At 43.5% G+C, this 72,089-nt stretch overlaps 1 protein-coding gene across 1 annotated transcript; it reads right to left on the bottom strand.

Moving 5' to 3' along the window:
- Window positions 1-38,401: 38,401 nt before the first annotated feature.
- On the bottom strand, window positions 38,402-45,782 carry LOC114204140 (cryptic protein-like). Its single transcript, XM_088020825.1, has 6 exons — window positions 45,760-45,782; window positions 45,394-45,446; window positions 45,133-45,306; window positions 44,271-44,385; window positions 43,929-44,038; window positions 38,402-38,523 (listed from the first exon to the last, which is right to left on the bottom strand). Exons 1-6 carry the CDS (start codon window positions 45,780-45,782, stop codon window positions 38,402-38,404), a joined length of 597 nt encoding a protein of 198 aa, XP_087876951.1.
- Window positions 45,783-72,089: the final 26,307 nt, after the last annotated feature.

Raw genomic sequence — 72,089 nt, 5'->3', positions numbered from 1 at the left:
CTCACATGTAGGTCTTTCATCCATTTTGAGACTATTTTTGTGTGTGGTGTAAGGAAATGGTCCAGTTTCTTTCTTTTGCATGTGGCTGTCCAATTTTCCCAACACCATTTGTTGAAGAGACTGTCTTTTTTCCATTGGATATTCTTTCCTTCTTTGTCAAATATTAGTTGACCATAGAATTTAGAGTCCATTTCTGGGTTTTCTATTCTGTTCCATTGGTCAATGTGTTTTTTTTTTTTTTTGCCAGTACCATACTGCCTTGATGATTACAGCTTTGTAATAGAGCTTGAAGTCTGGAATTGTGATGCTACCAGTTTTGGTTTTCTTTTTCAACATTCCTTTGGCTATTCGGGGTCTTTTCTGGTTCCTTACAAATCTTAGGATTATTTGTTCCAGCTCTGAAAAAAGCTGATGGTGTTTTGATACAGGTTGCATTGAATGTGTAGATTGCTCCAGGTAGCATAGACTTTTTCACAGTATTTGTTCTTTCAATCCATAAACATGGGATGTTTTTCCATTTCTTTGTGTCTTCCTCCATTTCTTTCATAGGTGTTCTATAGTTTTCTGAGTACACATCCTTTGTCTCTGTGGTTAAGCTTATTCTTGGTATCTTATGGTTTTGGGTGCAATTGTAAATGGGACTGACTGTCTTTTTTCTGTCGCATTGTTAGTGTATAGGAATGCAACTGATTTCTGTACATTGATTTTATATCCTGCCACTTTGCTGAATTCCTGGTGAGTTCTAGAATTTTGGGGTGGAGACTTTCAGGTTTTCTACATAGGTATCATGTCACCTGCAAAGAGTGAGAGTTTGCTTCTTCTTTGCTGATTCAGGTGTCTTTTATTTCTTTTTGGTGTCTGATTGCTAAGGCTAGGACTTCTAGCACTATGTTGAACAACAGTGGTGATAGTGGACATCCCTGCTGTGTTCCTGACCTTAGTGGAAAAGCTCTCAGTTTTTCCCCAATGAGAATGATATTTGCTGTGGGTTTCATAGATGGCTTTTATGATATTGAGGTATGTTCCCTCTAGCCTTACACTGAGAAGAGTTTTAATCAAGAATGAATGCTGTACTTTGTCAAATGTTTTTTATGCATTTATTGAGAGGATTTTATGGTTCTTGTCTTGTCTTTTATTTATGTAATGTATCACATTGATTGATCTTTGGATGTTAAACCACCCTTGAAGCCCAGGAATAAATCCCATTTGGTCGTGGTGAATAATCCATTTAATGTAGTGTTGGATCTTATTGGCTAGTATTTTGGTGAGAATTTTTGCGTCCATGTTAATCAGGCATATTGATCTGTAATTTTCCTTTTAGGTAGGGTCTTTGTCTGGTTTTGGGATCAAGGTAATGCTGGACACAGAGGCGCCTGGGTGGCTCTGTCAGTTAAGCGTCTGCCCTCAGCTCAGGTCATGATCCTGGAGTTCCCAGGATTGAGTCCTGCATCAGGTTCCCTGCTCAGCACAGAGTCTTCTCCCTCTGACCCTTCCCCTCTCGTGCTTTCTCTCTCCCTCTCTCTAGAATAAATAAAATCTTTTTTTTTAATAAATAAAATCTTTAAAAAAAAAAGTAATGCAGGCCATATGGGAAGAGTTTGGAAGTTTTCCTTCCATTTCTATTTTTTACAACAGTTTCAGAAGAATATGTATTATTTCTTCTTTAAATATTTGGTAGAATTCCCCTGGGAAGCCATCTGGCCCTGGGCTCTTTTCTGTTGGGAGAGTTTTGATTACTGCTTCAATTTCCTTGCTGGTTATGGTCTGTTCAGGTTTTCTATTTCATCCTGTTTCAGTTTTGGTAGCTCATGCATCTCTGGGAATGCATCCATTTATTCCAGATGGCCTAATTTGTGGGCATATAGTTGCTCATAATATATTCTTATAATTGTATTTCTTCAGTGTTGGTCATGACCTCTACTTTTTCATTCTTAATTTTATTTATTTAAGTGCTTTCTCCTCTCTTTTTGATAAATCTGGCCAGGGGTTTATCTGTCTTATTCATTCTTTCAGAATGAGCTCCTAGTTTCGTTGATCTGTTCTACTGTTCTTTTGCTCTCTATTTCATTGATTTCTGCTCTAATCTTTATTATTTCTCTACTCCTCCTGGGTGTAGGCTTTATTTGCTGTTCTTTCTCCAGCTCCTTTAGGTATAGGGTTAGGTTGTGTATTTGAGGCCTTTCTTGTTTCTTGAGAAAGTCTTGTATTGCTATATACTTCCCCCTTTGCTGCGTCCCAAAGATTTTGAACACTTGTGTTTCCATTTTCATTTGTTCTCATGAATGTTAAAAATTCTTCTTTAATTTTGTGGTTGACCCATTCATTCATTAGTAGGATGCTATTTAGCCTCCATGTATTTGTGTTTTTTCAAAATTCCTTCTTGTTTTTTTTTTTAATTTTATTATGTTATGTTAGTCACCATACAATACATCATTAGTTTTTGATGTGGTGATACATGATCCATTGTTTTCGTATAACACCCAGTGCTCCATGCAGTACGTGCCCTTCTTAATACCCATCACAGGGCTAACCAATCCCCCCTCCCCACTCCCCTCTGAAACCCTGTTTGTCTCTCAGAGTCCATAGTCTCTCATGGTCCATCTCTCCCTCCAATTACCGCCCCCCTCATTTTTCCCTTCTTTCTCCTAATGTCCTCCACGCTATTCCTTATGTTCCATAAATAAGTGAAACCAAATGATAATTGACTTTCTCAGCTTGCTTATTTCACTTAGCATAATTTCCTCCAGTCCCATCCATGTTGATGCAAAAGTTGGGTATTCATCCTTTCTGATGACTGAGTAATATTCCATTGTATATATGGACCACCTCTTCTTTATCCATTCATCTGTTGAAGGGCATCTCGGCTCTTGCCCCAGTTCGGCTATTGCGGATATTGCAGCTATGAACATTGGGATGCATATGGTCCTTCTTTTCACTACATCTGTGTCTTTGGGGTAAATACCCAGGAGTGCAATTGCTGGGTCATAGGGTAGCTCTATTTTTAAATTTTTGAGGAACCTCCACACTGTTTTCCAAAGTGGCTGTACCAACTTACATTCCCACCAACAGTGTTAGAGGGTATCCCTTTCTCCACAACCTCTCCAATCTTTGTTGTTTCTTTCCCTGTCCATTTTTGCCATTCTATCTGGTGTAAGGTAGTATCTCAATGTGGTTTTGATTTGAATTTCCCTGATGGCTAATGACGATGAACATTTTTTCACATGTCTGTTAACCATTTGTATGACTTCTTCAGAGAAGTGTCTTTTCATATCTTCTGCCCACTTTTGGACTTGATTATTTGTTTTGGGGGTGTTGAGTGTGAGAAGTTCTTTATAGATCTTGGATACCAGCCCTTTATCTGTAGTGTCATTTGCAAATATCTTCTCCCATTCTGTGGGTTGCCTCTTTGTTTTGTTGACTGTTTCCTTTGCTGTGCAGAAGCTTTTTATCTTGATGAACTCCCAAAAGTTCATTTTTGCTTTTGTTTTACTAGCTTTTGGAGATGTGTCTTGAAAGAAGTTGCTGTGGGTGATGTCAGAGTTTACTGCCTAAGTTCTCCTCTAGGATTTTAATGGATTCCTGTCTCACATTGAGGTCTTTCATCCACTTTGAGTTTATCTTTGTGAATGGTGTTAGACAATGGTCAAGTTTCATTCTTCTGCATGTGGCTGTCCAATTTTCCCAGCACCATTTATTGAAGAGACTGTCTTTTGTCCATTGCATGTTTTTTCCTGCTTTGTCAAAGATTATTTGACCATAGAGTTGAGGGTCCATATATGGGTTCTCTATTCTGTTCCATTGGTCTATATGTCTGTTTTTGTGCCAGTACCATGCTGTCTACATGATCACAGCTTTGTAATATAGCTAGAAATCGGGCAACATGATGCCCCCAGCTTTGTTTTTCTTTTTCAACATTTCCTTGGTGATTCGGGGTCTTTTCTGATTCCATACAAATTTTAGGATTGTTTGTTCCAGCACTTTGAAAAATGTCATTGGAATTTTGATTGGGATGACATTGAAGGTATAGATTGCTCTGGATAGCATAGACATTTTAACAATGTTTATTCTTCCGATCCATGAGCATGGAATATTTTTCCATCTTTTTGTGTCCTCTTCAATTACTTTCATGAGTGTTCTGTAGTTCCTAGAGTAGAGATCCTTTACCTCTTTGGTTAGGTTTATTCCGAGGTATCTTATGGTTTTTGGTGCTATTGTAAATGGAATCGTTTCCCTAATTTCTCTTTCTACAGTTGCGTTGTTAGTGTATAAGAAAGCAACTGATTTCTGTGCATTGATTTTGTATCCTGCCACATTACTGAATTGCTGTATGAGTTCTAGTAATTTGGGGGTGGAGTCTTTTGGGTTTTCCACATAAAGTATCATGTCGTCTGCGAATAGAGTTTGACTTCTTTGCCAATTTGAATAACTTTTATTTTTTGTTGTCTGATTGCTGTTGCTAGGACTTCTAGTACTATATTGAACAATAGTGGCAAGAATGGACATCCTTGACGTGTTCCTGATCTTAAGGGAAAGGCTTTCAGCTTTTCCCCATTGAGAATGATATTCGCTGTGGGTTTTTCATAGACGGATTTTTTTTATTTTTATAATTTTTATTGTTATGTTAATCACCATACATTACATCATTAGTTTCTGATGTAGTGTTCCATGATTCATTGTTTGTGCATAACACCGAGTGCTCCACGCAGAATGTGCCCTCTTTAATACCCGTCACCAGGCTAGCCCATCCCCCCACCCCCTCTCCTCTAGAACCCTCAGTTTGTTATTCACAGTCCATCGTCTCTCATGCTGCGTCTCCCCCTCCGACTTACTCCCCTTCATTCCTCCCCTCCTGCTATCTTCTTCTTGTTGTTTTTTTCTTAACATATATTGCATTATTTCTTTCAGAAGTACAGATCTGGGATTCATCAGTCTTGTACAATTCACAGTGCTCACCATAGCACATACCCTCCCCAATGTCTATCACCCAGCCACCCAATCCCTCCCACCCCCCACCACTCCAGCAACCCTCAGTTTGATTCCTGAGATTAGGAATCCATCATATCAGTGAGGTCATATGATACATGTCTTTCTCTGATTGACTTATTTCACTTAGCGTAACACCCTCCAATTCCATCCACATCGTTGCAAATGGCAAGATCTCCTTATAAAGATTCCTTTTATGGCTGCATAATATTCCATTGTGTATATGTACCACCTCTTCTTTATCCATTCATCTGTTCATGGACATCTTGGCTCTTTACACAGTTTGGCTGTTGTGGACATTGCTGCTATAAATATTGAGGTGCATGTACCCCTTCGGATCCCTACATTTGTATCTTTGGGGTAAATACCCAGTAGTGCAATTGCTGGATCATATGGTAGCTCTATTTTCAACTGTTTGAGGAACCTCCATACTGTTTTCCAGACTGCTTGCACCAGCTTGCATTCCCAACAACAGTGTAGGAGGGTTCCCCTTTCTCCGCATCCCCTCCAACATCTGTCATTTCCTGACTTGTTAATTTTAGCCATTCTGACTGGTGTGAGGTGGTATCTCCTTGAGGTTTTGATTTGGATTTCCCTGATGCCGAGCGATGTTGAGCACTTTTTCATGTGTCTGTTGGCCATTTGAATGTCTTCTTTGGAAAAATGTCTGTTCATGTCTTCTGCCCATTTCCTGATTGGATTATTTGCTCTTTGGGTGTTCAGTTTGATAAGTCCTTTATAGATTTTGGATACTAGCCCTTTATCTGATATGTCATTTGCAAATATCTTCTCGCATTCTGTCGGTTGTCTTTTGGTTTTGTGGACTGTTTCTTTTGCTGTGCAAAAGCTTTTTATCTTGATGAAATCCCAATAGTTCATTTTTGCCCTGGCTTCCCTTGCCTTTGGCAATGTTTCTAGGAAGAAGTTGCTGCGTCTGAGGTCAGAGGTTGCTACCTGTGTTCTCCTTTAGGATTTGGATGGACTCCTGTCTCACGTTTAGGTCTTTCAACCATTTGGAGTCTGTTTTTGTGTGTGGTGTAAGGAAATGGCCCAGTTTCATTCTTTTGCATGTGGCTGTCCAATTTTCCCAACACCATTTGTTGAAGAGACTGTCTTTTTTTCCATTGGACATTCTTTCCTGCTTTGTCAAAGATGAGTTGACCACAGAGTTGAGGGTCCATTTCTGGGCTCTCGATTCTGTTCCACTGATCTATGTGTCTGTTTTTGTGCCAGTACCATACTGTCTTGATGATGACAGCTTTGTAATAGAGCTGGAAGTCCGGAATTGTGATGCCGCCAGCTTTGCTTTTCTTTTTCAATATTCCTCTGGTTATTCGGGGTCTCTTCTGATTCCATACAAATTTTAGGATTATTTGTTGCACATCTTTGAAAAAGGTGGATGGTATTTTGATGGGGATTGCATTGAATGTGTAGATTGCTCTAGGTAGCATTGACATCTTCACAATGTTGGTTCTTCCAATCCATGAGAATGGAACGTTTTTTCATTTCTTTGTGTCTTCTTCAATTTCTTTCATGAGTATTTTATAGTTTTCTGAGTACAGATCCTTTGCCTCTTTGGTTAAATTTATTCCCAGGTATCTTATGGTTTCAGGTGCAATTGTAAATGGGATCGACTTCTTGATTTGTCTCTCTTCTGTCTTGTTGTTGGTGTATAGGAATGCCACTGATTTCTGTGCATTGATTTTATATCCTGCTACATTACTGAATTCCTGTATGAGTTCTAGGAGTTTTGGGGTGGAGTCTTTTGGGTTTTCCACATACGGTATCAGATCATCTGCAAAGAGTGAGAGTTTGACTTCCTCTGCCGATTTGGATGCCTTTGATTTCTTTTTGTTGTCTGATTGCTGTGGCTAGGACTTCTAATACTATGCTGAATAGCAGCGGTGAGAGTGGACATCCCTGCCGCGTTCCTGACCCTAGGGGAAAAGCTGTCAGCTTTTCCCCATTGAGAATGATATTCGCTATAGGTTTTTCATAGATGGCTTTTATGATATTGAGGTATGTACCCTCTATCCCTATACTCTGAAGAGTTTTGATCAAGAAAGGATGCTGTACTTTGTCAAATGCTTTTTCTGCATCTATTGAGAGGATCATATGATTCTTGTTCTTTCTTTTGTTAATGTATTGTATCTCGTTGTTTGATTTGCAGATGTTGAACCAACCTTGCAGCCCAGGGATAAATCCCACTTGGTCATGGTGAATAATCCTTTTAATGTACTGTTGGATCCTATTGGCTAGTATTTTGGTGAGAATTTTTGCATCCATGTTCATCAAGGATATTGGTCTGTCATTCTCCTTTTGATGGGGTCTTTGTCTGCTTTTGCAATCAAGGTAATGGTGGCCTCATAAAATGAGTTTGGAAATTTTCCTTCCATTTTTATTTTTTGGAACAGTTTCAGGAGAATAGGTATTAATTCTCCTCTTAATGTTTGGTAGAATTCCCCTGGGAAGCCATCTGGCCCTGGGCTTTTGTTTGTTGGGAGATTTTTGATGACTGCTTCAATTTCCTTAGTGGTTATAGGTCTTTTCAGGTTTTCTATTTCTTCCTGGTTCAATATTGGTAGTTGATACATCTCTAGGAATGCACCCATTTCTTCCAGGTTCTTTAATTGGCTGGCATAGAGTTGCTCATAATATGTTCTTATAATTGTTTGTATTTCTTTGGTATTGGTTGTGATCTCTCCTCTTTCATTCATGATTTTGTGGATTTGGGTCCTTTCTCTTTTCTTTTTGATAAGTCTGGCCAGGGGTTTATCAATCTTGTTAATTCTTTCAAAGAACCAACTCCTAGTTTCATTGATCTGTTCTACTGTGCTTTTGGTTTCTATTTCATTGATTTCTGCTCTGATCTGTATTAGTTCTCTTCTCCTGCTGGCTTATTTGCTGTTTTCTCTCTAGCTCCTTTAGGTGTACAGTTAGGTTGTGTATTTGAGACCTTTCTTGTTTCTTGAGAAAGGCTTGTATTGCTATATACTTGCCTCTCAGGACTGCCTTTGCTGTGTCCCAAAGATTTTGAACAGTTGTGTTTTCATTTTCGTTGGTTTCCATCAATTTTTTTAATTCTTCTTTAATTTCCTGGTTGACCCATTCATTCTTTAGTAGGATGCTCTTTAGCCTCCATGGATTTGAATTTCTTCCACTCTCCTCTTGTGATTGAGTTCTAGTTTCAAAGCATTGTGGTCTGAAAATATGCACCGAATAATCCCAATCTTTTGGTACCAATTGAGACCTGATATGTGACCTAGGATGTGATCTATTCTGGAGAATGTTCCAGGTGGGCACTAGAGAAGAATGTGTATTCGGTTGCTTTGGGATGGAATGTTCTGAATATGTCTCTAAAATCCAATTGGTCCAGTGAGTCATTGAAAGTCTTTATTTCCTTGTTGATCTTTTGCTTAGATGATCTGTCCATTTCATTCAGGGGGGTGTTCAATTCCCCCACTATTATTGTATTTTTGTCAATGTGTTCCTTTGCTTTTGTTATTAATTGCCTTATGTAATTGGCTGCTCCATGTTAGGGGCATAGATATTTACAATTGTTAGATCTTCTTGTTGGATAGACCCTTTAAGTAGGATATAGTGTCCTTCTTCATCTCTTATTACAGTCTTTGTTTTAAAATCTAATTTGTCTGATATAAGGATTGCCACCCCAGCTTTCTTTTGGTGTCCATTAGCATGGTAAATGGTTTTCCACCCCCTCACTTTCAATCTGGGGGTGTCTTGGGTCTGAAATGAGTCTCTTGCAGACAGCATATGGATGGGTATTGTTTTTTAATCCAGTCTGACAGCCTGTATCTTTTGATTGGGGCATTTAGCCCATTTACATTCAGGGTAACTATTGAAAGGTATGAATTTAGTGCCATTGTATTGCCTCTAAGGTGACTGTTATTGTATATTGTCTGTGTTCCTTTCTGATCTATGCTACTTTTAGGCTCTCTTTTTGCTTCAAGGACCCCTTTCAATATTTCTTGTAGGGCTGGTTTCATGTTTGCAAATTCCTTTAGTTTTTGTTTGTTCTGGAAGCTTTTTATCTCTCCTTCTATTTTCAATGACAGCCTAGCTGGATATAATATTCTTGGCTGCATAGTTTTCTCGTTTAGTTCTCTGAAGATATCATGCCAGTCCTTTCTGGCCTGCCAGGTCTCTGTGGATAGGTCTGTTGCCAATCTAATATTTCTACCATTGTAGGTTACATATCTCTTTTCCCAAGCTGCTTTCAGGATTTTCTCTTTGTCTCTGAGACTCGTAAATTTTACTATTAGATGTCAGGGTGTTGACCTATTATTATTGATTTTGAGAGGGGTTCTCTGTGCCTCCTGGATTTTGATGCCTGTTTCCTTCCCCACATTAGGGAAGTTCTCTGCTATTATTTGCTCCAATATACCTTCTGCCCCTCTCTCTCATTCTTCTTCTTCTGGGATCCCAATTATTCTAAGTTTGTTTCATCTTATGGTATCGCTTATCTCTCGAATTCTGCCCTCATGATCCAGTAGTTTATCTCTCTTTTTCTCAGCCTCTTTATTTTCCATCATTTGGTCTTCTATATCACTGATTCTCTCTTCTGCCTCATTTATCCTAGCATTTAGTGCCCCCATTTTTGATTGCACCTCATCAATGGCCTTTTTGATTTCGATTTGGTTAGATTTTAGTTCTTTTATTTCTCCAGAAAGGGTTTCTCTAATAACTTCCACGCTTTTTTCAAGCCCAGCTAGTATCTTTAAAGTCATGATTCTGAACTCTAGGTCCAACATCGTACTAATGTCAGTATTGAGTAGGTACCTGGCAGACAGTACTACCTCTTGTTCTTTTTGCTGAGGTGATTTTTTTCATCTTGTCATTTTGTCCAGAGGAGAATAGATGAATGAGAGAACAGAATGCTAACAGGTTAACAATGTCTCCAGCAAATATACTCTATACAAATCAGAAAAGACCTGAAACAGGGGAAAGAAAGAAGAAAGAGAAAAAAAAAAAGGAAAAAGAAAAAGATAAAAACAAACAAAAACAGAACAAAACAAAAAAAAAACACAGAATATGATCAAATATGATCAGGGTAGTCCATAGATCAGTGCCACACACTAGATTTTGGGAGTATTTTGGTCTGTATGAAGAAAGTGCCTGCTAAAATTTTAAAGGAAGAAAGACTTATATATATACAAAATAAGGGTTGATACAATGAAGGGATGGAAGATGACTGTAAAGATGAAAATTATAAAAGATTTTATAAAAGGAATTGATAAGATAAGAAGTTGTTTTTAAAAAGAAAGAAGAAGATTTAAAAAAAATGGAAAGGAAAAAAAGAGAAAAAAAAGGGAGAGAATGTGATCAGGCAGAAGAGTAGAACAAAGCCATACACTAGTGATTTAGGGTATAATTTGAAATGTTAGAAGAAACTGTATCTCACAATTTTAAAGAGAGAACAACATATATATATGCCAAAAATAAGGGTAACTACTATGAAGGGATAAAAATATGACTCTAAAAATGAAAAATAAAAAATGTTTTTTAAAAAAGGGATTGATAAGATGTTGGTTGAAAAAGGGAAAAAGAAAAATTCAAAAAAAACACAGTTAAAAAATTAACTTTGAAAAATGAATTATGGTAAAAAAGCCATGAATTCTATGTGCAGTATTCCCCTAGCGCTGGAGTTCTCCCGTTCTCCTTGATCGGTAAACTTGGTCTTGGCTTGCTGGTTGTTCGTGCTGATCTTCTGGGGGTGGGGCCTGTTGCCGTGGTTCTCAAATGTCTTTGCTGGAGGCGAAATTGCCCCGCCCTTGTGAGTCTGGTCTAAGCAAGCTGCTCGGGTTTGCTCTCAGGAGCTTTTGTTCCCTGCAAGCTCTCAGCACAGTTGGAGGACCAGGGTGAAAATGGTGGCCTCCCAGTCTCCGCCCAGAGGAACTGAGAACTCGGGGCCCCACTCCTCAGTGTGCCCCCAGAGAAACGCAGTCACTCCCGTCTCCCCGGTCTCTGGCTGCACTCCGTGCTCACCCGGCCTGTGACCGAGTATTTCCATCTCTCGCACCTGACACTGTGTGGAGTCTCCAAATCCAGCCAATCCCTGTGGTGCGCTTCCGCACTGCTCCTCCCGGGGGAAGAAGGAGAGTATCCCCGCATCTGCTGCTTGTTGGGTCCCTGCTGGAGGAACAGTGGCCCAACTGGGCCGTGGACCACAGTTTATGGTAACCCCGAGCTGAGAGCCCGCACCTCGGCTCTGTCTCTGCAGCCGGTTTCCCCGCTCCGATACCTGGGAGCTCAGCCGCACTCAGGCACCTCCGGTCTTTCTGTGACCCCGAGGGTCCTGAGACCACACTGTCCCACGAGGGTTCCACCCCCCGCTTAGCCACTGGAGCGACGTCCCTCAGCGTAGCCGACTTATAAAAGTCCTGATTTTGTGCTGCGCGGCTCTATCACTCGCCAGAAGCAGCCGACGGAGGCCCCCTCCCCCCACCGTCTATCCTCCCAAATATCGCCTCAGATTCACTTCTCCGCACATCCTACTTCCAGAAAGTGGTCGCTTTTCTGTTCAGAGTGTTGTTACTATTCTTATCTTCGATCTCCTGTTGAGTTCGTAGGTGTTCAAAATGGTTTGATCCCTATTCAGCTGAATTCCTGAGACCAGATGAAATCCAGGTCTCCTACTCCACCGCCATCTTGCTCTGCCCCCTCATAGATAGATTTTATGAACTTGAGGAATGTTCCCGCTATCCCTATACTCTGAAGAGTTTTAATCAGGAAAGGATGTTGTATTTTGTCAAATGCTTTTTCTGCATCAGTTGAGAGGACCATATGGTTCTTATTAATGTGTTCTATCACATTGATTGATTTGCAAATGTTGAACCACGCTTGCCTCCCGGGGAGAAATCCCACTTGGTCGTGGCAGATGATCCTTTTTAATGTATTGTTGGATCCTATTAGCTAGGATATTGTTAAGAATTTTGGAATCCATATTCATCAGAGATATTGGTCTGAAATTCTTCTTTTTGATGGGGTCTTTGCCTGGTTTGGGGATTAAGATAATGCTGGCCTCATAGAATGAGTCTGGAAGTTTTCCTTCTTTCTATTTTTTGAAACATCTTCAATAGAATAAGTATTATTTCTTCTTTGAATGTTTGGTCGAATTCCCCAGGGAATCCATCAGGCCCTGGACTCTTGTTTTTTGGGAGGTTTTTGATCACTGCTTCAATCTCGTTACTGGTTATTGACCTGTTCAGGTTGTCAATTTCTTCCTGTATCTGTCTTGGCAGCTTATAGTTTTCCAGGAGGGCCTCCATTTCATCCAGATTGCTCCGTTTATTGGCATATATTTGTTGGTAATAATTTCTAATAATTGTTTCTATTTCCTTGGTGTTAGTCATGATCTCTCCCCTTTCATTCGTAATTTTATTAATTTGGGTCCTTTCTCTTTTCTTTGGATGAGTATGGCCTGTGGTTTATCGATCTTATTAATTCTTTCAAAGAACCAACTTCTGGTTTCATTGATTTGATCTACCGTGTTTCTGGTTTCTAATTCATTGTTTTCTGCTCTAATTTTAATTATTTCTCTTCTAATGTGTGGCTTAGGCATCATTTGCTGCTTTTTCTCTAGTTTTTTAAGGTGTAGAGTTATTTGGTGAATTCAGGATTTTTCTATTTTTTTGAGTGAGGCTTGGATGGCTGTTTCCCCCTTAGGACCGTCTTTGCAGTATTCCATAGGTTTTGGTCCGATGTGTTTTTGTTCTCATTGATTTCCATGAATTGTTTAAGTTCTTCTTTTATTTCCTGGTTGACCCAAACATTCTTGAGCAGAGTGGTCTTTAGCTTCCAAGTGTTTGAATTTCTGCCAAATTTTTTCCTGTGATTGAGTTCCAGTTTTAAAGCATTGTGGTCTGAGAATATGCAGGGAATAATCTCAGTCTTTTGGTATTGGTTGAGACCTGGTTTGTGACCCAGTATGTGGTCTATTCTGGAGAAAGTTCCATATGCACTCAAGAAGAATGGGTATTCTGTTGTTTTAGGGTGGAATGTTCTGTAAATATCTATGAGGTCCATCTGGTCCAGTGTATCTTTCAAAGCTCTTGTTTCCTTGTTGATTTTCTGCTTAGATGATCTGTCCATTGCTGAAAGTAGAGTATTGAGGTCTCCTACAATTATCGTATTGTTATCAATATGACTCTTTATTTTGGTTAACAGCTGGCTTATATAGATGGCTGCTCCCATGTTGGGGGCATAGATATTTACAATTGTTAGATCTTCTTGTTGGATAGACCCTTTACGAATGATATAGTGTCCCTCTGTGTCCCTACTTACAGACTTTAGTTTAAAATCTAATTTGTCTGACATAAGAATTGCTACCCCAGCTTTCTTTTGAGGTCCGCTGGCATGGAAGATGGATCTCCATCCCTTCACTTTCAGTCTGGATGTATCTTTAGGTTCAAAATGAGTCTCTTGTAGGCAGCATATGGACGGGTCCTGTCTTTTGATCCAATCTGCAACCCTGTGCCGTTTTATGGGAGCATTTAGGCCATTCACATTGAGAGTGATTATTGAAATATATGAATTAATTGTCATCAGGTTGCCTGTGAAGGTGTTGTTTTTATAGATTGTCCCTGTAAATTTCTGTTGTATATCACTCTTGGGGTCTTTCTCCTTTTATAGAACCCCCCTTAATATTTCTTGTAGGGCTGGCTTAGTGGTCACATATTCTTTCAGTTTCTACCAGTCGTGGAAGCTCTGCATCTCTCCATCCATTCTAAATGACAGCCTTGCCGGATAAAGTATTCTTGGCTGCATGTTCTTCTCATTTAGTACCCTGAATATGTTTTGCCAGGGCTTTCTGGCTTGCCAGGTCTCTATGGATAGGTCTGACGTTATTCTGATGTTCCTCCCTTTGTACGCAAGGAATCTCTTCCCCCTAACTGCCTTTAAGATGGTTTCCTTGGTTCTAAGATTTGCAAGTTTACTATTACATGCCAGGGTGTTGGCCTGCTTTCCTTGATCTTGGGAGGGGTCTTCTCTGCCTCTAAGATGCGAATGTTTGCTTCATTCCCCAGATTAGGGAAGTTCTCAACTCTGATTTGCTCAAATACATCTTCTAGTTCTCTCTCTCTCCACACTCCCTCCGGGATTCCAATTATTCTGACATTGGAATGCTTCATGGTGTCACTTATTTCTTTGATTCTATTTTCATGGATTCTGAGTTGTTTTTCCCTGGCCTCCTCTTTTCCCGTTTTATCTATTATATTGTCTTCCAGGTCGCTTATTCGTTCTTCTGCCTCACTTACCCTAGCTGTTAGATTATCTAGGTTGGATTGGATCTGATTGATAGCATTTTTAAGTTCTGCCAATTCAGCTCTCATTTCTGCCCTCAGAGACTCTATGTTGCCATTAATTGATTTCTCCATTCTAGCCATTGTGTTCACAATTGCTAGCCTAAATTCCATCTCTGACATCTTGGTTATATCTGCATCCATTTGTAAATTTGCAGCATAAGTCATGATCTCTGAGTCTTTTCTATTTTGGGGGTTCCTCCTCCTAGTCATTCTGTTGATGGGTGGTTGAGGGAATGTATAGAGTCCAAATTATTGACCAGAACCCAAGCAAGATGCACCTATTTTCTTGGGACCTTGGGGTAGCTGGCCTCTTGTTTTCCCAGCCTGTCTTCTGGGGGAGGGGCCTGCCGCGCTGTTACTCAGGCAACCCTGTTTGGGCAGAGTTGCCCTGCCCCCCTGTGGCGGGGGATGGGCTCTGCGGGAATCAGCTTTTGGGGTTTTTGTTCTCTGGTGGCTTTCCCTGGCAGGTTTCTGAGTCTCTTCCGCGAGTCAGAGCAGAAGAGACCATTCCCAACCCTCTGCCTCAGAGCAGAGCGACCGCAGTCTGTTCTTCAGTCAGCTCTCCCGGCCACACTGTCTCCATTTCTGTCCATGCTGCTATAAACTGCAGTGTCCTGGGTTGTGCGCCCCTCCACAGCGTTCGCAGTCCTGCCTCCAGGTCGGAGACTGTTTCTGCCCTTTGTGCTTCTAAAACTGCCAGCTGCTATCAGTTCGCAGGAGCAACCCCACTGCTCCAGGTTTCCACCCTGGGGGCTACCTTAAAGTCCTTTCCCCACCGCTCCCAGTCTGCTACTGGTCTGTGAGTCTGTGCCCCATCCCCAGTGAGTGAGGCTGTCGCTCACCAGCGGTGTAGGATCCCCACGGCCAGGCTCCCTCCCGCTGCCATTTATCTGCCTGCAGAATCATGGCTCCCCGCTTCCTACCTCAAAACCAACTGCCTGTGATATTCTCTTTGTAGAGATCCAGATCTTCTTACATCTCAGACCAATTTCGTGGGTGCTCAAAGTGATCTGGTAATTATCCAGCTCAATTCCGGGGCCTAGTTGAAATAGGATCCCCTACTCTCTGCCATCTTTCCTTCCCCCTCAAAATTTCTTGTGACTGAGTTCTGGTTTCAAAGCATTGCAGTCCAAAATGTGCAGGGACTGATCCCAATTTTTTTGATACTGGTTGAAACCTGATTTGTGTGTCATTCAAAGCCCTTATTTCCTTGTTGATCTTCTGCTTAGATGATTTGTCTTTTGCAGTGAGGGGGGTGTTAAAGTCCCTTACTATTATTGTATTATTTTTTATGTGTTTCTATGATTTTGTTATTAAATGCCTTATATATTTGGCTGCTCCCATGTTGGGGCATAAATATTTACAATTGTTGGATCTTCTTGTTGAACAGACCCTTTAATTATGATATACTGTCCTCTCTCATCTCTTATTACAGTCTTTGGTTTAAAATCTAACTTGTCTGATATAAGGATTGCCATCCCAGCTTTCTTTTGATGTCTATTAGCATGATAAAAATGTTTTCCACCCCCTGACTTTAAATCTGGAGGTGTTTGGGGGTCTAAAACGAGTCTCTTGCAGACAGCATATCAATGGGTCTTGTTTTTAAATCCAATCTGATACCCTATGTCTTTTGATTGGGGCATTTAACCCATTTGCATTCAGAGTAACTATTGAAAGATATGAGTTTAGTGCTATTGTATTACCTGTAAAGTGACTGTCACTCTATATTGTCTCTGTTCCTTTCTGGTCTATGTTACTTTGGGGCTCTCTCTTTGCTTAGTGTATCCCTTTTAATATTTCTTGTAGGGTTGGTTTGGTGTTCACAAATTCTTTAAGTATCTATTTGTCCTAGAAGCTTTTTTATCACTCCTCCTATTTTGAATGACATACTAGCTGGATAAAGTATTCTTGGCTTCATATTTTCTCATTTAGCACCCTGAATATATCATGCCAGTCCTTTCTGGCCAGCCAGGTCTCTGTGGATAGGTCTGCTGCCCATCTAATGTTTCTACCTTTGTAGGTTACCAACCTCTTGTTCTGAGCTGCTTTCATGACTTTCTCTTTGTCTCTCGGATTCTTAAGTTTCACTATTATATATCGGGGCATTGACCCATTTTTATTGATATTGAGGGGGGTTCTCTGTGCCTCTTGGATTTTGATCCCTGTTTCCTTCCCCAAATTAAGGAAGTTCTCCACTATAATTTGCTCCAGTATAACTTCTGCCCCTCTCTTTTTTTCCTCTTCTGGGATCCCAATTATTCTAATATTGTTTTGCTTTATGATATCACTTATCCCTCAAATTCTCCCCCCACCCCGATCCAGTAGGTGTTTATCTCTCTTTTTCTCAGCTTCTTTATTCTCCATCATTTGGTCTTCTGTATCACTAATTCTCTCTTCTTCCTCATTAATCCTAGCAGTTAGGACCTCCATTTTTTATTGCATCTCATTAATAGCCTTTTTGATTTCGACTTGGTTAGATTTTAGTTCTTTTATTTATTCAGAAACGGATTCTCTAGTGTCTTCTGTGCTTTTTTCAAGCCCAGCTAGTATCTTTATCATCGTTATTCTGAACTCTCGTTCCAACATCTGACTTATGTCCATACTGATTGTGTCCCTGGCAGTCAGTACTGCCTCTTGTTCTCCTTTCTGAGGTAAGCTTTTCCATCTTGTCATTCTGTCCAGAGAAGAAGAGATGAATGAGAGAACAAAATACTAAAATGGCAACAATGACCCCAGAGAAATATACACTAAACAAATCAGACAAGACCTGAAACTGGGGAAAAGAAAAAAAAGAGAATATAATCAGACAAATGAGCAGAATAGAGCAATACACTGGATTCTGTGCGTATAAAACGAGATCCCAAAAGCATAAAGAAAGAAAAACTTATATATATAAAAATAAAGTTAAATACAATGAAAGGATAGAATATAACTGTAAAAATGGAACTTAAAAGACAAGAAAAAACAAAAGAGAAAACAACAATATATAATATAAACAGACAGGTGAACAGAACAGAGGGATACAGTATCTCGACTGTATTTTGGTCAGTTTGTTAGAAGAAACTACATCTCAAAATTGTAAAAAAGAAAAACTTATATATACAAAAATATATAAAATTAAATATATTGAAAGGATAAAATGTAGCTGTACAGATGAACTTTAAAAAAGACTTTAACAAAACAAACACCCCCCCAAAAAAAAAGAAAAGAAAATAGGAAGAAGAAAGAGAAAAACAACAAAGAGAGACTATGATCAGACAGGTATAGATAGAACAGAGCCATACACTAGATTTGGGGTGTATTTTGATCTGTTAGAAGAAACTGCATTCCAAAATTGTAAAGAAAGAAAAACTTATATATATAAAAAAATAAGATTAAATACAATGAAGTGATAGAACATAATTGTAAAAATGAGAATTAAAAAAGATTTTAAGAAGGAGTTAATAAGGGCAACCCTCTCATGTCCCCTACCTCTTTGGGAGCTTTGTACTATCACTTTGCTATCGCTCAATAAACCTTGCTTTGCTGCCCACCAAAAGAAAGTGTGGGGGGGAGTTGATAAAATAAGAAATTGGCTGTAAAAGGAAAGAATTTTTTAAAAAATTAAAGTTGAAAAACTAAAGAACCATGGGGAAAAAAGCCATGAATTCTCTGTGCTGTATTCCCCTAGCGCTGGAGTTTTGCAGTTCTCAATCACCAGTAAACTTGGTCTTGGCCAGATGTTCTTGCTGATCTTCTGGGGGAGGTGCCTGTTGCTGTGGTTCTCAGATGTCTTTGCTGGAGGCGGAATTGCCCTGCCCTTGCCAGGTCCAGACTAAGTAATCTGCTCCAGTTTGTTGTGTGTGGCTTTTGATCCCTGAAGACTTTCTGTGCAGCTTTAGAGGATGAGAATGAAAATGGCAGCCTCCCAATCTCAGGGCCCAGAGCCAAAGCTCCGGGCCCCGCTCCTCAGTGAGCCCCAGAGACAAGCAGTCAGTCACTCCCATCTCCCCAGTCTCCGGCTGCACTCTGTGCTCACCCGGCCTATGACCAAGCATTTCTATCTCTGGCACCTGACCTCATTTGGAGTCCCCAAACCCTACAGCCTCCTGTGGTGTGCTCCTGCACTGCTCCCCCTGGGCAGGAAGGGGGTTTCTTGCCAGTTCTGCTGCTTGTTGGGCAGCTACTCGGAGAGCAGTGGCCCGACTGTGCCATGGATCACGGTTTATGGCAACCCCAAGCTGAGAGCCTGTACCTCGGCTCTGTCTCTACAGCCAGCTTCCCCGCTCCAATACCTGGGAGCTCTGCCGCACTCAGGCACCCTGGTCTTTCTGTGACTCCGAGGGTCCTGAGACCACACTGTCCCAGGGAGGGTTCTGTCCCCGCTTAGCAGCCTGAGCAACGTCCTTCACCAGGGCAGACTTTTAAAGGTTCCGATTTTGTGCTCCAGAGCTCTATCACTTGCCGGTAGCGGCCAACGGAGGCCCCCTCCCCTGCTGTCTATCCTCCCAAATATCGCCTCGGATTCACTTCTCCTCACGTCCTACCTTCCAGAAAGTGGTCGCTTTTCTATTCGTAGAGTTACAGCTATTCTTTTCTTAAATCTCTGGTTAAGCTCACAGGTGTTCCGAATGATTAGATAACTATCTAGCTGAATTCCTGGGACCAGAAGAAATTAAGGTCTCCTACTCCACCTTCTTGGACACTCCTTTCAGTATACAACTCTTGATCTTGGGGTTGTGAATTTGAAACACGCATTAGGTGTACAGATTACTTAAAAAAATAAAATCTTATATAGAGAGGTAAACCTAGAAGCCAATGCTCAATTATAGAGGATAAACAAAATTATAGAGAACAAACCATTATAGATGGTTATCAGAGGAGAGCTGGGTCATGGGTTAAATAGATGATGGGGATTAAAGAGGGCATTTGTTATTTGCAATGACGTGGATGGAACTGGAGAGTATTATGCTGAGCGAAATAAGTCAATGAGAGAAAGACATGTATTATATGACCTCACTGATATGAGGAATTCTTAATCTCAGTAAACAAACTGAGGGTTGCTGGAGTGGTGGGGAGTGGGAGGGATGGGGTGGCTGGGTGATAGACATTGGGGAGGGTATGTGCTATGGTGAGCGCTGTGAATTGTGTAAGACTGTTGAATCATAGACTGTACCTCTTAAACAAATAATACATTATATGTTAATTAAAAAGAAGATAGTAGGAAGGGAAAAATGAAGGGGGGGAATCGGAGGGGGAGATGAACATGAGAGACTATGGACTCTGAGAAACAAACTGAGGGTTCTAGAGGGGAGGGAGGTGGGGGGATGGGTTAGCCTGGTGATGGGTATTAAGTAGGGCACGTATTGAATGGAGCACTGGGTGTTATACGCAAGCAATGAATCACGGAACACTACATCAAAAACTAATGATGTAATGTATGGTGACTAACATAACATAATAAAATAAAATTTAAAAAAATAGGGAGAGTACTTGTTGTGATAAGCACAGGGTGTTGTATTGAAGTGTTGAATCACTATATTGTACACCTGATACTAATATTGCATTGTATGTTAACTAACTAGAACCTCAATACAAATGCACAAAAAAGAAAAAAATAATAAAATCTTTAAAAAATCTTCATAAAGGCATTGAAGAGGTAGAAAGAAAGCAGGGATCACCAGGCCAAATTCTGAGAGAAAGCCTGCAACTGGAGTATAATCAGAATATCTGATTCCCAAAGTTGTTTTTGCTGCAAGGATAATCTTAAGAGCTCATAACTGGGCTTCAGCAGACATCTGCAGAGGCCACAGGAGGGAAGCTGTATTAGTCAGCGTTCTCCAGAGAACCAAATGGGTATCTGTATGTAAATATATAGGATCTGTGTCTATGTCTATATATCTACAGAGAGAGAGAGATTTATTTTAAGGAATTGGCTCATGATTATGGAGAGTAGCAGTCCAAAATCTACAGGGTGGGCTGGCAGGCTCAGACACAGGAAGAGCTGATATTGCAATTCAGGCCTATAGTGATCATATTTTTTTGTTTTCTGTATTTTTTTGGTGACTTGACATCTTACTGGAGGTTGGCCAAGGAGAGGCTGTTCTATTCTTGGAGATAATAATCAACTGAGAACATATCTTTCATATGCAAACCTACCAATCCCACGGCCACAACTCCTTTATCTGATTCTCACACACCAAACCAATATTTCTCCCATTCTACACAACTGGAGAGCTAGGTGCCAGACAACTAGAAACCAGCCTTATAGCCTCGAGCTTGTTGACATAGTTCAAACTGGCCAATCCTAAACTGTTTCCCCTGCTCTGCCTTGCTTTGTCCATGGAAACCACAGTAAAGGCTCTGGGCTCTGCTTTTACCTCCCTCCTGCTTCTGTCTCCTGACCAAACTAGTGTTTCACCATGTGGCTCTGTGTGTAGTAGCAGACCCCCTCTTCTTGGGAAATGCAAGTAAAAACATTCCTCAATGCCATTTGCGTCTTTGTGTCATCACACAGTCACCTCCATAAGTTCAAATCCCATGGGTATTTTAACACAATGTCCAAAGGTTGTTACGCTGGAGACCCAGGAAGAGAGAATATTGCAGTTCAAGTTTGGAGTAGTCTGCTTGGCAGAATAATAACCTTCTTCCTCTGGGACAGTCTTTTGTTCTAGTTAGGCCCTTGACTGATGAGGTGAGGCCCACCCACATGATGGAAGGACATATGCTTTACCCAGAGCCCACTGTTTTTTTTTTCTTTTTTTTTAATTTTTTTATTGTTATGTTAATCACCATATATTACATCATTAGTTTTTGGTGCAGTGTTCCATGATTCATTGTTTGTTCATAACACCCAGTGCTCCATGCAGAACGTGCCCTCCTTAATACCCATCACCAGGCTAACCCATCCCCCCACCCCCCTCCCCTCCAGAACCCTCAGTTTGTTTTTCAGAGTCCATCATCTCTCATGGTTCGTCTCCCCCTCTGACATACTCCCCTTTTCTTCCTCTCCTGTTATCTTCTTCTTTTTCTTTTTTCTTAAAATATGTTGCGTTATTTGTTTCAGAAGTACAGATCTGTGATTCAACAGTCTTGCACAATTCACAGCGCTCACCGTAGCACATACCCTCCCCAATGTCTATCACCCAGCCACCCCATCCCTCCCACCCCCAACCACTCCAGTAACACTCAGTTTCTTTCCTGAGATTAAGAATTCCTCATATCAGTGAGGTCATGTGATACATGTCTTTCTCTGATTGACTTATTTCACTCAGCATAACACCCTCCAGTTCCATCCACGTCGTTGCAAATGGCAAGATCTCATTCCTTTTGATGGCTGCATAATATTCCATTGTGTATATATACCACCTCTTCTTTATCCATTCATCTGTCGATGGGCATCTTGGCTCTTTCCACAGTTTGGCTATGGTGGACATTGCTCCTATAAACATAGGGGTACACGTACCCCTTCGGGTCCCTACATTTGTATCTTTGGGGTAAATACCCAGTAGTGCAATTGCTGGATCGAACGGTAGCTCTAATTTCAACTGTTTGAGGAACCTCCATACTGTTTTCCAGAGGGGTTGCACCAGCTTGCATTCCCACCAACAGTGTAGGAGGGTTCCCCTTTCTCCACATCCCTGCCAACATCTGTTGTTCCCTGACTTGTTAATTTTAGCCATTCTGACGGGTGTGAGGTGGTATCTCATTGGGGTTTTGATTTGGATTTCCCTGATGCCAAGCGATGTTGAGCACTTTTTCATGTGCCTGTTGGCCATTTGGATGTCTTCTTTGGAGAAATGTCTGTTCATGTCTTCTGCCCATTTCTTGATTGGATTATTTGTTCTTTGGGTGTTGAGTTTGATAAGTTCTTTATAGATTTTGGATACTAACCCTTTATCTGATATGTTATTTGCAAATATTTTCTCCCATTCTGTCGGTTGTCTTTTGGTTTTGTGGACTGTTTCTTTTGCTGTGCAAAAGCTTTTTATCTTGATGAAATCCCAATAGTTCATTTTTGCCCTGGCTTCCCGTGCCTTTGGCGATGTTTCTAGGAAGAAGTTGCTGCAGCTAAGGTCGAAAAGGTTGCTACCTGTGTTCTCCTTTAGGATTTGGATGGACTCCTGTCTCACGTTTAGGTCTTTCAACCATTTGGAGTCTATTTTTGTGTGTGGTGTAAGGAAATGGTCCAGTTTCATTCTTCTGCATGTGGCTGTCCAATTTTCCCAACACCATTTGTTGAAGAGACTGTCTTTTTGCCACTGGACATTCTTTCCTGCTTTGTCAAAGATAAGTTGACCATAGAGTTGAGGGTCCATTTCTGGGCTCTCGATTCTGTTCCATTGATCTATGTGTCTGTTTTTGTGCCAGTACCATACTGTCTTGATGATGACAGATTTGTAATAGAGCTGGAAGTCCGGAATTGTGATGCCGCCAGCTTTGCTTTTCTTTTTCAGTATTCCTCTGGCTATTCTGGGTCTCTTCTGGTTCCATACAAATTTTAGGATTATTTGTTCCATTTCTTTGAAAAAAGTGGATGGTATTTTGATGGGGATTGCATTGAATGTGTAGATTGCTCTAGGTAACATTGACATCTTCACAATGTTGATTCTCCCAATCCATGAGCATGGAATGTTTTTCCATTTCTTTGTGTCTTCTTCAATTTCTTTCCTGAGTATTTTATAGTTTTCTGAGTACAGATCCTTTGCCTCTTTGGTTAGATTTATTCCTAGGTATCTAATGGTTTTGGGTGCAATTGTAAATGGGATCGACTCCTTGATTTGTCTCTCTTCTGTCTTGTTGGTGTATAGGAATGCCACTGATTTCTGTGCATTGATTTTATAGCCTGCTACTTGACTGAATTCCTGTATGAGTTCTAGCAGTTTTGGGGTGGAGTCTTTTGGGTTTTCCACATACAGTATCATATCATCTGCAAAGAGTGAGAGTTTGACTTCCTCTTTGCCGATTTGGATGCCTTTGATTTCTTTTTGTTGTCTGATTGCTGTGGCTAGGACTTCTAATACTATGTTGAATAGCAGTGGTGAGAGTGGACATCCCTGCCGCGTTCCTGACCTTAGGGGGAAAGCTCTCAGCTTTTCCCCATTGAGAATGATATTCGCTGTAGGTTTTTCGTAGATGGCTTTTATGATATTGAGGTATGTACCCTCTATCCCTATACTCTGAAGAGTTTTGATCAAGAAAGGATGTTGTACTTTGTCAAATGCTTTTTCTGCATCTATTGAGAGGATCATATGATTCTTGTTCTTTCTTTTGTTAATGTATTGTATCACGTTGATTGATTTGCGGATGTTGAACCAGCCTTGCAGCCCAGGAATAAATCCCACTTGATCGTGGTGAATAATCCTTTTAATGTACTGTTGGATCCTATTGGCTAGTATTTTGGTGAGAATTTTTGCATCCATGTTCATCAAGGATATTGGTCTGTAATGCTCTTTTTTGATGGGGTCTTTGTCTGGTTTTGGGATCAAGGTAATGCTGGCCTCATAAAATGAGTTTGGAAGTTTCCCTTCCATTTCTATTTTTTGGAACAGTTTCAGGAGAATAGGTATTAATTCTTCTTGAAATGTCTGATAGAATTCCCCTGGGAAGCCATCTGGCCCTGGGCTTTTGTTTCTTGGGAGATTTTTGATGACTGTTTCAATTTCCTTAGTGGTTATAGGTCTGTTCAGGTTTTCTATTTCTTCCTGTTTCAATTTTGGTAATTGATACATCTCTAGGAATGCACCCATTTCTTCCAGGTTATCTAATTTGCTGGCATAGAGTTGCTCATAATATGTTCTTATAATTGTTTGTATTTCTTTGGTGTTGCTTGTGATCTCTCCTCTTTCATTCATGATTTTGTTGATTTGGGTCATTTCTCTTTTCTTTTTGATCAGTCTGGCCAGGGGTTTATCAATCTTGTTAATTCTTTCAAAGAACCAGCTCCTAGTTTCGTTGATGTGTTCTACTGTTCTTTTGGTTTCTAGTTCATTGATTTCTGCTCTGATCTTTATGATTTCTCTTCTCCTGCTGGGTTTAGGCTTTATTTGCTGTTCTTTCTCCAGCTCCTTTAGGTGTAGGGTTAGGTTGTGTATTTGAGACCTTTCTTGTTTCTTGAGAAAGGCTTGTATTGCTATATACTTTCCTCTAGGACTGCCTTTGCTGTATCCCAAAGATTTTGAACAGTTGTGTTTTCATTTTCATTGCTTTCCATGAATTTTTTTTAATTCTTCTTTAATTTCCTGGTTGACCCATTCATTCTTTAGTAGGATGCTCTTTAGCCTCCATGTATTTGAGTTCTTTCCGACTTTCCTCTTGTGGTTGAGTTCTAGTTTCAAAGCATTGTAGGCTGAAAATATGCAGGGAATGATCCCAATCTTTTGGTACCGATTGAGACCTGATTTGTGACCTAGGATGTGATCAATTCTGGAGAATGTTCCATGGGCACTAGAGAAGAATGTGTATTCCTTTGCTTTGGGATGGAGTGTTCTGAATATGTCTGTGAAGTCCATTTGGTCCAGTGTGTCATTTAAAGTCTTTATATCCTTGTTGATCTTTTGCTCAGATGATCTGTCCATTTCAGTCAGGGGGGTGTTCAAGTCCCCCACTATTATTGTATTGTTGTCAATGTGTTTCTTTGCTTTTGTTATTAATTGCCTTATATACTTGGCTGCTCCCATGTTCGGGGCATAGATATTTACAATTGTTAGATCTTCTTGTTGGATAGACCCTTTAAGTAGGATATAGTGTCCTTCCTCATCTCTTATTACAGTCTTTGTTTTAAAATCTAGTTTGTCTGATATAAGGATTGCCACCCCAGCTTTCTTTTGGTGTCCATTAGCATGGTAAATGGTTTTCCACCCCCTCACTTTCAATCTGGGGGTGTCTTTGGGTGTAAAATGTGTCTCTTGCAGACAGCATATTGATGGGTCTTGTTTTTTAATCCAATCTGATAGCCTGTGTCTTTTGATTGGGGCATTGAGCCCATTTACATTCAGGGTAACTATTGAAAGGTATGAATTTAGTGCCATTGTATTACCTGTAAGGTGACTGTTAACTGTCTGTTGTCTGTGTTCGTTTCTGCTCTTTGCTGCTTTTAGGTTCTCTCTTGGCATAGAGGACCCCTCTCAATATTTCTTGGAGGGCTGGTTTCATGTTTGCAAATTCCTTTAGTTTTTGTTTGTTCTGGAAGCTTTTTATCTCTCCTTCTATTTTCAATGATAGCCTAGCTGGATATAGTATTCTTGGCTGCATATTTTTCTCGTTTAGTGCTCTGAAGATATCTTGCCAGTCCTTTCTGGCCTGCCAGGTCTTTGTGGATAAGTCTGTTGCCAATCTAATGTTTCTACCATTGTAGGTTACATATCTCTTCTCCCGAGCTGCTTTCAGGATTTTCTCTTTGTCTCTGAGACTCGTGAGTTTTACTATTAGATGTCGGGGTGTTGACCTATTATTATTGATTTTGAGAGGGGTTCTCTGTGCCTCCTGGATTTTGATGCCTGTTTCCTTCCTCACATTAGGGAAGTTCTCTGCTATAATTTGCTCCAATATACCTTCTGCCCCTCTCTCTCTCTCTTCCTCTTCTGGGATCCCAATTATTCTAATGTTGTTTCATCTTATCGTATCACTTATCTCTCGAATTCTGCCCTCGTGATCCTGTAGTTGTTTCTCTCTCTTTTTCTCAGCCTCTTTATTTTCCATCATTTGGTCTTCTATATCGCTGATTCTCTCTTCTGCCTCATTTATCCTAGCATTTAGTGCCCCCATTTTTGATTGCACCTCATCAATGGCCTTTTTGATTTCGATTTGGTTAGATTTTAGTTCTTTTATTTCTCCAGAAAGGGTTTCTCTAATAACTTCCACGCTTTTTTCAAGCCCAGCTAGTATCTTTAAAGTCATGATTCTGAACTCTAGGTCTGACATCGTACTAATGTCCGTATTGAGTAGGTCCCTGGCTGACGGTACTACCTCTTGTTCTTTTTGCTGAGGTGATTTCTTTCGTCTTGTCATTTTGTCCAGAGGAGAATAGATGAATGAGAGAACAAAATGCTAACAGGTTTACAACGTCCCCAGCAAATATACTGTATACAAATCAGAAAAGACCTGAAACCAGGGGAAAAGAAAGGGAAAGAAAGAAAAAAGAAAGGGAAAAAGAAAAAAAAAAGAAAAAAAAGATAAAAAGATAAAAACAAAAACAAAACAATTCAAAAAAGGAGAATATGATCAAATATGATCAGGCTAGTGCATAGATCAGTGCCACACACTAGATTTTGGGCGTATTTTGGTCTGTTAGAAAAAAGTGCCTCCTAAAATTTTAAAGGAAGAAAGACATATATGTACAAAATAAGGGTTGATACAATGAAGGGATGGAAGATGACTGTAAAGATGAAAATTATAAAAGATTTTATAAAAGAACTTGGTAAGATAAGTTGTTTGAAAAAAGAAAGAAGATTTAAGGAAAAAAAAAGGAAAAAGGGAGAGAATGTGATCAGGCAGGAGACTAGGACAAAGCCATACACTAGTGATTTAGGGTATATTTTGATCTGTTAGAAGAAACTGTACCTCAAAATTTTAAAGAGAGAACAACTTATATATATATGCCAAAAACAAGGGTAACTACTATGAAGGGATAAAATATGACTCTAAAAATGAAAAAAAAATAAAAAATGTTTTTTTTTAAAAAAAGGGATTTATAAGATGTTCGTTGAAAAAGGGAAAAAGAAAAATAAAAAAAAGTCAACAAAATTAACTTTGATGAAATAATGAATCATGGTAAAAAAAAAAAAAAAAAAGCCATGAATCTATGTGCAGTATTCCCCTAGCGCTGGAGTTCTCCTATTCTCCTTGATCGATCAACTTGGTCTTGGCTTGCTGGCTGTTTGGGCTGATCTTCTGGGGGAGGGGCCTGTTGCTGTGGTTTCCAAATGTCTTTGCCGGAGGCAGGATTGCCCCGCCCTTGTCGGTCCGGGCTAAGGAAGCTGCTCCGGTTTGATCTCAGGAGCTTTTGTTCCCTGCAAGCTCTCCGTACAGCTTTGGAGGACCAGGGCAGAAATGGTGGCCTCCCAATCTCCACTCGGAGGAGCTGAGAACTCAGGGCCCCGCTCCTCAGTGTGCCCCCAGAGAAAAGCAGTCACTTCCGTGTCCCCGGTCTCCGGCCACACTCCGTGCTCACCCGGCCTGTGATCGAGCGTTGCTATCTCTGGCACCCGACCCCGCACGGAGTCTCCAAACCCAGCAGATCCCTGCAGTGCGTTCCCGCACCGCTCCTCCCCGGGAAGGAAGGGGAGTCTCCCCGGATCTGCTGCTTGTTGGGTCCCTGCTGGGGGAGCCGTGCCCCGACTGGGCCGCAGATCACAGTTTATGGCAACCCCGAGCTGAGAGCCCGCGACTCTGCTCCGTCTCTGCAGCCGGCTTCCCTGCTCTGATACCTGGGAGCTCTGGCGCACTCAGGCACCCCTGGTCTCTCTGTGACCCCAAGGGTCCTGAGACCACACTGTCCCGGGAGGATTCCACCCCCCGCTTAGCCACTGCAGCGACGTCCCTCCGCCGAGCCAACTTCTAAAAGGTCCGATTTTGTGCTCCGCGGCTCTATCACTTGCCAGAAGCGGCCGGCGGAGGCCCCTCCCCCACCGTCTATCCTCCCAAATATCACCTCGGATTCACTTCTCCGCACGCCCTACCTTCCAGTAAGTGGTCGCTTCTCTGTTCAGAGAGTTGTTGCTACTCTCCTGTTTGATCTCCTGTTGAGTTCGTAGGTGTTCAGAATGGTTTGATCCCTATTCAGCTGGATTCCTGAGACCAGACAAAATCTAGGTCTCCTACTCCTCCGCCATCTTGCTCCGCCCCCCCAGAGCCCACTGTTTTAAGTATTAATCACATCCAAAAAACACTGTCTCACAGAAATATCTATAATAATGCTGGACCAAATATCTGGACACTGTGAGACAAACCAAGTCGATACATAAAATTAACCATCCCAAGAATTTTATGGAAAACGCTCCCCATAGTACACTGGGACCCCAAAGAGCCTAACAAGATAAGACACACTGGTCTCCTCAAGCCCAGGAGCCTGCAGGGAAGGCCCCATTGCACTGAGTTAAAAGGAGAAAGCAAAGGAACAGGTAGATGTGTCCTTACAGTTTGACTAGCTAGGGGTCTGTCAACCAACATCAAGCTATGAGTGTGGTTTGAGGTGGTCTGTGACTGGTAGGGCTCCGGCCTCCTGGCAGAAACAAGTGCTGAGCTGCTCTAAAGGAGGGTACACTCATTCTTGGTATAAGGAAATCACTATCATTAGTTTTGCCAAGAATAAAAACCAGCATATGGTCAAACAGGACCAACCATGAAAGGAAACAAAGCTCATTAAATAAGAACCAGAAAATATAAGAGAAAGCAGAAATGGACAAAGATTTCAGACTTGGCAAATGTCAAACATTACCTATACCTCTACTCCTTTCCCTGCGTCTGTTAGCTTTTAAAGATCTCTACTCGTTGCCTTTGTTTCCATTATCATTTACTGAATGACAAATGACCTCAAAACTACCTCAAGGAGTGTCGCTCCCAGCATGGTTCTCTGGACCAACTCTTCAGTGAAAGTGGTGATGATTATTTGTACAAAATGAAAGCGTCCAGAAATGGTGCTATGGACATGGAGCAAAAGAAGAACAATGTATTCGAGAAAACCTACAAAAACTTAGTAAGAATGGTAAGAGTCTGTAACACTTGACCCACAACCTACTTCCTCCCTTCCCCATTCCCAGCTCAGCATGAAACAAAGTCCACTCCAGAGGGTTGCAGCCAAGGACACACGGCTCCCTGTCCCCCAGTTCGAGGGTTACAGCATCCTCTTGAGAGAGGCAGGATGCCAGTTTTCCCATCCTGACCCCCGCTACCTGCTGTCGAGGGGAAGTTCCTGGCAAGTGTGGCCAAGAGATTGGGCTCTTTCTACCGTCCAGCCCTACTCTGGAGGAGGCTCTCCCTTGGGTGTGGTGCACTGGAAATACTAGAACCCCACCTGTCCTTGTCCTGGCCTGCAGTGCAAAGTGTCTAATGCTCAGACTGGCAAGCCAAGAAGACCTGAGGCTACCACCTCCTTTCCCCATATCATGGAGCATCTACCTCCTAACGCAGGGTCACAGAGGAGTATGCCTAAGACCATAAGCTTCTTTGAGCTGGGATCTTTTATCTTTTCTGTTTTTTTCAAAAACCTAGCAGAGAAGATTGTATATGCTAAATAAGCTAATCTATTCTACTTTTTTAAATAAGTAAATAAAATGAAAATTGACAACTCTAAAGTCGAAAGACTCAAATATAAATACAAAAATCAAAGAAAATCCATAACTAAAATAAATAAAAAACTAAAAATTAATAAGCATAAGAATAAAATACTTATTAAATTAAGCCTAGAAGAAATTCTAAAATGAAATCATTTAAAAACATGCATATAATGGAAAATCACTTTGACGTTAAATGAATCAGAGCATAGATAACCATGTAAGGCGTGGCTACAGATTTGGGGAAGATGAAGTCAGTTGTCCCTTCTGAGTTGTGCAGGCTGCTCGCTCCATTAAAGAGCAGAACCCAGATGAGAAGGACAGTTGCAGCAGAAGCAGCAAGAGATCAGACCCCTACAAAGGAGGGTGGGGGACACAGCTAGAACAACTCCAGAAGCAAGCTGCCCTGGTTTTGAGCACTTCACAGCAACAATAGGAGAGAGAGCTCTGTGAGGCTAGAAGATCTCTCTGAGTCATAGGGCTTCCTACAAATCCAAGAAAACAGGTTTCCTGACAGGAGAGCCGTGCTGTTGAATTCCAGACAGTGGGGCTGTAGGGGAAAAGGGGAGTGAGTGCAGAATAGGGCCACTGTCCAGAAGGAAAGCACTGTTTCCTGACACACTTCATCTACTTTGATGGGCTTTGCTCAAAAACGAAGTAAAAAGCGTTAAGGAAACGATACAGGATATTGAATGATACCATAAATTAGAATTAGAAAAGCTCAGTAATGGAAGGACAGGCCTCAGGGAAGAAGAAGCATACTGAAACGTCACCTAGTAAAAGAAATGTGAAGTAGTGAAAACAAGCCAGCAGACAGTGCTGTGTGAGAATGGAAGGTTAAATGGGAAGCCTATTCACCAAAGCTCCTTCTAAGTCCACACAGCTCAGGAAGGAGCTACCCCCTTTCCATTAACTGACTTGGGAGGGACGCGTGTTCCCGGAGGAACCGACAGGTGGCGCTGCTGTCGGCCTCAGGGCTGATTGAAGCCCCCAGCAGTGGGCGAGCCCCAGCCCGTTGGAGGCCCAGACTGAGGGCTGCGATGAGCCGGGACAGAATCTGTAGCAGAAGCAGGAGTCCACAGGGGTCACAGCGATGGATGGAAGAGGGGCTCAGCAGGGTGGGTGTGTGGGTGTGTCTGGGGCCCTGGGAAGATGACCTTGACCCCTAGAATGCCCAGGGGTCAGACGCCCAGGGTACTGAGGTCTGTTTGCTGCTCTATGCGGAGGTTGTGATCTGTCAGCACACAGAGCCATTTCACCTGGGTGACAGGCAGGGCAGCTTTCGGGGTCAGGTGCCCTGCACAGGGAAATCATGCAAAGGGAAGGGGAAGACTCCAGGTCTCCAGGGAGGAACAGTCCGAGCCCCACAGACCTGGGCCGAGGGAGGACCCCGTTGTCTCAGGTCTCACGGAACAAGAGGGGAAAGGTGACCCTTTCTCTCTCCCCACACCTCCACTCAAGACAGTCCTGTCATGAGATCTGCACCTCAAAAGTGGGCAGCTTCCTGGATGGCTTCCCTTGTGCCCTAATAAGACTTTTTCTTTCTAGCACAACCACCAAACCTTGCCTGTGCCTTTCAGTTAAAAAAAATTCTCAGGCAGTGGTAATAAACACATAGGAAAGCAACAAAGTATATGTGAACTTATCTGCCTTCCCTGCATCATCTGTGCACCTGTTCCACACGCCCATTTCCTCTATTTGAGCATGACCTTGTACTCAGTCCCTTCTCCGGAGTCCATGACAAGAGAATTTCTGGAAGCAGATGCCTGCTGGAACGAAATGGAGTGCTGGAAGGAAGCAAACAATCACGCATGTCCTGAGCCACCCAAGGCAGGAAAGTTCCTGTGCAGGGAGTGCCCAGGGAAGAGCCAGCATTCCTGCGGCCGCTCCAGCAGGGGCCGCCCAGCTCTCCTGCCTCCCAGCCCCGCTACCTTGGCATTCAGGCTTGCTCAGCACATTAGGGCGCAGCTTGGCATTCAGAACCCAGGGCAGGGCTAGGAAAGTGCGTGAGAGGGGCTGCAGAGGGATTTTATGGACACTGAAGACCCAGTGACCTCAGCTACCTGGATGAGACCAGGTCCTTCAGGGTGAGAGTCCTGAAAGAGGAAATGGGAAAGAGCTACAAAAGGAGCTCCTGACTAAGAAAGAGCATCAAAAAGACCGAAAGAGGAGGTAAATCACATGGAGGTTGCTACTCTCCATTTCTGAACCTTGTGCTGGACTCACAACCACCACCCAGGACAGCATCCGCAAGGGGGGAGCTCTTCTCTCTGCACCGTCCAACATGCTGGCCACTGGCGCCCGGAGTGGATGCACATTTGAAACAGGGCTCACTGATACAGCAGCAGGCCCATTGGGCTGAGGCTACCATGCTGGGTAGTGCAGCTCTAGAGTTCCAGTGATGAGGAGCATGCCACGGTTTCCTTGCAAAGGGGTTCACTGGCTTGGGCACATACACAGGGGCCCTGGGGACACTGAAAGAGGAAGGTTGACATTCAGGTCCTAGAAGAGTTCCCCACAGGGCGCCTGGGTGGCTCAGTTCGTTAAGCAACTGCCTTCGGCTCAGGTCATGATCCTGAAGTCCCAGGATGGAGTCCCACATCGGGCTCCCTGCTCAGCGGGGAGTCTGCCTCTCCCTCTGACCCTCTTCCCTCTCGTGCTCTCTATCTCTCATTCTCTCTCTCTCAAATAAATAAATAAAATCTTTAAAAAAAAAAAAAAAAGAAGAGTTCCCCGGAGATGGCCCACTTGCAACAGGGGTGAAGAGCAGGGTCCCACAGAGCCTGGATACACACAATCAAAGCAGGAAGACCCTTCACTGTCTTCAGGAGCCCACCCTTGCTGAGAGGCTGGGCAGGCACCTGCTTCATCTGGGGCCCACAGGCCTGAGCCAGTTCCAAAGGGATCCTTTTCACACCCGAACCAGATCCCAGTCCAGGAGTGTATTCCCCTGACATTGCCAGGGCTGAGAAACAGCAATGAGGATGGCATGGTTGCTGCCCTTGCAGGGCTTGTCCATGGCCAGGATCCCGACGCTGTGAGTGGGAAGATACACGGGGGAAAGTCTGGGCCTGAGAATTCCAACACCCTTGTAGAAAAACTCCAAAAGATGTCCCCCAGGCCATAAAGAGAGCAGCAAGGACCAGCTGAGCTCTAGGCTCTGCCGCCATCTCTGCGGGCCTTGCCCCGCACTGAAGCCCGTGCCCTCCCCACTCCCACTGTCCTAGAACGTGCTACAGCAACTGCCCTAGCCCTTGAAGCTGCCTTTCCATGTGTATGCGTTTCTGGGGCAATCTTTGGAGGCCTGACTTCGCTTTTCTGCCTCTCGCCCACTTCTGTTGGTGAAATTGCAAAAGTCATGGAAGATAGTACCTGTCCTGGCACACAGGTAGTTGGAGAAGACAAAGAAGAGAAGGAAGTCCTACTGCAGTCTTGTAGGGAGACCCCCAGGTGGTGCTCATGCCAGCCGCAGCCTCATATCTGGCCTCATCCCCGCTCAGAGGAGCACCAATACCAGGGAAGGGAGGTCAGCCAGTCATGGCCGGGCTCAGGTGGTGATACTCTACCGAGTCTCTGATCTGGAAAACTTAGCCCCTTCATCTGTCCCATGGTCTCACGCGCCTAGTATCTTCCTTCTGCCCTCAGAAGTCTTTTTCCTCATAAGGTTCAGCCCTAGGCTCTGAGTGCTTCATTCACCCATGGAGCCCACCAGGTAGTGACTCTTAATCCTTAGAGCCTCCCTGTGGATGGCATGGAAACTATACTCTGGAGATGATGGATTTCTAGGAGTTTCTGGCGTAAGTGACATTTTTCAATCCAGCAGGCTCAGATTTTGTTTTGTGGAGGAAGATACCCTGACAGGGCACACAAAGTCCATTCAGATGCAACGTATTTCATACATATACATGATCTGAAAGGAAAAATCAAACCACAATTTGTCTCATTTTATGCTTATTATCTACTCAGAATGACGACCAAGGTTTGCTATCTTCCCTTGTAGCCCAGTCTCCTGAATGAGCCTGGTGCTTCCCCATGTGGCTCTGTGTGGTGTTCCGTGCCTCCTATTTCTAAGGATCTGCACGTATAAACTTCTTCCTTCATAACAGTCTTTTCTGTGCCTCTATGTCTCACCAGACTCGACTAAAACTAAACCCAGGTATATTTTAAAACAGCAAAGGAGTCACTCATGTCAACAAGCGGTGAAATTCTCTACAGGTAGTACCAGAGTTCAAAGAGGTTTCAGTTCATTAACTTCATTTGTATGAGCATTAGAAATCGTTTCTCAGTAGATCGCATATCAGATGTAATGACAATACTTTCATCGCAGAAAGAGTGAATTACGATGCAGCACCATTTGTGAAATTATGATTGAATCCCAACCATAGGTTGTATTCTGATGCAAAATTGGGTAAAGATGAAACAACAGTTTATTGGCTACATGGGATTTACAACAGAATATTATATATGTTGCTATTATTATGATGTATAAATTCTGAGCTATCTATATGTTATATATAACAAGCTGAATCTACCTTACTATCAATAAATTGAGAGATATGTCCTCTTCGAATGTATGATATATTTGTAACTACATAAAGTAAATATTAAAAGTAGCACCACATTTTTTTAAAGATCCTTTTCTTTCTGGAGAGCTGGTTATGGAACCTTTGCTTGCATGCCAGTGTCTACGCACCAGCGGAAGTACTGCAGACATTTCCAAGCATGCTCCCATCCAGCTTGCCAGGAGTCACTGCTGGGGACTCAGCCATCGCTGTGATGACAGACTTTCATAACGTCTAGTCGGGATCCAGTTGCTGTACAGGGGATCAGTGCGGGGGCCCAGCCGTTCTAACTGGGGGAGACACCACTCCTTGTTTTCCTTTCCAAAGGCAGAGGGTCCAGGTGAAATGACAAAGCCTGTGCCTATAAAGCTTATAGAACTTAATGATAAGGATTCAAAGATAAATTCAGTGGAAAGGTCAGTCACAGGGCCTATTGCCCGTGTGATACAAAGCGACTTGTGCCAGGCTGGCTTTTGCAGACCTCAAGCATTGGACATACATTCAGAGCTCCACTTAATGCTCCCAGCCAAGAAATCAATTACTTCCAGGCTGGGGTGGAGGGACTGTGATGTGGCCGAAGGTACAAGAGGGCTCCTGGCCCGGCAGGCATTCGCTTTGACTCTGCAGTAAACTCTAATGCAGAAGTGGGTTAAAGGCTCTGAAAGGTCAGGACATTGACACCCCGTGACTGGTATCACCCCTTGTGGCTCTCCCTGTTCCTTCTCTCAGTGTCCTCAGGGCCTCCCTTAGCAAGAGCCCACATGGCCTTGTGGAAACAGATCCTACTTTTCTAGACTGTGCCAGGGTAGTCTGAGTGAGACGGGAAAGTGGCAAGGAGAGAATCACTTCTATAAACAGTCCACAGTGGAGAGAGCTTGTAAGTGCTGTCTCCAAAGGAGGGCCCCGCATCAGCTGTCATGGTGAGCAAAAGCAGGGCTGTGAGAAGGCTCATCCCTGGGATGGGGCAGCGCTGAGATCCTGGCCTAGGAAGGCTGTCTCTGTGTGCTTTCCTCAATGGCAGGGTGGAGATAAGACAGGTGACACATTTATGTGACATTTCCAACCACGAGCCCTGGGTCCTTTTTTGTGTCCTGGGAAGTGTCAGCTTTTTAATGATCTCTCTGGACCCCTGGGGAGCTATTTACAGGGAAAATACCTTTTATCCTCAAATTCTCCATGTGCCATGAAGAAGCTGGTGGCTTACTTTTCACAACTACTGGATGATAGTTTATGTTCTTTTCTGAGTTTGGTGGGTAAAGTTTTCTTAGGGAGAGAGGGAGGGAGGGAGGTAGATGATAGATAGATGATGATAGATAGATGATATAGATAAAAATGGTTAATTTGGGTTTCTTATTTATAGTCAGGAATTATTCTATTAAAAGGATCCATTTTCTACTTAAAAGGTAAATGAGTGTTTACATCTTACATATTCCTACTAATAATTAACACATTTTGCTTTTGCTTTGGACCACAATTATAGCCTCTCAAATGTGGCACAATCCTCTCAGTTCAATTTCCTAAGTGCAGCCTTGGAAAGTAAGACAATGTGTCCTTTTGTCTGCCTATGTTTTTCAGCATACTTCCTATTGGTATAAAAGTGTAAAAAGCATTTGGTAAATATTCTACACATAGTATAAACATATTCATCGAGTTCTGAGGAGAAGTTTTCAAAGTTCATCACTTGTTTGTTTCTAGAATAATTGGGCTGATATAGAAGGTACAGCTCAGAATGCACTGGAAACCATTTAAAGACAACCTTGCTGTCAAAAATCACAATTGCCTAGAAATATTTATGTCTCACAATGTTAGTAATTACTTTTTCAGGAACCATAGTCCAAATCAACCCTTTACTGACCTGACCTGACTTTCTCCCCAAGAAGACATGAAATGGTCTACGGGTATCTGAATAGGGGGACTCAATGTCTCTACTCATCAGGGAAATATAAATCAAAACCACAATGACATATGCAACCTGTTAGGATGGCTCTTATACCAAAGACAAGAGCTAATGAGTATTTATGAGGATGTGAACAAAGGGGAACACTTGTACACTGACAGTACAACCATCGTGGAAAACAGATGAAGTTCCTCAAAAAATTAAAAATGTAACTACCTCATGATCTAGCAATTCCACTTCTGGGTATATATGTGAAGGAAATAAAAACAGAGACTTGAAGAGATACCTGCAATCCCTTGATCACCGCGGCATTACTCAAAATGGTGAAGAAAGGAAGACAACCTAAGGATCTGTCAACCGATGACTGGAGATATGTGTACTTCCACATGTGTGCACGCTACGTGTAGCACTGCGGTAGCAGCCTGGGGGAACTCAGCGGGACTTCCGTTCCAGAGCTCACAGCGAGCACTCTGTTCCCCTCGAGGTGTAGTGTTCTCTCATCCAGGGGGAGTCAAAACTCCCCCTGCAGTGCAGCATTTGACAGTTGAGCACTGTGGTAACTGTCTGGGGGCAGGGCACCTTTCTGTCCCCAAAAGTACTCCCGTACGTGCGGCGTTACGTCATCACATGGGCAATATGATGTCATGGGATGGCCTTTCCGTTGAGTTCGGCTGGGAACATTTTAAATGAAATTGCATAAGCCTTATAAAATACCAATATCTTGATCAATCAATATTTCAATGCAGGCCGTATTATCTATTCCCGAGTCCTTTCCTTGCTCCCATTTTATTCTTATTTGTTTACCTGAATAATTGGTAATATTCTTCTTGTTTTCACTCCGATTTCTCATTGTGGGAACTGTCCAAACAGGGCTGTGAAAATTATCAGAGAAATATCATTGGCAGATCCAGCTTAGAAGCGCCTGACTCCCGAGTACGGTGCAACTGATAGGAAGATGGGCCTTCAGTCCCTTTATTTTTTGCAAATTCATATTGATTTCACCTTGGGGTTCAGACTGAGGCTGGATGCTTGCTTCCTAGACTGTCTTGAAAGCATAAGCAGTCCTAGAGTTGTATGAGTTAATTATTAACCCAGCTTCATGTGGTTGTTGGCTATGTTCCTTACTTATGGTTTATGCTCCTCTCACAGCACCATGTATGATTGATCATTAACCCTGCTTTTTCCACTCTCTACACCCGTTTGCACATTAATCATAGAACCCTGATGGAGACCAGATGGTAACACCTGTCTTGAAATTATCTGATGCACGCCAGCGTAGCAGATCCTGGATGGCACTGCATTGTTTGGAAGAATACATACCTTTGGGTTGTTTTAAAGCTCCCCCCACCCAAGGCTTCAAGAAGCCCATTAGCTTCCGCTCATGTATCCCTCTCCTTCCCCAGTCACTACATATATACAGTTCCCAGATCCAACAGAGCAAGGCAGCTTTGGGAACAAAGAGCAAGGCGCATCACGTGCATGGACAAGTTTGAGTCTGGAACAAGACTCGGTGGCTGGCCTACTGCAAGGAAGCTGTGCTTGCCTGGTGGGCTAGTAGATGGCTGGACTCCAAGATTGGAGGGCTAGCCTAGAGCCTGAGGCTGTAACCTCTTTGTGCTAATTCTCCCTCTGCCTTGCCTTGAGAATGGGCTCTGCTGTGTACAATCTTCTCCTTTTAAGGAGATGGTGATAATCCCAGTAAGTGCTAATTGCCCTGAAAAGGGTGTCACAAGGGCACTGGTTAGTAGAGGAAGCTGCAGAAAAGGAGGTGGGCTGACTGGCTGTCAGACTCAGGTCTTGGCTCCCTCCTTCCCACCCTCCCTCCCCTCTCTTGCCTTCCTTATCCATGAAGCTTTTCTGAAGCTGCAGCTCTGCTTGACCCGGAGCACAGCCCATGTGGGCCCGTGTTTACCTCCCGAGGACTCAGAGAGTGATGCGGGAGACAAACAGTGCCCAAATGCGCGACATGACGTGTTGCCACAGCCATGGTGCATCTATGTGTGTGGAGGGGATGAAGGGGTGCTCGAGGAAGAGTTGTCATCTGCGAGGGGCCATGTGCTCAGTTTACTCTGAAATCATCAGAGAATTTAGGGTTGAATAGGCCCCAGCACAAGTGTTTACTCATGGTGTCTAAGTCACAGACCTTCAAATAAGGCTTAGGGAAGCGAGACAGTCTTCCACGGAAATATTTATTAAACAATGAAAATATTCATCGAATGCGTCAGTTGATAGGAGATGAGACAAACCTATTCCCTACAACGCAGAAAATGAGAGGCTGCCCAAGTCCCGGCTTTCCCAGAGAGGACCATGCTAGCTCAGGCTGCGCGGGGATGCCAAGGCTCTGCCGATGTGGAACTGGGGGTTCGGTCCTCTAGGGTCTGGTCAGCAGTCTCCCTCTTCCCTGAGGAGGCTTTGGAAGAACAAGCACGGAAGAAGGAAGAGAACACTCAGCATGCGTTGTGCACTCAGTCCACTGGAGCGTGCGGCGACAAAATCTTCCAGGTCTGAAAAAATAATCCAGGTGAGAAAGGGGTCAGCCCATACTGAGCTTCAGTGTTGACTCTCCGTGGTGGAAGGAAACAGGCTGCCCACAGGAAAGGATTAAGGCCCTGCTGGCAGTCATTTCTTGGATAGAAACTCACAGGATCCTGCTTTAGTCAGCTTTGGTTAGACCAAGTCAGCCTTGCCCGCGGGGGTCCACAAATTGGGACTGTGAGTGCCATATGGTGTCCCTCTCGGGAGGCCCATGGTCACCCACTGAGCTCAGAGAGACAATATTAGAACTTCCACTATACATTTATAGAAAATGTAAAACTAAGCCTTACAATATTTACTGTACTTCTTAGAATCTACTGAATCAATTGTTCTATGGCCATTAACTCACCTCCTACCAAAAAGGAAACTCTGCCTCCAGGGGATGACTTACTGTGACCTAGGATTTGTATCACATCCTTATCAAAAGGCCTTTTTTAGACTTGGTCAAACACAGCACAGATTTTTATCGTGTGTATTAGTCCTGTGCAAATGTGAGAAAGAAGATGTAAGTAAAATTAAGTCTGCACCTGCTCTGCATGACCACTGTCTCACACCACTGAATGCGGAACATACTCAAGTATTTTTACTGGAGGGGAGTGGGAAATTAAAACAGATAAAAGGATGAAGACCACCCTGAATGAGGAGAACGCCATATTTCAACGTGGGGTCCAGAACCAGCATTCCTAAAACTCTCCAATTTGCAGATACCTCTGGGAGCCAGACGCCTTCCTCTCCTGCCATGACACCCAGAGAATCTTACCCATTGCAATGGCACCTAGCGTGGGAGACTGTCCCTGGAGGGCAGGACAAAGGGTCTCTCTCTCTCCCACACAGCATGTTGTTGCTGGCTGGGGCCATGACCCTGGAGGGCCACCTCTCCCATAGGCCGAATAGGCTGGTTCTGGCCCTATGATGGTTGTTTCCTTGTTTGGGTTGGTTGGTGTCAGACATACCGTTTTTAAAACTGAGTTGGAAGCATGAGGTGAGGCTTGAGCTGACCCCAACCTGACATTCACATTCCCTGTTTACCTCTGAAGGCACTTGAGTTTGCTACTTCACCCTGTCAGTACTTAGACTCTAAATTTTGGAACACTAAACTGGTTCTTGAAGCTAATGAAGTACTTAATTTTGGGGGGCTAACCACCCCATGGTATAATGAGTTTTTGGCCTGGCTCAACACTAAGCTTCCTGTCTGCTGGAAGCCTGTTTTTTGTTTGTTGTTTTTTTTTTTTTAACCATAATTAACTTAATGCCCCTCAATTAGTGGATATTGTTCACAAACTATAAAACACATTTCAGGAAACTTGCATATAATGTTAGATTATGAAATAATTTTTGAAACCTCACTATATTGACTTGAACACTGCTAATGGGGATGAGAATAAAATAATAATTATTTTGTGCATCATATATAACAGGTGAAGTCCTTTTCATCTTAACAAATCAATGGGGTAAATATTCAGCTCTAATTTTGCAGTTGAAGAGACTGAAACACAAGCAAGTTATTCAACCTTTCATCAAAATCATAAGGATTATAACAAGTATTTTGGGGGATTTGAACAAGTATTTTGGAGGGATTTTTCCAATGCTTTTTCTATTATCCTACACTGTCTCTTTAAATGCAAAATTAACAAATGTAAATGAAGAAAATAGTAGAGGTAATGAGAGTTGCCTGCCTCAAGCATATCGTTTAGAATACTCAAAATGGTTTCTTTTGAAAGCAATCTAATAATAGGTAAGGGCTTATATGGTGTTTCTTCTTTGGAGCTGTATTTGGAACTAACTGGTCAAAGACAATCCGTTCAATATTTATTGAGAATATTATTCACAAAACACCATTTACAACATGTAACAGGAAAATGACAAAATAGCTCACAGCAACAAACAAGATTATTTGGCATTCAGTTTATCCTTCAACATCTCTGTGAGAGGGTAGAGGGCAGGTTGAGAAACTAATAGCGTTCTTCTGAATCAGAATGGAAAACCATGCCCTTGAAAAGACATTCTATTTGGCATTGAGAAAGCCTGTCATTCTTGGACCCACAGAGCATCAGGTCAAGAAGGACCTTAGGAGGTCCCATGGCCTTCAGGTCCCTGGAGGTGCTGGTGGGTCATGATTTTGTAGTATGATGTTATCTACTGGCGACTCACCCATTCACAGGTATCCTTGATTCACCTCTTTTCCTTATATTATGAACATAATTTTCCATTCTATCTTCCATATGTTCTTCAAAATCCTCATAACACCCCGTTAAAGGATTTACAACACCTATAGATTTAGAATATGGCCCTATTTTCAATATTCAAAATAACACTATCAAAAATATCTTTAGTTTGTATTGATAATTATTCCTATAGGAAGAGTACAGAAATGGCACAGTAGTTGAGATTCACATTCTGAACCTTATGCACCGTTGGTGGGAATGTAAACTGGTGCAGCCACTCTGGAAACAGGTACGGGGGTTTTCAAAAAATTATTAATAGAACTCCGCATGATCCAGCAATTCCCTCTCTGGGCATTTATCCAAAGGAAATAAACATACTAACTCAAAAATATATATGCACCTTTGTGTTCACTGCATATTTTTTACAATAGCCAAAACATGGAAGCAACCTAAGTGAACACTGATGGATGAATGGACAAAGAACATATATGATATAAATAAAATGAATGTGACATAAGTGTGGATAAAAGAAAATATATGATAGATAACACAAACACACACAATGGAATATTTGTCAGCCACATAAAAGAAGGAAATCTTGCCATTTGTGACAACACGGATGGACCTTGAGGGCGTTCTGCTAAATTAAATAGATGGAACAGAGAAAGACAAATACCATAAGCTTCACATCTGGAATCTTAAGTAAAAACAACACAACTCACAGATACAAGAAGTTTGGTGACTGCCGAAGGTGAGGGTTGGTAGGTGGGCAAAGTGGGTGAAGATCCAAGATCAAAAGGTACAAATTTCCAGTTTCAAAATAAATAACTCATGGGGATGTAATGTACAGCATGTTGACTAAAGTTAATAAATCTATATTTGAAAGTTAGTAAGATTGTAGATCTTAAAAGTTCTCATCACGAGAAAGAAAACCATAACTATGGAAGGTGATGGATATTAACTAGACTTAGTGTGGTGATCATTTCACAACGTACAGAAATGCCGAGTCATTATGTTATACACCTGAAACTAATATGCTGTTATATGTAGATTATATCGCAATTAAAAAAAGTGTTTGATGTACTTCAGGGATGTCCTCATGTAGAGCATAAATGGTAGCCATTTTATTCAGAGTAATATTCTTACTATTCATAGAATAATATTAATTATATCAATATGCTATGGTATGTTCCTTGGCAGTATTTTTAAATAATTAAATGTTATAAAATGTATTATTTCTCAATTTGACAATTAGCCTTTTGTGATTATCTCTTAAAGAAACATCAGATCCTGTTTATTAGCGGTAGGCGTTAACTCCTCTAAGCCTCGGTTTCCTCAAATATAAAAAGTACGATAATACCTATTTCATGGGCTTAAGAGAATCAAACGGGATAAGGTGGAGACAGGGCCTGAACTATACTGAGAGCCATCATCATTCTCATCACCATCCCTCCTGTCATCATAACCTCCGTCAGCAAGCCAGCAGGGTCATCCGCCCTGAGGAAGGAAGGTCCAACAGTACAAAAGTGCTCCTGTCCTCTCGGCACCTGACAAATTACTGTGAAACATGACTATTTTGTTTAGCTGTGATGAGCAGAAGTCACATGGAGGAGCCACTGTCCCAGTCCTTGGCAGACAGCAGTCCCAGCCTTGGAGGTCTCCAAGGATAGAAAACAGTAAGCAGAGGGTCTGGAATCTGGTCCCTGCCCTGTTGCTTCTGAACCCAAGCTGGCCTTGCACAGGAGACTGCAAATGCCCACAGCTAGCCCCGGCCCCACATTCCTGCTGGGAGCGCCAAGGGCATGTAGGAAATGACTTCACCTGTAGGACCACACAGGTGCCACTTGCCATCCCGATGCCTGTTCCCTAACTTGTGTCCTTCTTCTTCTGAGCCACAAAAGGAGCAGCCAGTGAATCAGGGGCATAAGCCCGGCAAACAGAAGGAGCAGGGTGCTTTGGGAAACCCGGTGGGCAGGAGACAGGGAGGACAACCCGCAACATCGTGCAATGCTGTACTATCATCTCTCTCTCCCTACTGGCACTGGCCACACCACGCACAGCTGCATGAGAAGGGAGGGGCAGGAAGGGGGGGTTGATGGGCTGTACCTTCATTTAGCATCTCTTGACAGCTCATCCTCCCCAAGGTTGCAGCACAGGGAGGGAGGGGCAGGAAGGTGGGCTGGAAGCTGAGCAGTCATTAAGTGCGCTCCTCCACTACTGGGCCCACCAGGAAGGCAGGGGCAGGAGGCTGGATTGGAGGGTCCACCCCCAGTAGTGGTGCCCCTCCCCTGCAGTCCTGACAGTGGACAAAGGGGTGGGGGGTGCTGTTGAAGGGCTGTGATATCAGGAAGTACATCCCCTTCAACTGTGGGATTTGGCCAGGGTCGAAGAAGGTGGACGGAGGAACAGAAAAGGGGGTCTGGGAGCTTTGACTGCTCACTGCACAGCCAAGGCCCCCAGGGCTGATGAAGAGGCTGAAGGGATGTGCCTTCATTCACTGTGCTTCTCACTGGAGTCCAGGCAGAGCATGCTGAAGAGGGGAAAGGGTGCAGGATGTGGGATGGAAAGACTGTGCTTCCTTTTCCTAAGTCTGTTTTCTGACCCAGGAAATTCATGTTCCTGAGTTTAACAAGGGAAACATGTGCCTTGAGTTTGCTCCCTGCTCAGAATTCTCACAAATGAGTGTTCACCCCATGTGTTCTCCACACCCTCCTGGCTTTTCCTATGCCTGGCAGGTCTGAGGGTGGTTACAAGGTGCCTTCCTTCTCTGGGAGCACTGCCTGGTTGGCTCTAAAGGGCGGCGCCTGGCCATCCACGCCTGTCCCTGTCCTGCTCCAGTGCCCTCCTCATTTCAAAGTTAAGGAGACGGTGTTGGCGTGGTGTCACTGGAGATTGAGTGGGCAACCTCTCTGCCAGGCTGGCTCTGCTTACCAGCTGCTGTGCTCCCCAAAGTCTGCTCACTCAAAGGCCACTGTTTGGAAAACACATTTAAACCCAGCAATCGGGGCAGAGTAAACTTAGGAATCACTCTAAATAATAATGATAACATGCTATGTGATTCACAACCAGTGTGACTTTCCTAAGTGATCAATCAACCCAGCTTCTCATTTCTGTGTCGCCTGGCATAGCTACATCTCTGCGGATTGGAAGGTACCAAGGAGCAATGCCCGGCGTGCGGGGACTGTGTGCTCAGGACGCGATCCTCTTACCGCAGCTGCCGGGCGTCTGCTGGGGGAGACAGTGCAGAGCTGCGAACACACACCTGCAAAGGCGGCAGCGGTGGAGGGTCCAGGCTCCGTGCATCAGGGCGCCGCATTCCCTGAGCGGACAGAGAGGCACCATCGGCGGGATCGCCCCGCCCGGCCCCCCGCCCTTCGTGTCCGCTCCCCTCCACGCCCCGCCCCGCCCCGCGCGTGCTCAGCGCCTGCGCCCATCCACTCTCCTCCCCCAACCTCTACCCCGGCGCCCCCCGCCGCGCCCGCTCCCCTCCACAAGGTCAAGCGCCCCTTCTCCCCCCGGCCAACTCTCAGCCCGCTCCCGCAGGCGCGCACCTCTGCCTCTGGTCGTGCTCGCAATAACGGCCGGTGAAGTGGGCGGGGCATACGCAGAAGCTGCCCAGGACGCAGGTGCCGCCATTCCTGCAGCAGCGCAGCGGCGGGGGCGCGCCTGTTGGGGGGACCTCTGGGTGTTGGCGCCGGCTGCCTCCTGGCCCTTCGCGGGAGACTCCCCCCGAGAGGGCCTCATGAGCCTCCCCGGAGAGGCCCTAAAGTTTACCTCCCTGCCCATGTGTGTTTGCTCAGGTAAACCCTACTTGTTAATTTAAGGATTCAAAACAAACTGCCAGGGGTCCTGGAGGGTCAGGATCTGGCTCAAGGACCCTGCAAGTCAGATTTTCTCTCTTCCTTCCATTCATATGTTAAAGTCAGGCTGTGACTTTCCTGGACAGTGATTAAAACCAGGCCTTCAGGGCAGGGACCACCCACAGGTTTTGAGGACTACAGAAAACCCTCCCAACCCCTTGTCCCTGCCAGAGGAACATGACACCACCACCCCCCCCCCCCCAAGCCAGAGACCTGGGGTCTGGAGCCTGAGAGTCTGCAATAAGCCAATCAAGGGTCCGCTTTTCACTTCGGGTGCAATAGTTGCTTGAATATCTTTAAATCACACTCCTCTAGACCTGAGCAAATGCAACCTCATACCGATGAAAGGGCACAACTTGTTTTCACAGCAGAGGAGCACCTCACTCGGACATACTTTTCACTTTATAGTATATCATCATGTGAAGATGATAAAATGAGCTCTGTTGGGGCTTTCATTTTATCCTTAATGTATTCCAAGTTGTTCTCCGATCCTAAACTGGGAGGCCAGTGACGGAGATGACCACAAAGCTTTTCGGGGGACAAGGCGACTTACCACCTTGGAAAGCCCTGAGGTAGGGACTTGAATCCTGGGGCCGCCAGCCATCCATGCTTCCATTCCCCTCTCCAAAATTATTCAGCATCCAGTTGAGTGTTTTCTGCTGGAGCTTCTGTGCTGTAGCATTGTTGATTTCTTCTCTGTTACCCTTATGTTTCTCTCCTTGATAACCTTTTGAAAACATTGAAAGTATGAGACTGATGATGACTAAACAATAAATATACAATAAAAAGGGAGTATAAATAAAATGCTTCTTACTGTTGTCTCCCAAGTGGATGATGTGTAATGCCAAACTGACAAAAAACAGAAGCCTAGAATGTTTAAAGAAAAATTTTGAAGTTTAAAATATTAAAAGTAAAAGTAGAAATGTACATATGCTTAAAATGTAAAGCAATCATATATAAACATAAGTATATACAATATGTAATGTATAATAAATATTATGCCATCATTTTGTAACTTGTAGATGTAACTTAATTAATGTTGTCGTGACTTAGATTTTGAGACCAAGGAAGTGTGCATGTCCCTTAATGAGAAGGAACATTTGTGCATGCACTGCAGTTTATTCTGGAGGCTTTTGAATGCCCCTCTTGGCCCTCAGATCTGGATGATGTGTGTCCTTACCTAACAGGGTGTCTCTGGGTCATTTCCCGCTGACGCGTCTGGTGTAAGCGTCTCTTTCTCTCTTCAGTACATTGAAGATCAATTTCCAAGGAAGTGGAGATCTGTTTCCAAGGAAGTCGAGTCTTACCACGTTTTGTATTTGAAGGGATCTTTACTCCAGGTCCTGGAATAACTGCATTAGGACATAAGACGGATAGGGAAAGAAGATATAGATCTTTCCTACCATTCTCTAGGCCGTGAGAAACAGCAGTGAGATCTCTGCGTTCTGCTGTGGAAGCCCATGAGGCAGTGAGCTGCTGTGACAGGCAGGGCCCATGCTGAGCCTCCAGGACTGTCCCCTCAATGAGACCTGGTGGGGGTGGGGTGGGGGCTGGAGACTTGGGGCTGATTCTGTCCTCAGTGGTGTTAACAGGGCTGACAGCAACAGGAGTAGTCAATCTCTGCTGTCCACATTGGTGGCTAAGGCAACAAGCCTTTCCCTCACTGAAAAAACAAAACAAAACAAAACAAAAAACCACAAAAAAATTAAAATCTCAACAAGAAAAGTTTTCACAGGAAAATGGACATTTTATACTGCATACCCTTGTATAGTGGCGAGGGCCCAGCTAGAGAAGGGAGCCCTTGGGTGGGTGGGACATGGGTCCTAAAAGTCTTGACTGCGGAGCATGAATATAAAGGGAGACATTTCCTCATGAATGACTGCTGAGGAAGGAAGGGGCGTGGGTGTGAGGTAGGAGAGAGAGAAGGGAGGGAAAGAGAGAGACAGACAGAAAGAAAGAAAGAAAGAAAGAAAGAAAGAAAGAAAGAAAGAAAGAAAGGAAAGAAAGAAAGAAAATGAAAGAAAAAAGGAAGGAAGAAGGAAAGAATGAAGATAAGAAAGAGGAATGAAGGAAGGAAGGAAGAGGAAGGAAAGGAAAGGAAAAGAATAAAAGGAAAGAAATCGAAGATGTATGCGTACTATGATGCAGACAGTAAGTATGGAGTCATGCAGGTGATAGCCAGTTAGGTCTAGCAGGTAAAGACAGGAGAGGATATGGGATGCTAAACCAGGAGAGACAAGTAGTGTGTGCTGAGAGTGTCTACACTGTCGGCCAGCAGCGTTGGGCTACCCCGGTTTACCAGGCCCGTTGGGCTTAGTCAGGTCCCCTGAACCTGCAGCGTTCTCGGGGTGGACAGAGCTCACTCCTCAAAACTCTTTCTGAGGTGGCAGCTTCAAACTGGCTCAGTCACTCCCCACTTAGAGTGGCTGCCTGATGGGGTCCCGGGCTACCATAATCAAGGCTCTTGGGTCTCTCTTACTGGACGGAATCTCAACCCATCCTGCACTGCCTTGCCTGACAGGCAGTCCAGATTCCTCTAGGTGTGTCTTCACGGGGAAGAACTGGCACATTTGTGCAGACTAGCACTTGGAATTAGGCTGTGTCCTGGTCCCCCAGTAGCTCACTACTAGAACTCAGCCTGTCCCTACGGATGCCCTGGTTCAGATTCCAGGCTCCCCTAACCTGTGTCTCCCACGCATGTGCAGTATGTACTCTGTCAGCTGGCCTTTGGCTCTTGGGGCCTGTTAGGCTCAGGCTGGTCCCCCAAAGCTGCATAGCCTCCAGAGGGGACAGTGCCCGATGCCCCCCGAATCTTCCTGAGGTGGCAGCTTTAAACTGGGGACTGGGGACTACCAGTCCCCGTTTGGACTGACTGCCTGATAGTGGCCTGGGCTGACCAGTAAGCAAGTCTCTCAGTGAAGGAGACCCTAGCCAGGGGGCTGGGCTGATGCAGGCAAGGTGCTACCATTTCCTCCATCTCGGCCTTCAGGGGGACCATGCCCACTTGTGCCGAGTAGAGCTTCCGATTAGGCACAAACTTGGTCCTGCAAGAGCTGAATCCTGTGATCAGGACTCCAAGACCCTTGCCAGTTCTAGATCCCTCCTGACACTGGTCTGCACAGCCGCACATGCCCAGCACGTAGTCCTTCTGCAGACCTTGGGCACTGGGGCCCTCCGGGCCTGGGGAGTTAGTGCCTGTCCCCAAATGCCTGCACAGTGTAGAGGATGGGAGAGCCCCCCCCCCATCATTCTGAGGCAGTAGGTGCCAATTGGTGGCACTCATGCATCATTTGAAGCTGTTACCCCTGAGTCTGCATTGTGTGAATGGAGGTCTCAGTTCCTGGATCCTCCAGGAGAAGATTCATTCAGGGATCTGATCCGTGCTTGAATTAAGACAGTCAGCAGGGATGTAGCAAGCACCAAACACCTAATTAAAGTGGAAGTCCACTCTCAAGGTGGGAGGATGGGAAAGTTCCGTGAGGTGGGACTATGTAGGAAAGAACATTAGGGGTCAAATCCAATGGCCAAGAAAGAATTCTTGAGACCTCTTTGGTGCAAAAAGGTGGTTTTTTGAAAGCTCGGGGACAGGACCCATAGGCAGGAAGAGCTGCACTGGGGTCATGAGGAACGGCCCATTATATACTTTCAAGTTGAGAGGGGGTTAGGGATAGGGTAAGTCTCTAAGGAACTTTGGAAGCAAGGTTTCCAGGACCTTGAGGGGGCTACCTATTGTTGGGAAAAGGCCATTTATTACCACCTAATAAAACCTGAGTCATGAGAACCTTCAGATGTATATCGGTGGGCTATCTGCTTGGGGGGTGATTACCAACACATATCTTGGGGGGTTTAGAGATAAAGGAAGTTTCCAAAGAAAGTTTGATATGCTAAAGTTGGACCTACAGGATCTGGGGGTTGGGGGTGCTTCCGGGCTAGGATTGCCTTTCCCCCTTAGCAAAGTATCAATAGAGGCAGCTGAGTCCCTAGAAGAAATGTCCCTCTACCTGTTTCAAGGGCTTATCAGTGGGCTGTAGGTATAAGGAAATTTAATAATTTTTCTTCTGCCTTTGTTTCCCACATCAGTGCTGGCCCCCGAGGTTGTGTTGGGATTAGATATCGTAGGGTCTCTCAGGGCTGGAGTAGCTGTGGAGGGACAGGGGTGTGCTCTCTAATAGAGGCTGCTTGGATCATGTGGGAGACTCCTTCCACAGGTTGGGAGGTGGAGTTGTTGACTCTACAAGATTTCTACCCCAGTAGAGCTCCTGGTTTCCTCCATCCCAGACTTCGTGGCAGGATCCATCCTTCATGCAGCATTTCTAGGTGCCTATTTGGTGACAGCCCTGCTGTGGCTGCATGGTGGACAAACCCCAGATCCTTGCACCGTGGAGCCTCCTCTGGAGGACCCTAGCACAGTGCGGTGGGGGCACAGCTGGTGAGTTTCTTCCTACCATGGGGCCCAAGCAACCCAGTGGAGAGGGACTTGCGGTGAACAAGAATGGATGAAGAGGAGGCGGAGCAAGATGGCGGAGGAGTAGGAGACCTAGATTTCGTCTGGTCTCAGGAATCCAGCTGAATAGGGATCAAACCATTCTGAACACCTACGAACTCAACAGGAGATCGAACAGGAGAGTAGCAACAACTCTCTGAACAGAGAAGCGACCACTTACTGGAAGGTAGGCCGTGCAGAGAAGTGAATCCCAGGCGATATTCGGGAGGATAGACGGAGGTAGACGGAGGGGGAGGGGCCTCCGCCGGCCGCCTCTGGCAAGTGATAGAGCCGCGGAGCACAAAATCGGACCTTTTAGAAGTTGGCTCGGCGGAGGGACGTCGCTGCAGTGGCTAAGCGGGGGGTGGAATCCTCCCGGGACAGTGTGGTCTCAGGACCCTTGGGGTCACAGAGAGACCGGGGGTGCCCGAGTGCGCCAGAGCTCCCAGGTATCAGAGCAGGGAAGCCGGCTGCAGATACGGAGCAGAGGCGCGGGCTCTCAGCTCGGGGTTGCCATAAACTGTGATCTGCGGCCCAGTCGGGGCACGGCTCCCCCAGCAGGGACCCAACAAGCAGCAGATCCGGGGAGACTCCCCTTCCTTCCCGGGGAGGAGCGGTGCGGGAACGCACTGCAGGGATCTGCTGGGTTTGGAGACTCCGCGCGGGGTCGGGTGCCAGAGATAGCAACGCTCGATCACAGGCCGGGTGAGCACGGAGTGCGGCCGGAGACCGGGGACACGGAAGTGACTGCTTTTCTCTGGGGGCACACTGAGGAGCGGGGCCCCGAGTTCTCAGCTCCTCCGAGTGGAGATTGGGAGGCCACCATTTCTGCCCTGGTCCTCCAAAGCTGTACCGAGAGCTTGCAGGGAACAAAAGCTCCTGAGAGCAAACCGGAGCAGCTTCCTTAGCCCGGACCGACAAGGGCGGGGCAATTCTGCCTCCGGCAAAGACATTTGGAAACCACAGCAACAGGCCCCTCCCCCAGAAGATCAGCCCAAACAGCCAGCAAGCCAAGACCAAGTTGATCGATCAAGGAGAATAGGAGAACTCCAGCGCTAGGAGAATATTGCCCATAGATTCACGGCTGTTTTTTTTTTTTTTTTTTACCAAGATTCATTATTTCATCAAAGTTAATTTTTGTTGACTGTTTTTTTTATTTTTATTTTTCCCTTTTTCAACCAACATCTTATAAATCCCTTTTTAAAAAAAAAAACATTTTTTATTTTTCATTTTTAGAGTCATATTTTATCCCTTCATAGTAGTTACCCTTATTTTTGGCATATATATATAAGTTGTTCTCTCTTTAAAATTTTGAGGTACAGTTTCTTCTAACAGATCAAAATATACCCTAAATCACTAGTGTATGGCTTTGTTCTAGTCTCCTGCCTGATCACATTCTCTCCCTTTTTCCTTTTTTTTTTTCTTAAATCTTCTTTCTTTTTTCAAACAACTTATCTTACCAAGTCCTTTTATAAGATCTTTTATAATTATCATCTTTACAGTCATCTTCCATCCCTTCATTGTATCAACCCTTATTTTGTACATATATGTCTTTCTTCCTTTAAAATTTTAGGAGGCACTTTTTTCTAACAGACCAAAATACGCCCAAAATCTAGTGTGTGGCACTGATCTATGCACTAGCCTGATCATATTTGATCATATTCTGCCTTTTTTGTATTGCTTTGTGTTTGTTTTTATCTTTTTTTTTCTTTTTTTTTCTTTTTTTTTTTCTTTTTCTCTTTCTGTTTTCTTTCTTTCCCTTTCTTTTCCCCTGGTTTCAGGTCTTTTCTGATTTGTATAGAGTATATTTGCTGGGGACGTTGTAAACCTGTTAACATTTTGTTCTCTCATTCATCTATTCTCCTCTGGACAAAATGACAAGACGAAAGAAATCACCTCAGCAAAAAGAACAAGAGGTAGTACCGTCAGCCAGGGACCTACACAATACGGACATTAGTACGATGTCGGACCTAGAGTTCAGAATCATGACTTTAAAGATACTAGCTGGGCTTGAAAAAAGCGTGGAAGTTATGAGAGAAACCCTTTCTGGAGAAATAAAAGAACTAAAATCTAACCAAATCGAAATCAAAAAGGCTATTGATGAGGTGCAATCAAAAATGGGGGCACTAAATGCTAGGATAAATGAGGCAGAAGAGAGAATCAGTGATAGAGAAGACCAAATGATGGAAAATAAAGAGGCTGAGAAAAAGAGAGAGAAACAACTACAGGATCATGAGGGCAGAATTCGAGAGATAAGTGATATGATAAGACGAAACATTAGAATAATTGGGATCCCAGAAGAAGAAGAAGAGAGAGAGAGAGGGCAGAAGGTATATTGGAGCAAATTATAGCAGAGAACTTCCCTAATGTGAGGAAGGAAACAGGCATTAAAATCCAGGAGGCACAGAGAACCCCTCTCAAAATCAATAATAATAGGTCAACACCCCGACATCTAATAGTAAAACTTACGAGTCTCAGAGACAAAGAGAAAATCCTGAAAGCAGCTCGGGAGAAGAGATATGTAACCTAAAATGGTAGAAACATTAGATTGGCAACAGACCTATCCACAGAGACCTGGCAGGCCAGAAAGGACTGGCAAGCTATCTTCAGAGCACTAAACGAGAAAAATATGCAGCCAAGAATACTATATCCAGCTAGGCTATCATTGAAAATAGAAGGAGAGATAAAAAGCTTCCAGAACAAACAAAAACTAAAGGAATTTGCAAACACGAAACCAGCCCTCCAAGAAATATTGAGAGGGGTCCTCTAAGCCAAGAGAGAACCTAAAAGCAGCAAAGAGCAGAAACGAACACAGACAACAGACAGTTAACAGTCACCTTACAGGTAATACAATGGCACTAAATTCATACCTTTCAATAATTACCCTGAATGTAAATGGGCTAAATGCCCCAATCAAAAGACGCAGGCTATCAGATTGGATTAAAAAACAAGACCCATCCATATGCTGTCTGCAAGAGACTCATTTTAGACCCAAAGACATCCCCAGATTGAAAGTGAGGGGGTGGAAAACCATGTACCATGCTAATGGACACCAAAAGAAAGCTGGGGTGGCAATCCTTATATCAGACAAACTAGATTTTAAAACAAAGACTGTAATAAGAGATGAGGAAGGACACTATATCCTACTTAAAGGGTCTATCCAACAAGAAGATCTAACAATTGTAAATATCTATGCCCCGAACATGGGAGCAGCCAATTATAAAAGGCAATTAATAACAAAAGCAAAGAAACACATTGACAACAATACAATAATAGTGGGGGACTTTAACACCCCCCTGACTGAAATGGACAGATCATCTAAGCAAAAGATCAACAAGGAAATAAAGACTTTAAATGACACACTGGACCAAATGGACTTCACAGACATATTCAGAACACTCCATCCCAAAGCAAAGGAATACACATTCTTTTCTAGTGCCCATGGAACATTCTCCAGAATTGATCACATCCTAGGTCACAAATCAGGTCTCAATTGGTACCAAAAGATTGGGATCATTCCCTGCATATTTTCAGCCTACAATGCTTTGAAACTAGAACTCAACCACAAGAGGAAAGTCGGAAAGAACTCAAATCCATGGAGGCTAAAGAGCATCCTACTAAAGAATGAATGGGTGAACCAGGAAATTAAAGAAGAATTAAAAAAATTCATGGAAACCAATGAAAATGAAAACACAACTGTTCAAAATCTTTGGGATACAGCAAAGGCAGTCCTAGAGGAAAGTATATAGCAATACAAGCCTTTCTCAAGAAACAAGAAAGGTCTCAAATACACAACCTAACCCTACACCTAAAGGAGCTGGAGAAAGAACAGCAAATAAAGCCTAAACCCAGCAGGAGAAGAGAAATCATAAAGATCAGAGCAGAAATCAATGAAATAGAAACCAAAAGAACAGTAGAACACATCAACAAAACTAGGAGCTGGTTCTTTGAAAGAATTAACAAGATTGATAAACCCCTGGCCAGACTGATCAAAAAGAAAAGAGAAATGACCCAAATCAACAAAATCATGAATGAAAGAGGAGAGATCACAAGCAACACCAAAGAAATACAAACAATTATAAGAACATATTATGAGCAACTCTATGCCAGCAAATTAGATAACCTGGAAGAAATGGGTGCATTCCTAGAGATGTAGCAACTACCAAAACTGAACCAGGAAGAAATAGAAAACCTGAACAGACCTATAACCACTAATGAAATTGAAGCAGTCATCAAAAATCTCCCAACAAACAAAAGCCCAGGGCCAGATGGCTTCCCAGGGGAATTCTATCAGACATTTCAAGAAGAATTAATACCTATTCTCCTGAAACTGTTCCAAAAAATAGAAATGTAAGGGAAACTTCCAAACTCATTTTATGAGGCCAGCATTACCTTGATCCCAAAACCAGACAAAGACCCCATCAAAAAAGAGCATTACAGACCAATATCCTTGATGAACATGGATGCAAAAATTCTCACCAAAATACTAGCCAATAGGATCCAACAGTACATTAAAAGGATTATTCACCAGGACCAAGTGGGATTTATTCCTGGGCTGCAAGGCTGGTTCAACATCCGCAAATCAATCAACGTGATACAATACATTAACAAAAGAAAGAGCAAGAATCATATGATCCTCTCAATAGATGCAGAAAAAGCATTTGACAAAGTACAACATCCTTTCTTGATCAAAACTCTTCAGAGTATAGGTATAGAGGATACATACCTCAATATCATAAAAGCCATCTATGAAAAACCTACAGCGAATATCATTCTCAATGGGGAAAAACTGAGAGCTTTTCCCCTAAGGTCAGGAACGCGGCAGGGATGTCCACTCTCACCACTGCTATTCAACATAGTATTAGAAGTCCTAGCCACAACAATCAGACAAGAAAAAGAAATCAAAGGCATCCAAATCGGCAAAGAGGAAGTCAAACTCTCACTCTTTGCAGATGATATGATACTGTATGTGGAAAACCCAAAAGACTCCACCCCAAAACTGCTAGAACTCATAAAGGAATTCAGTCAAGTAGCAGGCTATAAAATCAATGCACAGAAATCAGTGGCATTCCTATACACCAACAACAAGACAGAAGAGAGACAAATCAAGGAGTCGATCCCATTTACAATTGCACCCAAAACCATTAGATACCTAGGAATAAATCTAACCAAAGAGGCAAAGGATCTGTACTCAGAAAAGTATAAAATACGCAGGAAAGAAATTGAAGAAGACACAAAGAAATGGAAAAACGTTCCATGCTCATGGATTGGGAGAATCAACATTGTGAAGATGTCAATGCTACCTAGAGCAATCTACACATTCAATGCAATCCCCATCAACATACCATCCACTTTTTTCAAAGAAAGGGAACAAATAATCCTAAAATTTGTATGGAACCAGAAGAGACCCAGAATAGCCAGAGGAATACTGAAAAAGAAAAGCAAAGCTGGCGGCATCACAATTCCGGACTTCCAGCTCTATTACAAAGCTGTCATCATCAAGACAGTATGGTAGTGGCACAAAAACAGACCCATAGATCAATGGAACAGAATCGAGAGCCCAGAAATGGACCCTCAACTCTATGGTCAACTTACTTTGACAAAGCAGGAAAGAATGTCCAATGGCAAAAAGACAGTCTCTTCAACAAATGGTGTTGGGAAAATTGGACAGCCACATGCAGAAGAATGAAACTGGACCATTTCCTTACACCACACACAAAAATAGACTCCAAATGGTTGAAAGACCTAAACGTGAGACAGGAGTCCATCCAAATCCTAAAGGAGAACACAGGTAGCAACCTTTTCGGCCTCAGCCGCAGCAACTTCTTCCTAGAAACTTCACCAAAGGCACGGGAAGCCAGGGCAAAAATGAACTATTGGGATTTCATCAAGATAAAAAGCTTTTGCACAGCAAAGGAAACAGTCCACAAAACCAAAAGACAACCGACAGAATGGGAGAAAATATTTGCAAATGACATATCAGATAAAGGGCTAGTATCCAAAATCTATAAAGAACTTATCAAACTCAACACCCAAAGAACAAATAATCCAATCAAGAAATGGGCAGAAGACATGAACAGACATTTCTCCAAAGAAGACATCCAAATGGCCAACAGGCACATGAAAAAGTGCTCAACATCGCTCGGCATCAGGGAAATCCAAATCAAAACCTCAATGAGATACCACCTCACACCCGTCAGAATGGCTAAAATTAACAAGTCAGGGAATGACAGATGTTGGCGGGAATGTGGAGAAAGGGGAACCCTCCTACACTGTTGGTGGGAATGCAAGCTGGTGCAACCCCTCTGGAAAACAGTATGGAGGTTCCTCAAACAGTTGAAATTAGAGCTACCATTCGATCCAGCCATTGCACTTCTGGGTATTTACCCCAAAGATACAAATGTAGGGACCCGAAGGGGTACGTGTACCCCAATGTTTATAGCAGCAATGTCCACCATAGCCAAACTGTGGAAAGAGCCAAGATGCCCATCGACAGATGAATGGATAAAGAAGAGGTGGTATATATATATATACACAATGGAATATTATGCAGCCATCAAAAGGAATGAGATCTTGCCATTTGCAACGACGTGGATGGAACTGGAGGGTGTTATGCTGAGTGAAATAAGTCAATCAGAGAAAGACATGTATCACATGACCTCACTGATATGAGGAATTCTTAATCTCAGGAAAGAAACTGAGTGTTACTGGAGTGGTTGTGGGTGGGAGGGATGGGGTGGCTGGGTGATAGACATTGGGGAGGGTATGTGCTACGGTGAGCGCTGTGAATTGTGCAAGACTGTTGAATCACAGATCTGTACTTCTGAAACAAATAACGCAACATATTTTAAGAAAAAAGAAAAAGAAGAAGATAACAGGAGAGGAAGAAAAGGGGAGTATGTCAGAGGGGGAGACGAACCATGAGAGATGATGGACTCTGAAAAACAAACTGAGGGTTCTAGAGGGGAGGGGGGTAGGGGGATGGGTTAGCCTGGTGATGGGTATTGAGGAGGGCACGTTCTGCATGGAGCACTGGGTGTTATGAACAAACAATGAATCATGGAACACTGCACCAAAAACTAATGATGTAATATATGGTGATTAACATAACAATAAAAAAATAAAAAAAAAAAGAATGGATGAAGATAGGGGCGCCTGAGTGGCTCAGTTGTTAAGAATGGATGAAGACCCCAAGAATGGGAAATGTGTGACTTCAGCCCGAGAGGCCACCAGCTTCCCCTGGAGCGCACCTGCTTGCAGGGCAGCACAGAGTAGGTGGGAGGGCCTCGGGCCCGGATTTGGGGTGCACAGTCCCCAGCTCACTCCCCGAGAATCACATTGAGGCAGCAGCTGCAAATCCTTATTTGGACTTGTAGCCTAATCAGGTCCAGGGCTCTTCCAGAACCAGGGAACCCAGAGGACTCTTCTTGGAAGAATCATCTTCCAGCCAACTAACTCTGCCCTGGGAATATATTCCAGTCTCTTCCAGCTGTGTCTTTGGGAAAAGTATGCTCGTTTCTGCAGGTTATGTCTTGAAGTTAGACATACCCCTTATCCCTCTAGAGACGGATCCAATGACCTGGCCTCCTCAGACACTCGCCTTGTTCCAGATCCTGGGCATCCCTGAACTGCCCGGTCCATGTACAGTACGTCTGGACTGTTTGCCTGATTGGGGACCTGGTGTCTCCCTTGCCAGACAGCCCAGCTCTCTCTTACTGGAGGAATTGCCAGCCAGTGGCCCTTCCTTGCCGTAGCTAGTTCAGTATCCTCCAGCTGTGCCTAAGGTGAGCCTAGGCTGCATTGTGCATATAAGGCATGTGACTGTACAAACCCCTTGTACCCTGAGAGCCAGCTCCTGAAACCAGAGTCTGCAAACCCTTGCCCTGTTCCAAATCCCTGGGAACGCTGCACTGAGCAGCCCTGCATGTGCAGGGCACACTCCTTCAGCAGGTCTTGGGCACCTGGGGCCTTAGCCCCAAGTAACTGCCCGGTATGCTTGGTAGGGGGAGCCCAGCCCCAGAATCTTTGTGAGGTAGCAGTTTTATTTTTTATTTTTTTTCAATTTAATTACTTTTTTTAATTGGAGTGTCATTGGTATACAATAAAAATGAGATGGTGTACATCAGAGTGATCCGATAGTTTTATACATTACTAAATGATCCTTAGGGTAAGTCTAGTTACCGTCTGTCATCCTACAAAGTGACTGTAATTATATTGTCTATATTCCCTACGTGTATATTCATCCCCATGGCCTATTTATTTTATAACTGGAAGTTTGTACCGCTTAATCCCGTTTACCTATATAATCTGCCCCGACCCCTTCCTCGTCTGGTAACCAAAAGCTTGTTTCCTGTATCTATGAGTCTGGTTCCAATTTGTTTTGTGTTTTAGATTCCACATATAAGTGAAATCACTCTAGGTTTGTTTTTCTGTGATTCATTTCACTTAGCATAATACTCTTAGGTCCATTCAAGTTGTTGCAAATGTTAAGATTGCATTCATTTTCCCAGCTGAGTTATATTCCTTATGTATACATGCCTCATCTTCTTTATTCATTTATCGACAGACATTTAGGGTTGCATCCAAATCTTGGCCCTTGTAAATAATGCTGCCAGAAACACAAGGATGTGTATATCTTTCCGGATTGGTGTTTTTTTTTTTTTGTTTGTTTGTTTGTTTTCTTCATGTATATACCCAGAAGTGGAATTGCTGGGTCATACAGTATTTCTATGTTTAATTTTTTGAGGACCTTCCCTAATGTTTTCCGTAGGGCTGCACCAATGCACATTCCCAGCAACAGTGCGCGAGGGTTCCATTTTCTCCACATCCTCAACAACACTTGTTATTTTTTGTCTTTTTGGTAATAGCCACTCTGACAGGTAGGAAGCCATATCTCATTGTGGTTTTGATACGCATTTCCCTGATGATCAGTGATATTGAACATCTTTTCGGAAGCCTGTTTGCCATCTGTGTTTTGTTTGAGAAACAGTCGATTCAAGTCTTCTGCCCATGTTTAAACCAGGTTATTAGTGGTTTTGGCATGACGTTGTATAAGTTCTTTACATATTCTCAATATTAACTCTCATTGGATGAACGTTTTGCACATGTTTTCTCCCATTCACTGGGTTGCCTTTTTGTTATGTTGTAGGTTTCCTTTGTTGTGCAAAAGCTGTTCATTTGATATTAAGCCATTTGTTTATTTTAGCTTCTGTGGCCCTTGCCTGAGGGGACTGGTCCAAAAAATATATTGCTAAGACCAATGTCAAAGAGCATCCTGGCTATATTTTCTTCTAGGAGTTTCATGGTTTTGGTTCTTACAGTCAAGTCTGTAATTCATTTTGAATTTATATTTCTGTATGCTGTAAGACAGTAGTCCAGTCTCATTCTTATGCATGTCCAGTCTTTCCAATACTCTTTATTGAAGACACTGTCTTTTCCCCCTTGTATGGACTTGCCTCTTTGTCATCAGTTTATTGACCTTTATATGCATGGTTTTTCCTGGGCTCTCTATTCCATTCCATTCATGTATATGTCTGAGTGCCCTACTGTTTTCATTATTAGAGTTTCACACTAGAGTTTGAAACCAGGGAATGTGATACCTCCAGGAGGCTGCAGTTTTCAACTGGCCAGAGTCAGTACCCATTTGGACCCACTCTGGATGGGGTTCCAGGCTTGACCAGCAGTAAAGGCTCCCTGGTGAGTCTTGCTGGAATTCCAGTGCCCTACCCAGCCTGTCTGGCTCTGTCCTGGCAAGATTGGTTTCTCCATCTCTGCCTTCAGTGAAAAACTGTGTAATTAGAGTTTAGAATGAGGCAGGTGGCCTTGTGTCCCCAGAAGCCTGCTCCAGTGACCAGCCTCTCCCGTTTCTTGCCCTGTTGATGCACAGCGTGTGCATGCACAGTAAGAACCCCATCAGCCAGGCTTGGGCAGGCTATGTTGCTCAGGCTGCTTCCCAACCACCTGCATACCTTCCAGGGTAGAAGGAGTCAACCCCCCAATTTTTTGGAAGCAGCTTTTAAAAGGTGACATTCTGCCTGATGGGGTCCAAGTCTTCTCCATACTCAGTATTCCCAGGTCACTCATATAGGGCCGGGGCTGATTTGTCAGTTGCCTGCTCCATCCTGGCAAAGCAGTGCAGATACTCGTGGTTCTACTGTAGGGGAAAAGATGAGCATTTGTGTAGCTTAGTGCTTGGAAGTTGGTGTATGTCGAGTACCCCATGATCTCATGGTGATTTTTGCTGTGTGGGCCCCACTACACTGGTGACCAGGGACCAGTCCTGGCTCCAGAGGCCTGCAGGGCCCTCAGTGCCTCGGGTCAGCTGAGAGGAGAGTGCTGCGCATGCGCCAGCTTGGGGCAGAGTACCCAGTGATGTGGAACAGGACAAGCGTGGGGAGAGTTCTCCTGAACATAGGGCTTTTGAGGTTCCTTGACCGTGACCCTGGGGCATCACATCAGGACGAGAGTGACTTGGGGGGCTGTGAGAACAGGATCAGCAGTCGGCAGGACTGAGAGGTTAGACTGGCTTTGAAACACAAGGGAGTCCACACTGGGGGGTCCCGTGATGCCAGTGAGTTCTTGCAGGTCAGAAGGCCATAGCGGGCCCCGTGATCCCAGGCCCACCCGGACTTCAGGGAGGGCCGGGCTGCACAGTGCAGGTCCTGACCCAGGCAGCCTATTCTGGGCTCCCGCAGTTGGGGCTCCCCCCTACCCAACCTCCTCAATGCTCCCCAAGGCCAGAGGTTGGGATGCAGGTGGTGGGAAGTGAGGTCTTCTCCTTGGGGAGACTCAGAGCCTCCTACTAGGGCTTGATGAAGGGAGGGGAAGTTCTTCTCCACCCTCAAGGTCTTAGCAGGACTAAGAATTAAAATTACGTGAGTCAGATTAATAGGACAGTGATTGGGGGCCCAATAATGCGACTGAGACTCCAAGAAGGGACCAAGGCAGGCAGTTTCACCCATTTTAGACAAAGGGACAGTAAATCTGTGAGGCATTGACAGGACAAAGAACCCTGAGCTTTGGGAGCTTGGATTAATAAGGACGTCTAGACAGAGTTTGGGCTGGAGCCATACTTGGTAAAAAGTAACAGGGGTTGTTTCTAAAGCGTTTTCGGCTCTAACTTCCCCACCTCTGAGGAAAAGGCAGTCTCTTTACCTCCTGCTTCAGGGAGGGTACTTTTCCATGGAGGTGTATTTCCTGCTTTCAGGGGGAAGGTCTAAGTGTCCTTGCATAAGCTGTGTCCTAAGTCACTTTTGCTGAAAATATTCAGTATGCCAGGGGCACCTGGCTGGCTCAGTCAGTGGAGTCTGGGACTCTGCATCTTGAGGTCATGAGTTTGAGACCCAGGTAGGGTGTAGAGATTGCTTAAAACTAAAATCAGAAATACATAAATAGAGAATCAGTATACCAAAATGGCACATTTTGAGGCAGCCTGTCCTTGCCTCTACAATGAACTGGGGAGATTTCCTGGTCTGCACAGGATCCCTGGAGGTTGTCCGTGGGAGACATGGGTGCGGTCTCCTTAGCTGTGTTCAAGCAAATGGGCAAACAGGTGAGCAGACAGTGGCTCCTGCGGCCCTCGTCCTGTGCCTGTCCTCCTTCCCCCACGCCCAGGACCAAGACTGGGGCTGTCTCTGCCCCTCTGCGCAGCTGTCCTGCTGTTGGCCCCCAGGGAAGCTCACCCCTTCCAAGCTGATGTGTAAAGGAGGGGTGGGGACCCCAGGCACACAGTGGGACCTCGCCAGGCCCTGCCTCTTTTCGCCTGTGGGACCCTGGGGGAAGGGTCATGGCAGAAGGGGGAGCTAGGAACTGGGTCCCGCCCTCGCTCTGCCAGACTTGCTGTGTGGGCGTTGGGGGAAGTCATTCATCCCACTGGCCAGGACTCCCTTTCCTTTCCTTTTCTTTTTTTTTTTTCCCTGAGTTTCACGGGAAGAATTAGCCATGGATCAGTCGCATGTAACAGCCAGTGCTCATGACACCAAGTGCCCTCCTTAATGCCCATCGCCCAGTTATCCTTTCCCCACCCATCTCCCCTCCAGCAACCCTCGGTTTGTGTCCTAGAGGTCAGCCTCTCTGACGGTTTGCCTCCCTCTCATTTTCACCTGATTTCATTTTTCCTTCCCTTCCCCTATGTTCATCGGCTATGTCCCTTTTCTTCACTAAGTGAGGAGGCTAGACTTGCTGGCCATTACTCATTTCTAGGGCTGCCTCCAGGCTTTGCTGGAGTCTGGAGGGGGCTTGGGGTTGTCCCAATACCACATGCCTCAGGGCTCCAGGGCCCTGTCTGCTCCCTCCCCCCACACCCTCCACCCCATTGACCTGCAGCTCCCCCAGCAAGAGAGGTCAGGCTCCCTCTCCTGCAGGGCAGATGGCTCCTGGGCCAAACCCCTTCCTGGCCACACCACCCGCTGCCTCTTCCTGTACACCTCCCTCCCTCCGTCTTCCCTGTCCTCCTTCCCTCCATCTCAGCCCAGGACTCCCAGATGCTCTTCCATGGAGATTTCCGGATCTGGACTCCTGACCACAGGCCTGCTGACACCCCTGCCCCCACACTGCTCATTCTGTGTCTCCGGCGTATTAGGATGGGCATGGGTAAGTCAGACCACTGTCCCTTCGGGCTAGTCCACACGAGGCTGACCCCCACCTAGCTTGCTCATGGCCTTCACCCACCAGTGTCCTGTGTTCTCTGAGACAGACTGCTGGGGGCAGCTTGGACCCTGCCCCTGCCTCTGTAGTGAGGCCCCTCCAGTAGGTCTGCTCCTTAGAGCCCCACCTGCACTCCTCCCAAGGTAGAATGTCCTCTACTTCCCATTTTACCTATGGTCTTTGCTCAAACTCTCCTGACTTCTGGGAAACCTCACCTTCCAAATAGAAAAATCCCGTGTTCCCCTTCCTGTTCCCTGGCTTCTAGTTTTCCAATCCCTCCTCTTCTATGTCTCTCAGAACCTGGTGTTTGTCCTTCTTATGTCCCTGAGATTCCAGATCCTTCCAGACATTCCTGGCCAGTATCTCAGTATCTCCCTTGTTGGTTTTCCTCCGCCCGTCAGGTCAGGAATCTATTCTTAACATTCGGTCCTGTAGAGAAAATAAAGGGCTTTCGCACTCATCACCGTGTTGCTGTTTAGTGTCTTGCCTTTGGGTCCCACTCCCTCACTACTTACTTAACTCTGAGAGGGGCCTTCTCCTGTGCACTCAGCCTTGGGTGATAAGCTTTGCATAGGAGACATCTGATGAACATTTACAGAGTAATATGTGACTGCCTTGGTCTTGATGGCACCACGCTTAGAAGGTTACTTCCTGTCATGAAGAGGCTGTGCAGCTCAGGAGAGTGCAGAGAAGGAAAGAAAGGAGGTGGGAGGTGTGCTCTACAGGGATGTGGGGAGACCCCTGTGGGTGAGTAGTAGGGAGCATGCTGCCCCCTTGTGGCGCAGCAGCGGCAGGACAGCCGGAGGCATTCCCGGGATCCCAATTCTCCCAGTTTGTGCTCTCAAGACCCTTCCACACTTGAATTATTGAAGATATCAAAGAGTTTTTCATTACGTGGGTTGCATGTATTAATATCTACAATATTAGAGTTTTTAAGGTTTAAAATATTCTTAATTCACGTAAAGTAGTATTGGCAAACCCATCTTAACACAGGTTTAATTTTTTTTTTAATTTTATTATGTTATTTAGTCAGCATATGATACATCAGTAGTTTTTGATGTGGTGAACCACAATCCATTGTTATCGTATAACACCCAGTGCTCCATGCAGTACGTGCCCTCCTTAATATCCATCACCCGGCTAACCAGTCTCCCCTCCCCCTCTCCTCTAAAACCCAGTTTGTTTCTCAGTGTCCATAGTCTCTCATGGTTCATCCCTCTCTCTGATTTCACCCCCCCTTCATTTTTCCCTTCCTTCGCCTAATGTCCTCCATGCTATTCCTTATGTTCCACAAATAAGTGAAACCATATGATAATTGACTTTCTCTGCTTGACTTATTTCACTTAGCATAATCTCTTCCAGTCCCATCCATGTTGATGTAAAAGTTGGGTATTCATCCTTTCTGATGGCTGAGTAATATTCCATTGTATATATGGACCACATCTTCTCTGTCCATTCAACTGTTGAAGGGCATCTTGGCTCTTTCCACGGTTTGGCTATTGCGGACATTGTTGCTATGAACATTCGATGCATATGGCCCTTCTTTTCACTACATCTGTGTCTTTGGGGTAAGTACCCAGGAGTGTAATTGCTTGGTCATAGGGTAGCTCTATTTTTAAATTTTTGAGGAACCTCCACACTGTTTTCCAAAGTGGCTGTACCAACTTGCATTCCCACCAACAGTGTAAGAGGGCTCCCCTTTCTCCACAACCTCTCCAACATTTGTTGTTTCTTTCCCTGTCCACTTTTGCCATTCTAACTGGAGTAAGGTGGTATCTCAGTGTGGTTTTGATTTGAATTTCCCTGATGGCTAATGATGATGAACACTTTTTCATGTGCTTGTTAGCCATTTGTATGTCTTTTTCAGAGAAGTGTCTTTCCATATCTTCTGCCTATTTTTTGACTATTTGTTCTTTGGGTGTTGAGTTTGAGAAGTTGTTTATAGATCTTGGATACCAGCCCTTTATCTGTAGTGTCATTTGCAAATATCTTCTCCCATTCTGTGGGTTGCCTCTTTGTTTTGTTGACTGTTTCCTTTGCTGTGCAGAAGCTTTTTATCTTGATGAAGTCCCAAAAGTTCATTTTTGCTTTTGTTTCACTAGCTTTTGGGGATCTATCTTGAAAGAAGTTGCTGTGGGTGATGTCAAAGAGCTTACTGCCTGCCTATGTTCTCCTCTAGGATTTTGATGGATTCCTGTCTCACATTGAAGTCTTTCATCCACTTTGAGTTTATCTTTGTGAATGGTGTTAGAGAATGGTCGAGTTTCATTCTTCTGCATGTGGCTGTCCAGTTTTCCCAGCACCACTTATTGAAGAGACTGTCTTTTTTCCATTGCATGTTTTTTCCTGCTTTGTCAAAGATTATTTGACCATAGACTTGAGGGTCCATATCTGGGTTCTCTCTTCTCTTCCATTGGTCTATATGCCTGTTTTTGTGCCAGTACCAAGCTGTCTTGGTGATCACAGCTTTGTAATATAGCTTGAAATCGGGCAACGTGATGCCCCCAGCTTTCTTTTTCTTTTTCAACATTTCCTTGGCGATTCGGGGTCTTTTCTGATTCCATACAAATTTTAGGATTGTTTGTTCCAGCACTTTGAAAAATGTCGTTGGAATTTTGATCGGGATGCCATTGAAGGTACAGATTGCTCTGGGTAGCATAGACATTTTAACAATGTTTATTTTTCCGATCCATGAGCATGGAATATTTTTCCATCTTTTTGTGTCTTCTCCAATTTCTTTCATGAGTATTCTGTAGTTTTTAGAGTACAGATCCTTCCTCTTTGGTTAGGTTTATTCCGAGGAATCTTATGGTTTTTGGTGCTATTGTAAATGGAATCATTTCCCTAATTTCTCTTTCTACGGTTGCGTTGTTAGTGTATAAGAAAGCAACTGATTTCTGTGTGTTGATTTTGTATCCTGCCACATTACTGAATTGCTGTATGAGTTCTAGTAATTTGGGGGTGGAGTCTTTCGGGTTTTCCACATAAAGTGTCATGTCATCTACGAAAAGAGAGTTTGACTTCTTTGCCAATTTGAATACGTTTTATTTCTTTTTGTTGTCTCATTGCTGTTGCTAGGACTTCTAGTACTATGTTGAACAATAGTGGTGAGAGTGGGCATTCTTGACGTGTTCCTGATCTTAAGGGAAAGGCTTTCAGCTTTTCCCCATTGAGGATGATATTCGCTGTGGGTTTTTCATAGATGGATTTTATGAACTTGTGGAATGTTCCCACTATCCCTATACTCTGAAGAGTTTTAATCAGGAAAGGATGTTGTATTTTGTCAGATGCTTTTTCTGCATTAATTGAGAGGACCATATGGTTCTTCTCCCTCCTCTTATTAATGTGATCTATCACATTGATTGATTTGCATATGTTGAACCACCCTTGCGTTCCAGGGATAAATCCCACTTCGTTGTGGTGGATGATCCTTTTAATGTATTGTTGGATCCTATTAGCCAGGATTTTGTTGAGGACTTTGGAATCCATATTCATCAGGGATATCGGTCTGAAATTCTACTTTTTGATGGGGTCTTTGCCTGGTTTGGGGATTAAGGTAATGGTGGGCTCATAGAATGAGTTTGGAAGTTTTCCATCTGTTTCTATTTTTTGAAACAGTTTCAGGAGAATAGGTATTATTTCTTCTTTTTTTCTTCTTAAATTTTTATTGTTATGTTAATCACTGTATATTACATCATTCGTTTTTGATGTACTGTTCCATGATTCATTGTTTGTGCATAACACGCAGTGCTCCATGCAGAACGTGCACTCTTTAATACCCATCACCAGACTAACCCATCCCCCCAACCCCCTCCCCTCTAGAACCCTCAGGTTGTTTTTCAGAGTCCATCGTCTCTTCTGGTTCATCTCCCCCTCCGATTTTCCCCCCTTCATTCTTCCCCTCCTGCTATCTCCTTTTTTTTTCTTAACATATATTGCATTATTTGTTTCAGAAGTACAGATCTGTGATTCAACAGTCTTGCACAATTCACACCACGCACCTTACCACATACCCTCCCCAATGTCAATCACCCAGCCACATCATCCCTCCCACCCACCCCCCACTCCAGCAACCCTCAGTTTGTTTCCTGAGATTAAAAATTCCTCATATCGGGCGCCTGGGTGGATCATTTGGTTAAGCAACTGCCTTCGGCTCAGGTCATGATCCTGGGGTCCTGGGATCGAGTCCCACATCGGGCTCCCTGCTCAGCTGGAAGCTTGCTTCTCCCTCTCCCACTACCCCTGCTTGTGTACCCTCTCACACTCTCTCTATCAATTAAATAAATAAAATCTTTTTAAAAAAATCCTCATATCAGTGAGGTCATATGATACATGTCTTTCTCTGATTGACTTATTATGCTCAGCATAACACCCTCCATTTCCGTCCACTTTGTTGCAAATGGCAAGATCTCATTCCTTTTGATGGCTGCATAATATTGCATTGTGTGTGTGTGTGTGTGTGTGTGTGTATCCTATTGCATAATATTCCATTGTGTGTGTGTATATATATATATATATATATATATATATATATATATATACACACCACATCTTCTTTATCCATTCATCTGTCGATGGACATCTTGGCGTTTTCCACAGTTTGGCTATTGTGGACATTGCTGCTATGAACATCGGGGTACACATACCCCTTCGGATCCCTACATTTGTATCTTTGGGGTAAATACTCAGTAGTGCAATTGTTGGATCATATGGTAGCTCTATTTTCAACTTTTTGAGGAACCTCCATAATGTTTTCCAGAGTGGCTGCACCAGCTTGCATTCCCACCAACAGTGTAGGATTCCCCTTTCTCCGCATCCCCACCAACATCTGTCATTTCCTGACTTGTTAATTTTAGCCATTCTGACTGTTGTGAGGTGGTATCTCATTGAGGTTTTGATTTGGATTTCCCTGATGCCGAGCGATGTTGAGCACTTTTTCATGTGTCTGTTGGCCATTTGGATGTCTTCTTTGGAAAAATGTCTGTTCATGTCTTCTGCCCATATCTTGATTGGATTATTTGTTCTTTGGGTGTTGAGTTTGATAAGTTCTTTATAGATTTTGGATACTAACCCTTTATCTGATATATCATTTGCAAATACCTTATCCCATTCTGTCGGTTCTCTTTTGGATTTGTTCACTGTTTCTGTTCCTGCGCAAAAGCTTTTTCTCTTGATGAAATCCCAATAGTTCATTTTTACCCTTGCTTCCCTTGCCTTTGGTGATGTTTCTAGGAAGAAGTTGCTGCGTCTGAGGTCGAAGAGCTGGCTGCCTGTGTTCTCCTTTAGGATTTTGATGGACTCCTGTCTCACGTTTAGGTCTTTCAACAATTTGGAGTCTATTTTTGTTGTGGTGTAAGGAAATGGTCCAGTTTCATTCTTCTGCATGTGGCTGTCCAATTTTCCCAACACCATTTGTGGAAGGACTGTCTTTTTTCCATTGGACATTCTTTCCTGCTTTGTCAAAGATTAGTTGACCATAGAGTGGAGGGTCCATTTCTGGGCTCTCTATTCTGTTCCATTGATCTTTGTGTTTGTTTTTGTGCCAGTACCATACTGTCTTGATGATGACAGCTTTGTAATAGAGCTTGAAGTCCGGAATTGTGATGCCGCCAGTTTTGCTTTTCTTTTTCAACATTCCTCTGGCTATTCGGAGTCTTTTCTGGTTCCATACAAATTTTAGGATTATTTATTCCATTTCTTTGAAAAAAATTGATGGTATTTTGATGGGGATTGCATTGAATGTGTAGATTGCCCTAGGTAGCATTACATCTTCACAATTTTCTTCCTCCAGTCCATGAGCATGGAACATTTTCTTTTTTTATTGTTATGTTAATCACCATATATTACATAATTTGTTTTGGTGTACTGTTCCATGATTCATTGTTTGTTCATAACACCCAGTGCTCCATGCAGAACGTGCCCTCCTCAATACCCATCACCAGGCTAACCCATCCCCCCACCCTCCTCCCCTCCAGAAACCTCAGTTTGTTTTTCAGAGTCCATCATCTCTCCTGGTTCGTCTCCCCCTCTGACTTACTCCCCTTCATTCTTCCTCTCCTGCTATCTTCTTCTTTTTCTTTTTTCTTAAAATATGTTGCGTTATTTGTTTCAGAAGTACAGATCTGTGATTCAACAGTCTTACAAAATTCACAGTGCTCAACGTAGCACATATCTTCCCCAATGTCCATCACCCAGCACCCCATCCCTCCCACCCCCGACCACTCCAGCAACCCTCAGTTTGTTCCTGAGATTAAGAATTCCTCATATCAGTGAGGTCATATGATACATGTCTTTCTCTGATTGACTTATTTCACTCAGCATAACACCCTCCAGTTCCATCCACGTCGTTGCAAATGGCAAGATCTCATTCCTTTTGATGGCTGCATAATATTCCATTGTGTATATATACCACCTCTTCTTTACCCATTCATCTGTCGATGGACATCTCGGCTCTTTCCACAGTTTGGCTATTGTGGACATTGCTGCTATAAACATTGGGGTGCACGTACCCCTTCGGGTCCCTACATTTGTATCTTTGGGGTAAATACCCAGAAGTGCAATTGCTGGATCGAATGGTAGCTCTAATTTCAACTGTTTGAGGAACCTCCATACTGTTTTCCAGAGGGGTTGCACCAGCTTGCATTCCCACCAACAGTGTAGGAGGGTTCCCCTTTCTCCACATCCCCGCCAACATCTGTCATTCCCTGACTTGTTAATTTTAGCCATTCTGACGGGTGTGAGGTGGTATCTCATTGAGGTTTTGATTTGGATTTCCCTGATGCCGAGCGATGTTGAGCACTTTTTCATGTGCCTGTTGGCCATTTGGATGTCTTCTTTGGAGAAATGTCTGTTCATGTCTTCTGCCCATTTCTTGATTGGATTATTTGTTCTTTGGGTGTTGAGTTTGATAAGTTCTTTATAGATTTTGGATACTAGCCCTTTATCTGATCTGTCATTTGCAAATATTTTCTCCCATTCTGTCGGTTGTCTTCTGGTTTTGTGGACTGTTTCCTTTGCTGTGCAAAAGCTTTTTATCTTGATGAAATCCCAACAGTTCATTTTTGCCCTGGCTTCCCGTGCCTTTGGTGATGTTTCTAGGAAGAAGTTGCTGCGGCTGAGGTCGAAGAGGTTGCTACCTGTGTTCTCCTTTAGGATTTGGATGGACTCCTGTCTCACGTTTAGGTTTTTCAACCATTTGGAGTCTATTTTTGTGTGTGGTGTAAGGAAATGGTCCAGTTTCATTCTTCTGCATGTGGCTGTCCAATTTTCCCAACACCATTTGTTGAAGAGACTGTCATTTTTCCACTGGACATTCTTTCCTGCTTTGTCAAAGATAAGTTGACCATAGAGTTGAGGGTCCATTTCTGGGCTCTCGATTCTGTTCCATTGATCTATGGGTCTGTTTTTGTGCCACTACCATACTGTCATGATGATGACAGCTTTGTAATAGAGCTGGAAGTCCGGAATTGTGATGCCGCCAGCTTTGCTTTTCTTTTTCAAGATTCCTCTGGCTATTCTGGGTCTCTTCTGGTTCCATACAAATTTTAGGATTATTTGTTCCCTTTCTTTGAAAAAAGTGGATGGTATGTTGATGGGGATTGCATTGAATGTGTAGATTGCTCTAGGTAGCATTGACATCTTCACAATGTTGGTTCTTCCAATCCATGAGCATGGAATGTTTTTCCATTTCTTTGTGTCTTCTTCAATTTCTTTCCTGAGTATTTTATAGTTGTCTGAGTACAGATCCTTTGCCTCTTTGGTTACATTTATTCCTAGGTATCTTATGGTTTTGGGTGCAATTGTGAATGGGATCGACTCCTTGATTTGTCTCTCTTCTGTCTTGTTGTTGGTGTATAGGAATGCCACTGATTTCTGTGCATTGATTTTATAGCCTGCTACTTGACTGAATTCCTGTATGAGTTCTAGCAGTTTTGGGGTGGAGTCTTTTGGGTTTTCCACATAAAGTATCATATCATCTGCAAAGAGTGAGAGTTTGACTTCCTCTTTGCCGATTTGGATGCCTTTGATTTCTTTTTGTTGTCTGATTGCTGTGGCTAGGACTTCTAATACTATGTTGAATAGCAGTGGTGAGAGTGGACATCCCTGCCGCGTTCCTGACCTTAGGGGAAAGGCTCTCAGCTTTTGCCCATTGAGAATGATATTCGCTGTAGGTTTTTCGTAGATGGCTTTTATGATATTGAGGTATGTACCCTCTATCCCTATACTCTGAAGAGTTTTGATCAAGAAAGGATGCTGTACTTTGCCAAATGCTTTTTCTGCATCTATTGAGAGGATCATATGATTCTTGTTCTTTCTTTTGTTAATGTATGGTATCACGTTGATTGATTTGCGGATGTTGAACCAGCCTTGCAGCCCAGGAATAAATCCCACTTGGTCGTGGTGAATAATCCTTTTAATGTACTGTTGGATCCTATTGGCTAGTATTTTGGTGAGAATTTTTGCATCCATGTTCATCAAGGATATTGGTCTGTCATTCTCCTTTTTGATGGGATCTTTGTCTGGTTTTGGGATCGAGGTAATGGTGGCCTCATAAAATGAATTTGGAAGTTTTCCTTCCATTTCTATTTTTTGGAACAGTTTCAGGAGAATAGGTATTAATTCTTCTTTAAATGTCTGATAGAATTCCCCTGGGAAGCCATCTGGCCCTGGGCTTTTGTTTGTTGGGAGATTTTTGATGACTGCTTCAATTTCATTAGTGGTTATAGGTCTGTTCAGGTGTTCTATTGCTTCCCGGTTCAGTTTTGGTAGTTGCTACATCTCTAGGAATGCACCCATTTCTTCCAGGTTATCTAATTTGCTGGCATAGAGTTGCTCATAATATGTTCTTATAATTGTTTGTATTTCTTTGGTGTTGCTTGTGATCTCTCCTCTTTCATTCATGATTTTGTTGATTTGGGTCATTTCTCTTTTCTTTTTGATCAGTCTGGCCAGGGGTTTATCAATCTTGTTAATTCTTTCAAAGAACCAGCTCCTAGTTTCGTTGATCTGTTCTACTGTTCTTTTGGTTTCTATTTCATTGATCTCTGCTCTGATCTTTATGATTTCTCTTCTCCTGCTGGGTTTAGGCTTTATTTGCTGTTCTTTCTCCAGCTCCTTTAGGTGTAGGGTTAGATTGTGTATTTGAGACCTTTCTTGTTTCTTCAGAAAGGCTTGTATTGCTATATACTTTCCTCTCAGGACTGCCTTTGCTGTATCCCAAAGATTTTGGACAGTTGTGTTTTCATTTTCATTGGTTTCCATGAATTTTTTAAATTCTTCTTTAATTTCCTGGTTGACCCATTCATTCTTTAGTAGGATGCTCTTTAGCCTCCATGGATTTGAGTTCTTTCCGACTTTCCTCTTGTGATTGAGATCTAGTTTCAAAGCATTGTGGTCTGAAAAGATGCAGGGAATGATCCCAATCTTTTGGTACCGGTTGAGACCTGATTTGTGACCTAGGATGTGATCAATTCTGGAGAATGTTCCATGGGCACTAGAGAAGAATGTGTATTCCGTTGCTTTGGGATGGAATGTTCTGAATATGTCTGTGAAGTCCATTTGGTCCAGTGTGTCATTTAAAGTCTTTATATCCTTGTTGATCTTTTGCTCAGATGATCTGTCCATTTCAGTCAGGGGGGTGTTAAAGTCCCCCACTATTATTGTATTGTTGTCAATGTGTTTCTTTGCTTTTGTTATTATTTGCCTTATATAATTGGCTGCTCCCATGTTTGGGGCATAGATATTTACAATTGTTAGATCTTCTTGTTGGATAGACCCTTTCAGTAGGATATAGTGTCCTTCCTCATCTCTTATTACAGTCTTTGTTTTGAAATCTAGTTGGTCTGATATAAGGATTGCCACCCCAGCTTTCTTTTGGTGTCCATTAGCATGGTAAATGGTTTTCCACCCCCTCACTTTCAATCTGGGCGTGTCTTTGGGTCTAAAATGAGTCTCTTGCAGACAGCATATGGATGGGTCTTGTTTTTTAATCCAATCTGATAGCCTGTGTCTTTTGCTTGGGGCATTGAGCCCATTTACATTCAGGGTAACTATTGAAAGGTATGAATTTAGTGCCATTGTATTACCTGTAAGGTGACTGTTACTGTATATTTTCTGTGTTCCTTTCTGATCTTTTCTGCTTTTAGGCTCTCTCTTTGCTTAGAGGACCCCTTTCAATATTTCTTGGAGGGCTGGTTTCATGTTTGCAAATTCCTTTAGTTTTTGTTTGTTCTGGAAGCTTTTTATCTCTCCTTCTATTTTCAATGACAGCCTAGCTGGATATAGTATTCTTGGCTGCATATTTTTCTCGTTTAGTGCTCTGAAGATATCTTGCCAGTCCTTTCTGGCCTGCCAGGTCTCTGTGGATAGGTCTGTTGCCAATC

Source organism: Eumetopias jubatus, unplaced genomic scaffold, assembly GCF_037043125.1.
Source record: "Eumetopias jubatus isolate StellerSeaLion01/CBP00866 unplaced genomic scaffold, mEumJub1_p1.0 scaffold_203, whole genome shotgun sequence".
In the NCBI taxonomy this organism is placed as follows: Eukaryota; Metazoa; Chordata; class Mammalia; order Carnivora; family Otariidae; genus Eumetopias; species Eumetopias jubatus.
The sequence above is the reverse complement of the archived record's forward strand: the minus strand, read 5'-3'. Positions and strand labels throughout refer to the sequence as shown.

Excerpts from the sequence above, each read along its gene's own strand:
- LOC114204140 (XM_088020825.1), bottom strand. The coding sequence starts at position 45,782 with ATGACCCAGAGACACCCTGTTAG. Across the intron at positions 45,307-45,393 it reads CATCCACTTGGGAGACAACA|GTTATCAAGGAGAGAAACAT; the intron begins GTAAGAAGCATT and ends TGTTTTCAAAAG. Across the intron at positions 38,524-43,928 it reads GCAGACGCCCGGCAGCTGCG|ACCTGGAAGATTTTGTCGCC; the intron begins GTAAGAGGATCG and ends TTATTTTTTCAG.